We start from the raw sequence: 72,089 nt of genomic DNA on the forward strand, positions 1-72,089 counted from the left end.
ACAGCACGAAGGACCGGAATATGTTACAGCCATCTCTCTACAGCACAAGTTTGGCAAGTTGATGCATCAATCTGAGCCGTTTATCTGGTGGCAACTACCATTGATAGCGTAAATTTAAGAAATCATTTATATTTGGCCACTATCCTTCATGTTACGACACGATATTTACTGTTAATTACTTTGGTTTACTACCGTCAGTTTAAAGCACATTGTTCTGATGGTTAGCGTTGTCTGTCCGATGTATATCAGAACTATTTTCTCATCCACATGATGGAAAGCTTGATGGACGATTTTGATTGAAACGTCAATATGCCATGTGTCTATATCATCTCTAAAGATTAGAGGTGTACACAAGTTGAGTTGAGTCAGCTCAGCCACTAGCTGACCCAGCTCCAACTCGACTCCGCATGGTCCTGATTGCTAGATCGGGCCAGTTCAAGCCAAGTTCGCCTATACAACATTTTCACAAACATATAAATTACACATTCAAATTCTCACTCTATGTAAAACAATAGCAACAATTTTACAAATATTTTATCAAACACCTCATAAGTAAGGTTAAAATCAAGAATATATATATATATATACATACATACCTTTCTTGCACCAACCGACACTCAGTTAAGCCATTTCATCTAACACTTGGTGAGCAACGTCAATGTTAAAGTAATTGAGTTACTGAACTGATTCGATCTGAGTTCGATTCAAGTTGGGTTTCAATATGAGTCGAGTCAAGCTCGGCTAAGCTCAAACTTGGTTGGAAATGTTTTTGTACTAAAAAAATCAGCTCAACTCGGTTAGAACTCAGTTTCAAACCGAGACGAAAAGATTTTGTTCGAGTTGATTCGAGCGAGCTAACCGAGCTAACTCGGTTCGTGTACAGCCTACTGAAGATAGCGGGCTTTCCCAGTGGCCACGGGATGTGTCCGTGCCTCAAAAATCACAAACGTGGAATGATCCTATCCGTCCAATAAGTGACAGGAAACTAGATCATAAAACTATTAGAATCCCCTAGTCCGGACTTTTGGGTTGTGGACCGTCCAAAGTACGGCCCACGAAGCTGATCTTGTCAGGTAGAATTCAGTGTCACGTGTGGCTACAAGCCTAAGTGGCCTTTGCTGTACTCGGATTGGGTACTGACCCCTCCACCCAAGTCGGTGGTAGGAAAGCTCTATGGGCCCACCATGATGGATCTTTCCCATCCATCCATTATTTCAACTCATTTTAGAGCATGAACCGAAAAATGAGACAGACTGAAAGGTCAAGTGGACCACACCACAGGAAAAAGTGGAGATTGAACACTAACCATTGAAAACTTACAAGAGGCCTGCTGCAGTGTTTATTTGCAATCTAATCTGTTCGTAAAGTAACATAAACCTTGATGAAGGAAAAACAACAAATATAGCTTGATCCCAAACTTCTGTGGCCCCCACGAAGTAAGCGTTCAATCCCCACTATCTACTATGGTGTGGTCCACTTGAGCTTTGGATCTGGAAAAATGGATGGACGGCGTGGGTAAAACACATACATCATGGTGGGTCCACGGAGCTTTTCTACCACTGACTTGGGTAGTGGAGGGGTCACTACCCAATCCGAGTCCGCCTCCATACGTGCGGGAGCATTGCCCATCCGTGCCCTGCTACGTGTGCCAATATAGAACTGTGTGCATGATCTGAGATTTCCATCAGGTGGAAGACATTTTAGATCTTCTCGTCTAAAAAATTAGGCCATTTCAAACCTCAGGTGGGCCACAGCATACTTAACAAATGACGGCCAGAAGATTTTGTTTACAATTTAACATTCTGTATCTTGTGGCCCACCCGAGAAGCCTGTTTCTTTGACGAAGCAAATGCCACCATCATTTTCAAACTCATGGAAGGCTCAGATCTCGCACATGTGTTCCATATTGGCACGTGTGGCTACCTGGAGATGGCAGAGCTCCACACGTGTGGAACCAGCAGAACTCGTAATGATTAAAAAAGCAAGAAAAAAGAAATATTGAGGACAGGTGACCTATTTGGCACGTACATGCCCCACACGTGCAGATAACACACGTATACAAGTTTACATCCATCCCTCATCAGGTGATCCTGTATGATTTCCAGTGTCTCAAAAATCAATCTGATGATCCAATAATCAGGCATGACCCACTTGTACACATCAGATTAACGGTTAGATTAAATTGTACGGTCATCCTGACTCCATCAATTTACTAGTGTGGCTGGTTGGCCTGATGATTCGATCATCCTTTTTTGGAGACTTGGAATTTGAACCGTACACGTGTGTTTTGGTTCAATGTCGTAGGCGTGTGTATCCTAACAAATTGCACTCGAGCTACACAGGTTTCACGTGAGTTGAACCTTAGCTGCTGGTCGGCCCCCCACTGCCTCAGTGCGCATGAGAATTCTAAATAAAAAGTTGAAAAGAGATGAGACACGTGCCATGAGGGGAGGCGTGTCCTGACAAGACATTCGTGAAGGTCTACTCACCAGGTGGGCCACGAGGATTAGTTGAATATGAACGAGTGGTCACTGTTATTCATACTGTGCATTTTCTCATACATATGAGTACCACCAAGATGTGGACCTTCCTGATTTCTTCCAGTGTTTCTTCATACTTCCCCACTCACCAGATTAATGGTCCGGATCTATCCCATTCGTAACATTTTTTATACATGAAGCGACTTTCTTATTAAAATATTAGTCGCGCGACTCAACTTGGAACTGCACCAGTTCCAAACGAATGATAACTGCTCACCTAGAGTGCGAGGCACAGAAGCGGATTGCCTGTGCCCCTGTTGTCGGAATCCGTTTAGGGCCCAGAGAGATTTCCGTGACAAATCCAATACGTCCATAAGTTTTGAAAGACTACAATAAGAAAATAATATAAAAATAAAGAATATTCAAGATTTAGGTGGACCACACCAAATGAGAGAGCTTCTATTGAACTCTCACAATTGGAAACTTTGTGGGGCCCACATAAATTTTTTATGAGGATAATATTATTTTTTTCTATAGTTTATATGAGTGTTAATGACACTATGAACGGTTTGGATGCCATATAAACATCATGGTCGGCTCCAGGAAGGTTTCAACAGTAGACTTTTCCGTTAATACTATCTTGTTCTGTATGGCCCACATGAGATTTTGATCTTCCTTATTTTTATAATCATATCCTATAATGTCCTTGAAAAACTGATGGACGGATTGGATTTGTCACGAGAATCTCTATATGCCCCTACACAGCTTCCGACAACAGGAGCACAGGAATATCTCTGTGCCCGAGGGCACAGGCAATCCGCCACCACAGATTGTGGTGCCGTACCATCTTGCCCTATCATGCCACGCGTGTGGGACATCCGAACCGTGGGAGCCGTAGATCACAATCAGGATGGTCCAATCATCGGACGCTCCACACACGTGCCCATTGAATGTGACAGCCCTTAGGTTTTTTTAAACCGTCCATGCTGATGAGTGGAGCTCTGTGAAACCATCCAATTTTTACACACGTATGGCACGCCTGATAAGTGGAATGGCCGATTTGTGTATGATCATCTTCGTGATGGGACCCACCTTATACACTGCTTGGATGTACGTCTCTCATGTGTGAGAGACGGCCCATGCACCCAAATCTCGCACATGGAAAAATCCAACCGTTCAATTGGATGCCATGAAATAGGTAGTTAAAGAGGAAAATGCAACAACTCCCACACGTTCAACAAAGAAGGCCAAACATCCAACGGCCTGGATCTACCAATCTAGGTGATTTTCTGTAGGTGGGACATCTATTATTATTAGGCCCATGGTATCAACGGCTTGGATCATTGAACCGTTGCCGAACACTTGGAGCTTAATGTTCAAACTCCCGACCGGAGTATTGTATCTAGATCGGGACCATCCTTCTAGTGGGCCCCATCATCGATGGAAAATGCTTTAAAAAGACATGAATCAGATTATCCTAGCCGTCTGATCAATGTTGGAACTTGCAGATCCCACTCATGTTGTTTTTGTGAATTCCTAACCGTGCATTTGGTGCACTTTCTCATGTTACTGCACATCCCACCAATCATCCTGATCCAAAACCCAAGTGGGACCCACCTCATCCTATATGTTTCCTTTTTTGGTCCACCTAAATTTTTGAATTCTTGAATTTTGGTTGGTCCCTCCATCCTGGTGGGTCGCACCTGATGACTCGATTGGATAAAATATATACCCAACAAAGTGAACCCCACATTCCATCTAGAATTTCCTATGGTGGGTGTCCGCCTCCCCAATGCCTCCATTGTTTTCTTTATGGGGCCCAACTAAGCTGTGAATTAGGCTGGATTTTGATTCTAGGGCCACCTAATATCTAATGAATGGATTGGATGAGTCCTTTCTCTTGCTCCCGTGGTAGACTCTTAGGAGTTTCAAGACCTGGTCAAGGGTTCGAATACCCGTGGGTGGTGAAATCCCTCCCACTACAGCCTAAGTGTGTGGCTGTGTGTGAGTCAAGAAAACCTTAAATTGCATTAAATTTGAATGGCTATAATTTTGTCATTATTAATTTTTTAGTAAAAATATAAGTTGGCTATCTTTTATCGAGGGTTGTACACGAGTCGAGTTAGCTTAGTTAGCTCGCTTGACTCGACTCGAAAAAGCTCGATTCACCATAGTTTGAAACTGAGTTCCAGCTTGCACAAGTTCAACTCAACTTAGATTGAACCTAACTCGAATCAAACTCGGATCGAACCAGTTTGGAGACTCGATTACTTTGATATCGATGTTTCTCACTAAGTGTTTGATGAAATGACTCAACGAAGTGTCAACTGGTGGCAAGGAATGTATGTTTCATCAAATAAATATCCTTTTTTTTCTTAATTTCGATGTTGCTTACAAGGTGCTTGATGAAATACTTATAAAACCGATGTTGGTGTTTTACATGCAGTGAGAATTTGAAGATGCAATCCATGTGTTTGTGAAAATGCTACACAGGCAAACTCGGCTCGAACTAGCCCGAGCTGCTGACCGAACCAAGCCGAGTTGGCCAACCAAGCTCGAGGACTAAGCCAAGCCAAGTTTGAGCTGAGGTCAGCTAGTGACCGCGTTGAGTCGAGCTGTGCCAAGCTCGACTCGAATCGACTCATGTACTCCCCTACTTTTATCTAAATTTTATGAATGCACTCTCATGTCATAGTCTTTATTTAAGTTAATAGAAGAGGTTTACAAGTTCAAGCAATTCTAACATTTCTAATAATTTATTTTTATTTTTATTTTATTTTATTTTATTTTTCACACGCACACACACCCAACCCACTCAGGCTAGTAGAATTTCACCACCTATAGATACTCGAACCCTTGACCGGGTGTTGAAACTCCTGAGAGTCTACCACCCGAGCAAGAGTAACATTTCTAATAATTTTTATTACTTAAGGAAAGTTTTTATTTTTAGTTAAATTACGAGTTTAGTACATTTGATTATAAATGCACATAATGTTGTAAGACTTTTAATTAGGTAGGTTCCACATGATCAATGGTTTGGATGATCTAATCGTTAGATAATTTAGATTGAGTATATCAATGGACTCTAAGACAATTGTGATCGATTTATATACATGGTAGAGTGGTCTGCTTCAATTGTGTTATATATTACAGTACTTCAGTTGAATTATTTAGATTTTACATCTAAACAATTGGTGGCCGTTTAAATACGTATCTAAGATTTAATTATTTAATTTTATACTCTCCATAATTGATGCATAAATGATCTTTTATTACACATTTAATTTTATAAAAGCGCATTGTAAACAATATTTCATTTAATAATATTAATTTTTTATTCTTCTTTTTTAACATTTAAGGATTATTTTAGAGGAAGGAGACTTTTATCTTTTTCTTCATCTTCTTTTCACCGTCCTCTCCTTTTCACCACACACTTGTTTGAAAGGTATGGTCCCGTACATGAAAATCATACCCACTCAAAACACAAATTGATCCGACGGTCCTAAAGAAAAGTAATCAGATGCTGCATTCCATTAAAAAAAGAAAATTTCCTTTACAAAAGGTAGGAGTGACAAGCTTGTGAATGAACCAGATGGATATTCCATTTTATCTCTTCCACAAAGAAATGGCTGGAGAAGAGCCATGTTCTGTGTTCCTAGAAGATGGACAGGCTCAAATTTCATATGCTCTAAAATGGTGGTGACTCATCCTACTCACACGTGGCACTCATGTAAAGCATCCAAACCATTGATTTGTGGGGCACACTGTCAAAGGAGTACATATCTCAAAAATCATACCGACCAAGAAATAGCTAGTGGTCCAAATTCGAAGGTCAAAATAAAATGGTTCCATCCATAGTTGGGTCAAGGATTTGGACGGTTAAGATTTCGATACAGCCATGTTATGTGTATATGGTTGAAGGTCATTGCCATTTTTTAAATGGTGGTGAACTATTACAGGAGTCTAGTCCCTACTTCAAATATACATATATGATCCGGTCCACCCCACTGTGTGGACCATTCATTTTTCTTGAACTGTAGTGGCTGACATTTTTGAGAGAGAATATTCGTAATACTTTTGATCTTGATTCTCATGCTTGGGAAATCGATCTGGACCGTTGAAATGGCCATAGGGACCACATGATATGGGGAGTTCCAGATGCTTCGAAAGTGCCTCAAGCCAGCCATAGGCATCTTTCGTTCAGGCCAACATTCTGTAAAGGTGGGCCCAGGTTCTCAGTGATGGAGAATGATCATGTGGTGGGTCCTACCACAGACGGTGTGTGGACCAACAATCTTCTCTAGGGAGGAGTCATTGGCAATCTGATTGGGTATTTCACCATTGGGTGATGTCTTTATCTGTCTTAGCCATCTCCATTTCAGGCGAAGAATCGATAGCTACCAATGCCCAAACGGAGTATCTAGAGGCAGTGTAACAGATGAATTATATGAATGATTGATAGGTGGGAACCACCCGTGCAGGGCCAGGCCAAGGATCTTGTATTTCTTTGACAATAACTATTGGGGTGTCAACGGCAGGATTAGGGCCGGGCCAAGCTATATTCAAATCCAGCCCCCGTTGTTCAGCATAGGCTTTGTGACAAGCTAAAATACTGAGCTGCTCTCTCTCTCTCTCTCTCTCTCTCTCTCTCTCTCTCTCTCTCTCTCAGCTGTGTGCCCCACATGATGTGTATTAGACATCCACCCCATCACTCAGATGCACCCTTTCGTGGTAGACCACAGGTGTAGCACTCGTGAAAAATTCAAATTTACTAAAATAATAATATTTTTTTTTAATCTTATTTTATATATATCTTATCCTATCTTATATTTACCTCTGTGTTATCCTATCATATTTTTATCTTATCATTATCTTACATCTATTTCTAATCCTTCTCCCTTATATATACCATTTCCGTATCTCTGCAAGTCTCAATCTCTTAGATAAGTTTTACTTTTACGGAATGTGTCATAAGGCATCCTGCGACAATTGAAAAAGGGAGAGTGAGGATTTTGGATAGCTTAGATCTAGTATGCTTATCATTATTCTTTTAGTATTTTTATACATTTAATATAATTTGACTCGATTTATGCAATGAACGGTGTGGATCAGCCACATGTTCATTACATTGATCTGTGGGTATATCCGATGTAAAGATAATAGAGGTCAAAAATTCAATGCGAAGTTTCTTGTCGCAGAGATTGATTAGTGTGCATCTGGTCAATTAGATTATATTTGTATTATACGATCTCTAAGGCCAAAATATACAAGGACCCAAACTTGTAAATCACTTTGACTATTAGATGGGCCACACTGATCATATCTAAAAACTATTTAATAATGAAAGCTCATATTTCTACATAAGTATTGGTATCACTTGGCGTAGAAGATCTTAAAAATCATTTGACATTCAATTTCAAAATTTTAAAAAGAAAATCTAAATTTTGATAATTAAATTTAATAAACATATTATATATGGAATTTTAATTATTTAATCATTTAAGATTTGGCCACCCAAGATGTTAATCAATGGTGGGCCCCACCGTGTAATAAAATTGGATAAATAACAATATCATTGATATAATCGATATGATCTTTCAATTCAAACCAACCTAATTACCTTGTGGATTCTACACTACCGAACTCAAGTGAGTAATCTAACATGTTTCATGATTCATTGGAATTAAAATAAATTATTTATAATAGTTTGATTGATTGATGTATTGATTTGAGTGTTTTGTTGCAATATTGTATGATGTGGTAAATTAAATGTTAATCTATAGCAGATTACATGAATTATAATAATTGTACGTTGAATTTACATATCAAGACAAGTATATATGACAATTATAAAAATGATACATTTATACATTATCCATCATTTGCATAATGCATGGTCGATCCTAAGAGTTCTCCATAAAAGAAATGTCGATCCTGGTAGAGTGTTACTAGATGCGAGTTATGCCCAAGGCTACCGAAAGGTGGCAGCTTACCCAACGGGTAGATGCGGGTTGACGATCTCCAACCCAAGTAGATGAACGATCATCTCATCTGATGCATTAATACATCATTGCATCCATATCATTGTACATACTCTGTTTCTATTATATTTTAATTTCAATAAGTATGAACCATGCTGAATTTTCTCATTAAGCCTGGGCAGCTTACATTTTCATTGATGAAAAAACTGTACAAATGAGCAATTAGCTGATGAGTCGGCACAGGAATAAGAAGTTGTAACTGAACTGGTGCATGACACACGTGAGATGTGGCCGTATCTGTCAGGAGAGGAATTGACCGCACTTGAACCGTTCCAAATTGATTAATTAGAATTTCCTTTATCATGATGATCTGATTTATATATAATGAATTATGATATTAGTTGTAGGATTTTTAAATATTTGATTGGTTTTATTTAATTAAATTATTCTAAGTTTGTAGCAAGTATTTATTGGTAGGTTGTATCAACTGATGAATGATGCATAATTTATGTTGATTGAATGTTTATGGATGTTGAAAATGGACAAATGTTGATGCTTAAATCATTTTGTGTGAATGATTGTGAATGGACCTCTTTGAAATGTAAAAAGGAATATTACTTTTGCCTCTAAATAATCATATAATGAAATGAAGTTAGTACACTTTATGTACAAGTTACGACTCGAAACTCGAGTCTGAGGATGTACATTTTGTACACAAATTTCAAAGCATGACAACATGCCTAAAAATTAGGCCAATGCATAACTTAAACATGCCACATTACAAACAACAGTTGAGAGTGTGGATACCCACTCATTGAAACCTTCATAATCGTTTATGGGGCCCATTGAGATGTGTTTCTGTAACATCCTGGATTTTCACTGTTTTGGATTTCCAAAAATCCATCAATTATTATTATTATTTTTTAAAATTTTACTTAATCAACCTAAATATTACTTAATGACCATTAGCACTCAATGTTAGTTTATACATATATATATATATATATATATATATATATATATATATATATATATATGAGTCATGCTCACCTGTGCACCTATGCATGTACGTGCACACCTTTGCATACATGTCATGGATGTCTAATCCAGACGGTCCATGTGATGCAGAATCCCATGAAACTCCAAGGGATAAATTTTCACCCTAATCTAAAATTATGGTGGGCCATAGCAAAGAGAAATGCAAATCAAGGGAGGAAACTATTTTCATTTTTCATGGCCCACCAAAGTTTTGGATCAAAGTAAAATTTACGATCGGGGTGTTTCATGAGATGCTACTTCACGTGGACCGTTCAAATTTTAAAGTCACATCACATATAACGAGTTGTAAAAAAAGTTCGCACGAATTCCATGCGAACTGGTGTGCAGTTGAGCATCCGGTGGGTGGGTGGGTGGGTGTGTGTGTGTGTGTGTGTGTGTGTGTAAGGTTCTATCGGTCGAGCTCATGTGAACTCCTCATGAGGTCGAGCTGTGTGGGCCCCACCATGATGTATGTCGAACATCAACACTGTGCATTTGATGGGTCCCCTTTAAATTATGAGATATCCCAAAAATCAGCCATATACAGAACTCTGGTGGGCCATACCATCTAAAATCATGTGAAGATATGCCTAAAACATATAAAATTACTTGGTGGGGCCCACCTGAAATTTGGATGCGTCTGAAACTTGGTCTGACCCCTCATCCAAGTGGGACACACATAATGGATGGGCTAGATTTGTGAACCACATCTCGATGGGCCCAAAAAATTATTATGAATGTTTTAATGGAGGGTAGCCCCTCTCAACTTTTGTATGTGGTGTGGCTCATACAAGTCACAGATTGACTTGATTTTTAAGCCCTAAGCCCACTATGGAATGGTGCAACTGACTGATGGTGTAGATGTTTGACATACATCATGGTGGGGCCCACACTGCTCAACCTCATGGGGAGCTCCCATGAGATCGACCGTATAGAACCTTTTCCCTATATATATATATATATATATATATATATATATATATATATATATATATATATATATATATATGGAAAAGGTACTATACGCTCAACCGTATGTTACCTTCCATACGGTCGAGAGCTGGCACTATGTTAGCAGTCGAATGGCGAAAGTTTCAAAGGAACGGTGAGATTTTATAGGGAGAAAGGTGAGATTTTATAAGTGAGTGGAGAAACATAACCTGTGAAACCGGCTCTCTCTCTCACGTATATTTCCTACGAAAAGCCTCCGCATGAAGGTCCTGCCCTAGAAACCTAGATAGGGCTTACCGTGGGGTTTTTTGAGAAATCCACCCCGTCCATCCGTTTTTCTCATATCATTTTAAGTTATGATCCAAAAAATGAGTCAGGTCCAGGGATCAAGTGGACCACAAGTTGGGGATTGAACATCCACCATTAAAAACTTCTTAGGAGATGAAGAATTTTCAGATCAATCTGATATTTGTGTTTTCACTTCATCCACGTCTACATGACCTTTTGAATAGGTTGGAATGTAAAAAAAACATCACGGTGGCCCTTAAAAAGGTTTCAACGGTGGGTGTCATTATCACTGCAGCTTCATTTGGTGTGGTCCATTGGAGCTGTGGACCTGCTTCATTTTTAGGATCATAACTTAAAATAATATGAGAAAAGCAATGAACGACGTGGATAAAACAATTACATCACGTTGGGCCCCACAGAGCCCTGCCGAACAGATTACCGGGTAGGATGCAATCCCTGTCCTCTTTCTTTTGCGTCAGTGTGGAACGGGCAGAAACGAATTGGCTATTCCCCTGCCACTAGCCGGGTGGTGATGGTCGGTAATCTATGGGCCCCACTATGATGTATGTGTTTCATCCATGTCGTTTATTCATTTTTACATATCATGTTATGGCTTTATCCCAAAAATGAAAGGGATATAAACCTCAGGTGGACCACACCATAGGAAAACAATAGTGATTGTATGTCCACCATTAAAATCCTCCTAAGGCCCACTGTACTGTTTGTTTGACATCCAATCTATTGATTAGGTCATACAGACATAGATGAAGTGAAAAAACAAATATCATCTTGATCCAAAACTATTTTGGATCCTAAAAAGTTTTTAATGGTCGACGTTCAATCAACACTATTTCCTATAATGTGGTCCACTTGAGATTGGGATATACCTTATTTTTGGTCTCATACCCGAAAATGATCTAGAAAAATAGATGGACGGCATGAATGAAACACATACATCATTGTGGGGCCCACAGAGCACTGACCACCCGCCATTGGCGGATGGCAGGGAAATCGGATAGTATACTGAGTTACTTGGGCCCACCTTGAATGTATGTGATCTATCCACACCGTCCATTCGTTTTTCCATCTAATTTAAGGGGTTGAGACCAAAATTGAAGCATATCCAAAGATCAAGTGGACCACATCACAAGAAGTAGCGGAGATAATAATTTCCACCGTTGAAACCTTGCTAGGCCCCACAGTGATGTTTAATTTTCATCCAACCTGTTCATAAGATTATACAGACATAGATGAATGGGAAAAACAAATATAAGCTTGATCCAAAACTTTTGTGCCCCCTAAGAAATTTCAACTGTAGACGTTCAATTCAACTATTACCTGTTGTCTGGTCCATTTAAACATTTTATATATTTCATTTTTAGGCTATACCCCTGAAATTATTTGGTAAAATGAATGGACAGAGTAGATTAAATACATGAATCACGTTGTGCACCACAGAGTTTACTGAGTACGCTTAGCCTATTGAGTTACTCAGTACGGAATCCGCTCCCGCTCGGACCGGACGCGGATTGCATATTGGTGGACGCGGATTAGATACTGAAAGGGTGAGTTGTGAGTCCGCTACTGAAGTGACATCATCAAGTTTTGTAGCCCCAACAATGTATGTGTTGTATCCACACGCTCCATCCATTTTGAGATATCATTTTAGAGCATGAGAATGAGGTAAATAAAAATCTGTAGTGGACCCCACCACAGAAAACAGTGGGAAGAGTGATTCTCACAATTGAAACTATCCTAAGGCCCACCATAATGTTTATTTGAAATCCAACCTATTCAAGAGTTAAAAAAGACATGAAAGAAGGGAAAACACAAATATCAGCTTGATCTAAAACTTTTGTGGCATTTAGAAGTTTTTAATGGTGGGCGTCACTGTCCCACTGTTTTCTGTGCTGGGGTCCACTGGAGCTTTGGATTTAACTCGTTCGTTGGATATTGCCCTAAAATGATCTCTCCAAGTGGATGGAAGGAGTGGATACAAAACACACATTATAATGGGGGCCACGGAACTTGGTGATGTAACTTCAGTAATGAGTCTTACTACTCGGCGTGTCATTATCTAATCCGTGCCCCTGTTCTACGAAAGCAGATTGCGGAGTAACTCACTACCCTTAGCGTACTAAGTAGACACTGTGAGGTCCACCATGATTTATGTATCTACTCCACTCTATCCATCCATTTTACCATATGATTTAAGGGCTTGAGTATAAAAATTAATCATATAAAATGTTCAAATGGACCACACTACATGAAACAGTAGAATTGAACATCTACTATTAAAAAAAATTCTTGGGGCCTACGGAAGTTTTGGATCAAGCTTATATTTGTTTTTTCTCTTCATCCATGTCTGTATGATCTTATGAATAGATTGGATGACAAATAATCATCCATGTGGGGCCTAACATGATTTCAATGGTTGAAATCATTATTCCCACTGTTTCCTGTGATATGATCAACTTAAGACTTGGATTTGTTTCAATTTTAGGCTCAACCCCTTAAATGATACGAAAAAACTAATGAACGGGATGGATTTCTCAAAAAATCCCACGGTATGCCCCACCCAAGATTTTAGTGCACTACTTCATGCTAAAGGCTTTTGCAAGAAATACTCCGAGTCATATTTTAATAACCGGTTTCATCGGTTTTGTTTCTCCACTTATTCTCTAAAATCTTACTGCTGGGTTAGAATTTTCAACATCCGACCGCTTGTATGTTGCCAGCTCTCTACCGTATGGAAGGTAACATACAATCAAGCGTATAGTACCTTTTCATATATATAGGTCAAGAAGGGTCGTGACCCTATCAGAAAATTTCGAAATTTCAAGTTATTTCCTGGACTGGTTGAGACAAACCCTGGACTGGTCAAGCCAAAGCCTGGACTAGTCAAACATAGGCTAAGACTAGTCAAACAAAAGCCTATAATAAGTATATTAACCCATATAGAATATACAATATTAATGACCTAATTATAAGGTCGTTCTAAAGTCATATATACCTGAAAGTTGAAAACATCAAACCATTTAACTTCAGTTGCTTCTAATTGATCTTGTTCTTGAAGTTTTATGGCTAATCTCAGTCAAAACCAAAAATAGAGATTTTCTAGCTAATCTCACAAACCAAATACAGAACGTATAAAATACTTATCTGAAAATTCTTCTTCGATGTAGCCCCGTAGAACCGCTTCGTTGAAGACGAAGATGCTCAATGTTCAATCCACCTTCGATTAGTGCTTAGTAAGTGCTTCATTTTTTATTTCCTTTCATATTTGGATTCTCATTTGCATATCTTGCTAGTTTTTGGTGTAGACTTGAGATTTTCTCTTGATTTGCAAAGGGGTTTTGCTCAAAATCTGATTTGCTCCAAACCCCATCTTCCATTGTTGTTTTTCTTGCTTTGTATCTTGCAATGAAAGGTTGCACGAAGAAGAAAGCTTCTTCTCCGTCTAAACATCTTAAGGTGAGAACCCTTCAACCGTATAGAACCTTTTACATATATATATATATATATATATATATATATATATATATATATATATGAACCAGGTCAAGCTGTATTCAAGCCCAACTCGCATTGTTGAACTGCCCAGGTCCATGACTGGATAAAATAGTTTAGCCCAAGCTCATTGTGAAATGTGTGTGTGTATGGAAATGGTATCTATATGGAATGGGGATGAGCTTATGGTAAACTATTTTATACGTAAATACACACACACACACACAAATACAATAAAAATAATAATAAAAGGCTTCCCATGAGGTTGAGCCCTGTAAGCTCCACCGTGATATATGTCAAACATCGATGCCATCAATTAGATGCACTCCCACCTATAGGCCCAAAAATCAGGCCAATCCTTGACTTTGTGAGCAACACCAAACACCATAGACATCAATTGAGAATGGATGCCCACCCATTCAAAATTTCTATTTACTGAAATGTGTTTAGAGATCCAACCCATTCAGTACATGTCCCACTTGGATGAGGGTCACACAAAACTTTAGACCATTCCAAAACTTAGATAAGCCCCTGCAAGTGCTTTTAGATATTTTAGTCATAATTTCACTTGGCCCACCTGAGTTCTGTAAAAGGCTGATTTTTGGGACATCAAGATCCACTAAATGCATGGTGTGGATGTCCACACATCGTGGATGAAGGTCACGCCAAATTTCAGGCCATTCCAAAACTAGCGCAGCGTGCAATAAAGCTCGTGCATACGCCACACGTGCCAGCATGGCACATAGGTGCAAGATCCAACCCATCCATCAGGTTGGTCCGTCCGTGTACATGTTTTTCCAAAAGTAACTGGTCAAATCGGCACACGGCCCCCAGTATTGATTTTGCAAACAATGGCCCATGTGACCTGTGGATCAACCTGATTCTCGGGTTACGGCATCAACATAGGGTTGCCGTTCTGATGGATGGATTGGATCTAGCACACTTCACACGCCTGTGTTTAGAAAAGATCTCTAACACAAATCTCCAGCTGATACAGATGAATTGCATTCTTCTACAGTTGGTTTTTAGTCAGGAAATTTTAAATTTATACCCTCTTTTCAGACCATTCCATTGAATGTCTCTCAAAAGGTCAAAATGTTGGGGATTTGGGCTGCGGAATCACACAGATCTAGATCTATGATATCAATTCAATAGTAACAAGTAATCACAGAAGAACACAAAGTTTTAACATGGAAAACCCTTGCAGGAAAAAACCACGGCACAAAGCGACGGAAATCTACTATGAAAAGAAATTACAAGAGAGAACTTACCCGATTCGAATAACCTCAAATCTCACCCTTGCTACACCCTTGGATAACCATAGAACCCTTTAAGAACCTTTGGAGAAAGCTTTAGAATACTTTAGAATAGCCCTAGGGACCCCTATTTATAGTTTAGGAAACTTCACTTTCGCACCCTTACGAAACCGCCTCTAATTTCTGCAGTCCGCACAAGATCCGAACTCGAATCTGCGTAACCTCGACTGGTCGAAGGATGGCCACGACTGGTCGAGCATCCCAGACACCAAAAAACTGAGCTCGCTGGACTTTGAGTCGAGCAGATGACCGGTCGTGCAGCTCCCTTGACCGGTCGAGCCTGACCCACGACCGGTCAAGGAACCCCAAAAAATGAGATTTAAGGCATCTGTCTGACAACAATCTCCACCATACCTTCAATCTTCAACTGTGTAGCTCATTGACCTCTTTTCTTATCTCTTCATCGCATCATAACTTCAATCAACGCTTCTCGTGCATACTCCGTCCTTCTTTTACGTCATCGCCAAGCCCAGAGAAGTTGCACAGGACTTGAACTTCTCTGTAGGAACGACATTGGTGAGCATGTCTGCTAAATTTACGTTGGTATGAATTTTCTCTAGTGTTACGCCTCCTTCCTCAAGCACCTGTCGGATAAAGTGGTGACGAACATCAATGTGTTTAGTACGTAAGTGATAAACAGAATTTTTAACCAAATTGATAACGCTTTCGCTATCACAGTTAACCGGCACGACCTCCTGCTGAAGTCCCAACTGATTTATCATGCCTCTGAGTCCTTTAAATGTTTTCTTCACTGCCATATATTCTGCTTCCGTCGTGGAAAGAGTCACCACGGACTGAAGCTTCGATATCCAACTGATTACTCCACCCGCTAGTACAAACGAGTATCTTGAAGTAGACTTCTTGGAATCTATACTGCCTGCGTAGTCAGAATCCACGTACCCTACCAACTTTGTCCCTATTTTCTCAAAAGTTAGGACGTAGTCTTTCGTACCTCCAATGTATCGAAGTAGTCATTTCACCGCTTTCCAATGTTGCTTACCGGGGTTTAACATGTATCTGCTCACAACACCAATTGTCTATGAAATATCCGGTCTCGTACAGACCATGGCATACATTAAACTGCCAACCGCATTCAAATAAGGCACATGAGACATAACCTGTTTTTCCTCATTTGATTTAGGACATTGTTCTGAGGAAAGCTTGAAGTGAGCTGCGTGGGGAACGCTCACCGGTTTTGCCTGATCCATCCCATACTTGATCAATACCTTTTCAAGGTATTCTGCCTGTGATAACCAAAGTTTGTTCTTCCTATCTCTATAAATATCTATGCCGAGAACCCTCTTTGCAGCCCCCAGATCTTTCATCTCGAATGTCCCTGATAATTGAGTCTTCAGTACGTTGATTTCAGACATATGACAGGCGATCAACATATCATCAACATACAGTACTAGGATGATGAACTTTCCATCACTCAGTGTCTTGTAATAGACACAATGATCGTATTCACTCCGAGTAAATTTCTGACTCACCATGAAAGAATCAAATTTTTTATACCACTGCCTAGGCGACTGTTTCAGGCCGTACAACGACCTCATTAACCTGCAAATATTTTTCTCTGCCCCTTTAACTTCATAGCCCTCTGGTTGCTTCATGTAGATCTGTTCTTGCAATTCTTCGTGTAGGAATGCAGTCTTTACATCTATCTATTCCAGCTCGAGATCGTATTAGGCAACCAGCGCCAACACGAATCTGATAGATACATGCTTAACCACCGACGCAAATATCTCTGTGAAGTCAATTCCTTCCCTCTAAGCATAACCCTTCGCTACCAACATTGTTTTGTATCTATGCTGTTTCCTTTTGATTAATTACTTGCATCCGATCGCTTTTCGACCCACGGGAAGCTCCACCAGCTCCCATATGTGATTTTTGTACAACGAGTCCATCTCATCATCCATAGTCGCATTCCACTTTTCTGCATCAGGCTCATCTAGAGCCTCCTGAATAGTAGACGGGTCCCCCTCATCTGTAATGAGGGCATATACAATATTAGAATCGTCTCTGTATCTTGCCGGTAACCTGCGATCATGCGGTGGGTTCCTTCTCACAGGTGGCTGCTCCACCTAATCCTGTACCTCTGTCTTCACATATGTCTCTGCCTGAGTATCATCTGTGTCAATCTGGACATCTACGATCACCATTTCTAATTCCTCTTACTCATTTTGATCATTCTCGCGAAATATGGAGCTTTCATCGATTCTGATGTCACATCTAGTGATGACCTTACGTGTGACCTTAACGAATAACCTGTAACCTTTCATACCAATGCTATAGCCAACAAAGATGTACCTTTTGTCCCTATGATTTAGCTTATATCTCTCAACTGACAGTACATGAGAGTAAGCCTCACAACCAAATATGCGTAGATCTGAGTAGTCGATTTTCTGACCACTCTATACTTCCTTTGGAATTTTACATTCAATTACCGTTGAAAGAAACCAGTTCACCAAATAACAAGCCGTGTTAACGGCCTCAGTCCATAAGTACTTGTCCAACGTAGCATTACTTAACATGCATCTGGCCCTCTCCAAGAGAGTCCGATTCATTCGCTCAGCCGCACCGTTTTACTCAGGGGCGTGGCGCACTGTGTTGTGCCTGATGATCCCTTCACCCTTGCAATAATCATTAAACTCAGTGGAAGTAAATTCTCCACCATTGTCAATCCTTAAAACCTTTATTTTTCGCCCTTACTATTTTTCCACTATTGCCTTCCATTGCTTGAATATAGTGAAAACTTCGGATTTACGTTTCATGAAGTAAACCCAAACCTTCCCGGAGTAATCGTCAATGAATGAAACAAACCATGACGACCCCCCAATAGAAACTTCTGGCGGTGGCGCCTATACGTCATAGTACACATAATCAAGCACTCCCTTACAAACATGTTTTTCAGATTTAAAGGACAATCTAGATTGTTTACCATATATGCAATGCTTACATATATCTAAATCAGAATTTTTAAAAGCTAGAATCAAATATCGATCAGAAAGTACCTTCATGCCTTGCTCGCTCATGTGGCGCAGACGAGCATACCACATATGTAGAGACATGGAATCTGCAATAACTGTTGCCGCTCCACTTGCCGAAGTGGTCCCAATCAACCTGTAAAGGTTTCCGTGCCTCTACACTCTCATAACCACGAGTGCCCCTTTTGAAACTTTAAGGACACCATCAATAACGATGAACTTGCACCCTATAACCTCGAGCGCACCGAGAGAAATCAGTCTTTTCTTCATATCAGGAACGTGCCTGACGTCAGTCAAGGTACACTCCATCCCATCAAACATTTTGATGCTCACCGTGCCAATAGCCACAACATGACAGGCATTGTCATTACCCATAAAAACCTATCCACCATCGCATTCCTTGTAATTAGCGAACCAACTCCAATGAGGAGTCATGTGATATGATACTCCTGTGTCTGGGATCCACTCATCTGCATGATTGTCGTGAAAATGTCCGATCATGGACACAGACAGAACTTCACTATCACTTGTCTCTTCATCAAATGTAACAACATTGGCTTCCTTGGAAGAATCCGCTGAATTTTCTTTCTTCGCTTTAGAATTTCTACAATCCTTCTTCATGTGTCCAGACAACCCACAATTCCAACACTTTAATTTTCATTTGCCCTTGCCCTTGGATCTAAGCCTTGAGGATCCTGTACCTCGCTTAGAATCTCTGCCCTTCGTAATCGGTGCAACGGAAGATGCCTCCATGTCGTCGTTTAACTTTCTCATAGCCTTCCCTTAAAAGGCTGAGACAACGATGTCAACACTTAGGGTTTTATTTACAGTGCACATCGTGTCCCTGAAAGACTCATATGATGCAGGAAGAGAACTCAACAATACATGCATATTCCTCATATTTGACAACTTCATATCCAGTAATTTGCACATCAATTTATTAAAGTTGTTGATATGGGCTTCTAGATCTTCACCCGCTATCATCTTGAAGGTATAACACTGTAGCTTCAAGTGTAGGCGACTTTTAGAGGATTTCTTTGCATAGATGTTTTCTAACTTCGCCCACAAACTAGCAGCAGTTTTCTCCCTCAAAACATTATAGAGAACCTCATCCGTGAGACATAAACGGATAGAGGCTAAAGCATTACTATCAAGGTTTTCCCATTCATCATCTTTCATGGTAGATTTTCGCTCCTCAAGAGCATTAAACTCGCCTTGCTTGGTTAACAGGCTAATCATCTTAACCTTCCATAACTCAAAATTATTTTTGCCCGACTACTTCTCAATATCAAACTTGTCGTTTCCCATTATTACTAATCCTGCAGATTCAGATTTATACCGCAACAATTACTTTGACACCACTTGTTAGGGATTTGGGCTGCGGAATCACACAGATCTAGATCTAAGATAGCAATTCAATAGTAACAAGCAATCACAAGAGAACATAAAGTTTTAACGTGGAAAACCCTTGCAGGAAAAAACCACGGCACAAAGCGACGAAAATCCACTATGAAAAGAAATTACAAAAGAGAGGACTTACTTGATTCGAACAACCTCGAATCTCACCCTTGTTACACCCTTGGATAACCCTAAAACCCTTTAGGAACACTTGGAAAACTTTTAAAAAGCTTTAGAATACTTTAGAATAGCCCTAGGGACCCCTATTTATAGTTTAGGAAACTTCACTTTCGCACCCTTGTGAAACTACCTCAGATTTCCGCAGTCCATACAAGATCCGGACTCGAATCTGCGTAACCTTGACTGGTCGAAGGATGGCCATGACTGGTCAAGCAACCCGCTCGACCGGCCGTGCAATCCCCTCGACTAGTCGAGCATCCCGGACACAAAAAAACTGAGCTCGTTGGACTTTGAGTTGAGCAGGCCACGACCGGTCGTGCAGCTCCCTCGACCAGTCGAGCCTGACCAACAACCGGTCGAGGAACCCCAAAAAATGAGATTTAAGGCATCTGTTTGACAACACAAAAATGGAATCCTCCTACCATGTCTTGTGATGGAAGTGTGGTAAAACCTCTCCTGAAAGAGAAAATAACAAAATGGCTTAAAAACTCGACCTGTTGATGTGCAACCAGTTTGACTCAACTCAAAGACTCGGACCCAATTCTTTATTGATTCGACCCATATTTAATAATTAAATTAAAAAATACAGCAATAATACATACATACATGTGTGTGTGTGTGTGTGTGTGTGTGTGTGTAGCCTAGTTAAGATGAATAAGATAGCCAAAATAAACAAGCACGCAGCACATGGTGCATTGGCTGTCTAAGACCTGTGTTTGAAACTCATCCTTGAATTTAACTTTTATTTTGGAAAAAAATAATAATAATAATAATAATCTAAGTGACTCAGCTTGAGTCACTGCAAGTCAAATCGAGTCGACCAAGTCAGTAAGCTAACTTCTCTTTTTCTTTTTTACACACCCACCCACACACATCCCAATTGGGCACTCGAACCTTACGACTCGGGTGTTGAAACGTAGAGCGTCCACTAATGAGCCATCAATCAAGACCCCGTCTACCACTTCATGTTAATAAACTAAATGAACAAGTCTTTTGATCCAGAAATCTCGTCGAGCCAATTTGAATCTTCAGAGTTCACAGTTAAATCACCAAGTCTTATTTTAACGAAACGAACTCATGAGAAGGATTGCTGGGGTTCGAGCCCAGCTTACCAGGGTGGGAGGAAGAGAGAGAGCTGGATACTCCCTGAGAAAGAGCATTTGATGGAGAGATGGGGGACCGCCGCCTGTGAAAAAAGACGGTGGACCACCTGGACCACCCATCGACCAAGTGGTGAGATGAAACCTAACAAATCCACATAAAAGAAAACATAAAATTAAAAAGCATGGAGGCATATCACCTACTGACCAACCTCTCCACTTCTGAAAACTTGTGGTGCTGGACCCGTCTACCCGGCTTTTAGAAAGAGCCTACTGCTGTCATTTTTTGTATGTCAGTCTGACATTTACATGGCATTAAAGTTTCTGTTTATCTGGATACTTGTCTTCTAAAGTTAATATGCTTTTATGATCTAATTCTAATATTTATACAAATAGCATATTTCTATTAGACTAACAATTACCTAAAACTGGTTGTAGGCTTGCTTAACCTACAACCAATCTCACGTGTACAGGACCTCCAATTCTCCAACCACTCTCCGGCACAATGAAGATCACCTTGCACAAAAAGCAGGCTGGTCCACTCATCATCAGGACCACCCATAGTAGTCGGCAGCTTAAATCAGACCTCTCGAGATTCTGATTCCACACACTTGTGGGGCCCACCTGATAATTGGGGTGGCCTAATTTTTTTCATCAGGTGATCTTGATGGTGGGGAACACCTTCCACATGCCTAGGATGTTCTACACATGAGGCCCTCCAGCACGTGGGACGAATAGTATGTTAAGCAAACTAATAATTGGTTGTAGTTGATGATTACTCTTCTATCATACATACCTACACAGCCCTGTGTTTGACACCTTGTGCTTGCACCCAACAATGACGGAAGCATACGGGTCCAAGTTACATAGCATGACACTCAGAAAATACTTTGGAAAACCGACTGACTTTCCATTCTTAACAAAATCAGTATAAAGGAAGTCCCTCCTGCTCTTATAGTCATGATGAGATTTACTAACCTTCAGATACCATATGCACTGAGAAAAAGGGCGCACTCCACTTGGTAGGGGGGAGATGTGGGTCCCAGTGATGTTTTCAAGGAATCCAACCTGTCCATAAGATGCGTCACCTCAGAAAGCCCCCGTTGCCCAAAAGTCAGCCCAATCCAAAACTCAGATGGACTACAGCACATGGAACACATCGAGGTGGTATGCATACCATTGATTATCATGGGTGCACCACATTGTGGACATATAATCAACGCCGTTCAGATGAAGGGTCAAGATAACATTCAGATTGTTTTGCAATTCAGGCGGGCCCCCTATGAAATTCAATGGCGGGCATTCCGTCCAAACTCGTTCTCTTTTCTGTGACCCACATTATTTTTAGATTGGGCTGAGTTTCGGATCTTAGGGATTTTCTACGGCGATGCAACTTATAGACGGCTTGGATTCTGTGAACACATCACTAGGCCCCACATCTCCTGGGTACCACGAGATCATACCCCTAAGAAATACTTATATTTTTACTCCTAAGTGAACCATAAACCCTCAACGTTGATGCTAAATAACCACATTATTAGACTAATAACTGCAATTCAGCTTGGGTTCTAACTGATGGCTCAGTGGTAGACAGAGTGTGTTTCAATACTCAATAGTCATAGATTTGAGTGCCCATGTGAGGTGCATGTGTTTAAAAAAAAACTGCAACTAGCTCGAGAGTGCATCCAAACACACCCTTCTAAATACAGGGACTTGTTTGTTGTTATCAATGCTTTGTTGTCCAAGGAGTGTAGGTTTTTAAGGGCCTTAGTTGAGTTAGGAAATAAGGTTACGCTGTGTATGTGTGCACAAGTAAAACGCTTCCATTTATTGGCGGTCTATATATTACACGCTTCTATTTATTGGCGGTCTATATATTACATGTACATCTGTTTGCAACCAAATATATCTACTTCAATGGCAGACAGAGATCCTCAAAAGTTGAAAGATACATACAAATGCACAAGAGTAAATGAGTGAGAAAGTAGAGAACCTCTAAAAACTTAGGAAACTGTTGCCGCTGGTGCTGGAAGAACATAAGTTGCTCTCAGATAGTCTACAATTTCTGCACTTTCAAACATTTTCACTCCAGTGTTAGGGTCTTCCAAATAAGGTACCTGCCAATCAATTACAGTAAAGATGATGAGCTATGATACATTCATACGTACATATATACAAGGATTGCTACTTGTAGCTGTGCATCTTACAAGCCACAAAAGAAGTGACCCACATGTTGCCAAAGTTGCACACGTGTGAGATTTAGAGCGTTCATCAAGCGAGTCTCATGATGATGTTTCTAGACAAAAAATCAGGCCAGTTCACTCTACCCTTGGGCAACAAATATATGAAAAATGGACAAGTAGAAAGGGACGGCAAGGGTCCCATTCAATGTAGATGTGTAGCCAGCATGATCGGAGGACCGCGGCTATTGGGTTTTGTCACATTCACCGTAAGCCCCATCTGAAGAACAGCCAAAATTTTGTGTGTGTACCACTTTGGCATGTGAAGGGCACTTGCAGATGCATAGCTTGCAAGTAGCATTCCTCCGTGATGAAATTAAGAACATGGAGACTCAAATAAAGATACAATCAGGTTCTGAACAAGGAAAATATCATCACCACAGAAACTCAAAACAGCAAGAGACATGAATTTGGACCTGAAAATGCCCTGCCTTCTCATATAAGGTTTGCCGCTTTGGGCTGCCACGAGCAGTGCTGCAAAGCAACTTGCTATTAGAATAGAAGTGGGATAAGCAGTGAGAATAGAACTTAATGCTATCAGAAAAGCTGTCCAAAAGGAATTGCTGAGAATCCTTTATCTTGAAAAAGGAAGATAAAGATGAGATAAAGAAGTTAATGCATTTTCAGCATGCCACAAGCACAAGCTCACATTGTATGGTGTTGATAAAGATCATGTTGGATCTTATGATCCAGTCCCGATTGATTGTGGTGTATGTGCAGTCCAGCTGGTGGATAGCCGTATGATCATATAACCCATTTCTTTTTATCTTTTGTTCATGGTCCATTAGCCTTATTGTGTAAACCTTATGTGTACCTATGACATTGTAATAAGGGAATTTTTGGCATTTTTGGTTTTTTACTAAAGTGAATATAAAAGAAGGGAGGTGGCAACGTCCACAACCCTAATCCCATCTTTTTTTCTCTTCTCTTCTCCTCTCTTCTTTCTTTCTTCTTGCTTCTTTCTCTAAGTAATTCCACATATGGAAAAAAGCCAACTATAACTTTCCTAAATTGATCAGCATAAACTATGATAACTGGAAAATTAATACACACTGAATCCAATGGATGCTAATGTGCCATTACAGAGAGTATAAGAAAATCTATATTTGCCTGTGCTAAAAAAATACCAATATGGTTGTAGCACAAGTGGGAAACACTGATCTAACGGCACATCATGGTTGAGTCTATGGATCAGCATGATTGCTGATTAAAAATATGGGGGTGGTACTGTTAGCCATAAGCTTATGGTGGTAGCAAGAAGTAGGGCCCACGTGGTGTATGTATCACATCCAACCGATCCATCACATGCATCCCCTCAGGTTACTCCCAGGAGCTGAAAATCAGCTTAATCCAAAACTCTGGCAGGACACGAACAAGGAATAAGGTGGGCGCCGCCCATCCTCAATTTTCACTAGAGCCCACCCGAGTTTGATCAGCCTGATTTTTTGTCCTGACCCTTCATCCATTGGAGAACAAGAGTGTAGATAAACTGGGTTCTGCATATATAACATGGTGGGGCCCCCAATGTCAACCAAAATTCGGAAAACTTTTCGATTAGCTATGGTAAGTGTGACCACCAATGTGTCGTCATGAGGGTGGTGAACGCCTCAGGCGTCTTCATCGGCGAAAGTCACGTTGTACCCCTCCAACTTTCTTTCTTTCGAGGGTCGGGCGAGGATCATCATTTCTGCTTCCGGGCGTCTAATGCTTGCGTGAACCTTTCGAGCGTTGTTTGAGTCACCCCGCCCTTGTGGCCCCCAAAGATCATTCGGATTTCTCCAATTGGCTAGTTGTCGATCGGTTGTTCCTCGATCGTTGGGGCTTGATTTCCCCTTTGATCTATATGCTGACTAAGGTGGCCTTCCCGGATGAGCCTCTCAATGTCCTATTTGAGGTGGTAACAATCGCTCGTATTGTGCCCGTGATCCTGATAAAAATGGCAATACTTGTTCTCACTAATTTGGTCGGGATTACCTCGCAGCTTGTTCGACCACTGGACAAAACGCTCATCCTTTATCTCCATCAGAACCTGCTCTTGAGGTTTGTTCAGCGAAGTGTAAGTGGTGAACTTACTGTCAGGACGTTTGTTTGACCTACGATCGTTGCGAGACTAATCCTCTTTCCGTTTTTTGCTCGTATTGGCCAAGTCTGGCTCTTTCTTCGTATGCTCCTTAGTCGCGGATCCTTTGTTTTGGACCTCGTCCTGCAAGATCCGAGACTCTTCGGCATTAGCGTACTTCTGTGATCGGTTCAGGAACTTGGCCAGTGTGGCAGGGGGGTTTTTGTCCAATGAAAAGAGGAACAGTTTGTCCCTCAGCCCGGTCATGATGGCATTCAGTGCGGTCTCGTCTAAGTGTTTCCTCACTTGGAGTGCCTCCAAGTTAAAACGCTTGATATAGTCCTTCAAGAGCCCGCCTTCTCTCTGGACTATGTTCATCAGGTGGGTGGGCGCCTTGAGTCTTTTCTTTCCTCTGATAAAGTTGGTGATGAAGGCCTCACTGAGCTCGGCGAACGATCTGATGGATCTCGGTTTCAGCTGTTTAAACCAAAGCCACGTTGTGTCGGCCAGGGTTAGCGAAAAGGCGCGGCACATAACCGCATCAGTGGCATCACGGAGCTCCATGTACATCCAGAACGACTCCATATGTTCCGTTGGGTCAGTGCTCCCTGTATAGGGGGTTATTTGAGGCAGTCGAAACCTGCCCACATAATATCGACCGTGAAGGGAGATTATGTTTCCTCGAGAGTGGTCAGATTGCCTCAGTAGTTCTGTTTTATGTCGGCGATTTGTCGCTGCAGGCTTTGCAACTCGTTTCTCCAAGGCTCTTCACTGTCGGCGGTGGCTTCGAACGGGGCTCTGCTGCGCCACCGCCGATCTATCTCATGCCGCAGGTCGGAGGCAGGTAGCGGTGTTGTTCCCGATATGTGAGATGAAGCGAGCTCGGCAGGAGCAGACCGCGGGTTCGATTGTGACGGGATATGCACAACGGAAGGTTGAGGGGGATCAACACGCGGTCGAGCATGGCTTGACTGGCCCTCTCCCTGATGATTTGGCTAACGCGTATACAGGTGTTGCATATTCTCCATCATTTGCTTCAGATAGCCTAGAGCGGCTCTAATATCTCCTACTTCTCTTTCGAGAGCGTCTCGTCGACCGCCTCTACCGTGCCTTTGTTGGCCACGACGGCTTTCCTATCACTCGGGAAATTCGACAGGATTCGGGGCTTGCACGACGGAAGTGGGTACGGTCGCGATTGGGATGGCCAAGGGTGGAGACTGGGCTTGCTTCTTTCCTTTAGCCATTTCTGAGTCTTGAACGTTCACTGGTAGAACTGGAACGGCTTACCTGTTGTCGTTCCCACAGACGGCGCCAAACTGTTGATGCAATTTTCCAGCAAACCTTTTATGCGTCATTCCCTTGAACCTGCACAAGCAGAGGTGAGAGACAAAGGAAGCCCTGGTTCATTTAGGGGACCTCTCCAATGCCTAAGTCAGGCTCATGGTCTAAGAAGGATCTCCAGAAAAGAGATCAACGTGGTGATTAGGGTTTTTTTAGTGAACATACCTTTCCTGGTGAAATATACCTCCATATTTATAGGGAAGAGAGAGTTCCACCGTGAGGGGGCTTCTCCCGATTGTTATGGAAATTCGATATGATGTGGGATCTTTCTGAGATTACAGGATCCCAAGATCATTGGGATTTGACCTTATCTCTCAAGATCTTAAGAGAGATCTTCGGAATTCATAAAGGTCCTTCGGATGTTGGCTCGACTTTGGGTCGGATCTAGGGCAGGAGTTGTTTCGAACGGCTCTGCACTCCTTGTTACTTAGTTTTCAAGATGCTCTGATCCTGCCGAGGGAATTATCCTGAACCATGATAGATCTGTGACCAGGCTATGGCCGGTCTATGACCGTCTTATGTCTGATCTTCGACCGATCTATGGTCGATCTATAACCGAGCTATGGCCGGTCTGTGATCGTCCTGTGACCAATCTATAGCTGACCTATGATCAGTCTATAACCGAGCTATGGTCGGTCTGTGACTGATCTATGGCCGAGCTATGGTCGATCCATAATCGACCCTTCGTTGACCCACGAATTAGGTCGGTCTCTCAGTCCCTTTTGGGCTTTTAGGGTACTCGCGTTGGCGTTACCCTTTTTGGAGGTCAGTCTACTCTTGCATTTGGGGGTCGTATCAGGCTTGGACCATAATGGGTCCAGGCCGATTTAGAAGAGTTGGTACATTCCATAAGCCGAATTTCGAACTTATATATTTTTCCCCAACAAACCCTAATTCTAATAAAAATAGGAAATGACTTACCTAGCTTGAAAATATCATCTACACAATTTAATTTTACTAAATCAACCTTAATAAAGTTTAAAGTAATTAAAACCCCAAACAACAATCATATTGAAAGTAAATAAAACTCATAAAGAACTTGCATAAATGGGAGAAAATAGAGGAGTTGTCTCACACAAATTGCATTGTTGTTAAAAACTAGGGGTATGGGACGTGCGACGCATGTGGAGATAGGACGGACGAGAGAACGGGAGTGTCATTTGGGAAAAAAAAAAAAAGGGAGAACCATGTGATAATGTTGTGGCTACTTGCAGATCGAGTGAAAAAGAGGGAAAAGGTGAAGGTTACTCGCAGGTGTCACATACTCACATAGGAGTAGGTAAGATATCAACCATCCATTGCTTTATTGCAGGTAAAATCCTAATTGTTGGGTTGTTGCGATGCAAGGACATGTGATGGCCTAACCCTAGATGCATGTATAATCAAGATGAAGATATTCAAATAAATAAATTAATCAACTACATGTTTTCAATCAAGAGGATTAAGCAAATCTCAATACAGAGATGAAATCATTCCGTCGGTATCATGCCCCTTAGCAAAAAATCATATAAACAGTAAAAAGGGAGGACCTAGGACTATAAGGATATCCCAAATCTAGCATAAGTCAGTCCACAGTCAAGTTTAGATCTGATTCTCCTGACTAATCATCATTTTCCATTCAAACAAAAAGGGAATATCCAGAGAGGAACGAAATGGATGAAGAAGAGATAGGTTCGAGATGAAGAAGGTATGGATTCTGGGGCATTAAAGAAAAGAAAACGGTTGATTCTTACCTTTTCTTACACCGAATATATAAAGAATGAAACCTGAAACCAAGGTGGAATCCCCAACACCCAAGGCCCAATCCTGAAACCCTAATCTCTTTGATATAAGAGGAAAAAAAAACATATGAATTCTTATTCATTCTATATCTAAAATAGAGTTTCTCACAGTGTATATATAAGCCATGGAAAAAGTAAAAGTTTACTATAGCCCCTGAAAACAATAAAATTAATAAAAAGATGAAGAATATTTTTATTTTTTTTTAAGCTGCACTAAAGCCCCTGAAACAAGGAAAAGAACAAAAAAACACCTAAACCTAAAACACTCGTGCGACAGGGTGTGAAATTTGTCGCATGGGCCGGCGATCAGGTGCAGTAATGTTGCTCCTGCACTCGTAGTGCGTCAAAAAATGGGTCTGATGCGTCCATCCACATCAACTCCTCCACTCCGATACTCTGTCGGTAACGCCTCCTCTGGTACGCTCTAAAGGGTGCACCACTGATGTCCGCATCATGTTGACTAGCCACACTCTTAATATTACAATACTACTCCTATCCCTGATCCAAATGGCACACTATATCATTAACATGAAAGAGGTAGAAATGTCCAAAACTGTTCAACAAGTGTCCCATCCGATTGTTGCCGTTGCCATGGGCCACTTAGAGTTCTAGATCTGCCCCATTTTTGGACTACTATCCCAACATCAGCAGCTGCATCTGATGGACAGAGCAGATGTCACAAACACATCACAGTGGGACCCACATAGCCTTTCACTAAACAGTCCATCTCACTGCCTTTCCCAGATCCCATTATATATAGTAGAAGACGATTCTGATCGTCGAATTGTTGTGAGCTTCCACCATTTCCATCCAAAAGAAAATGTCTTCCATATTTTGTTATGTTAATGCATTCCTCCACTCCTGAATTTGTCAGTAATCACAAAAATTCTAACAAGGCTCTAGCTGCAGGCGATGGAGAATCTTGCAACTGCTTAACCATCCTTCAGTTTGACACCAACTTTCCTAGTCATCTCTCTGCATTTCGAGAACATAAACTTATTCCTTAAGGAACATTAGTTGTAGGAAGGGAGCTGTCTTAGGGTTTTACAGACTGGGTAATTAACATTATCCTCAAATAAAACAATGAGAGATAAAGAAGCCAATTCATATTATAGAGTGTTGAGAAGAAATTCACCATATGCATTTGTACTTTTAAGATTTATTTATGGACATTTTTATATGTTTGTTTTATGGATAACTGTGAATTACAGATACCATGCAAGAATAACTTACAATTAAAAAGGCCGTGTTAGAGAGTTCCAAGTCAAAGCCAGGGAAGAAATTGTTTTCTTTTCATTAAAAATCATATTAACAATTTTCGCATATTATAGTCCTGAATTCCACAATTTAGAATCACTGAAAGATCTCTTAAAGCTAAGGTTGAAAAAGAAGCCATGGACTGTGATTCTTAACAGATCCCAATGGAAGCCTCTCTACAATTTTGATGTATTCTTAAGAAGTGCAGAGATGTCCTTGTTATCTTCAGTTTCATACAAACCTTAATAGATCTTTTTGTGAATTTTACTTTCTCATCAGAATGGGTAAGAAAACTATATCCACATGACTAGTCTGCTTTTTAACTTCTAAAAGTCAAAAGGGCTAAAGATGTAATCATCGCAATGTTAGTTGATGGCGTAGGTAAAAAAATCTTCATACATAACACATTAAATAATATACGAGCTTTGCTAAGCACACGCATGCAATAAAGCTCACATACACACCACACGTGTGCCAGCATGGCACATGCATGCGAGATCTAATCCATCCATCAGGTTGGTCCAACCTTCTACATGTTTTCCCAAAAATAATTCTGGTCCCATCAGCACGTGGGCCTCAATACTGGAAACATGTGGATGGGTTAGAAAAATGTTTTTCAGAGACATACATTTGTTTTGCAAACTGTGGCCCACCTTACCAGTGGATCAACCTGATTCTTGGGCTAGGGCGTCAATATAGTGTTGTCATTCTGATGGACAGATTGGATCTCCGACCTATCATGTCATGCTGACACATATGTGGTGTGTAAATGAGTTTTATTACACATGCACGTGGACTTAGCAAAGCTCATAAGATATAAGGGGTCATTTGGCACCATGGATTTTGGGGGATTTGAGCAGATTTCAAATCCCCTGGGTTGTTTGGCACCATAAAGTAATTGGGGGTTTCAAATCCCTTCAACAAGAGGGTTTGAAATCCAAGGGGAGACCTTGGATTACATCTAAAATCATTCCCATAGTTGCATGTGTAACATGTGTATCACTAGACTATGCCCACTAATGATATCCTACAATAATTAGATTATCAATTGCATCACTATAATTACTTTAATATGATGATCAGCACCGTCCAAACATTGTCCATGTAAATCAACAGTAAAAAATTGCTGGTTAGTCACTCGGATGTGATCTTGTGCTTGTGGCCCATCCGAGACTTGGAATTTCATCATTTTTTGGCAAAGTATATATTTCAGCAGGCTTATTACAACCATTGTGTCAAAAATTACATAAGTTCACTAATTCGAGATATTAAAGTTTATTTAGTAATTAAATTCAAACCCCTGCAAATATACTATGAATAGCTACTTTTGGATTAAAGGTGATTCTCAATCTAGACGGCCAAACACAACAAGAGGATTTCAAATCCAGGGGGTTTCAAATCCAAGATCCCAAACAGGCCCTAACAGTGATTAAAAAAACAAATCACATAATCCAGGCAATTAATCCATTAAAATGACATCATAAAGTAGCAAATAAGAAGGCATATCACTTTATTAGCTGCGGTCACAGTGAACATACCTGTGAAGTAAGTGTGGTAGTTCTAACTCGACTAGAACTTCGCGCACAACTTTGCAGAAGGGGGATGGCTGAGAAAGCAGACCATATACTGCGTCGTAACTTAAGAGAAAAACTTTGATACTCTCACAGTGTGATGGATGAAACATCGGCATTTAGAAATTGCACACGTGGCATACAACTAGTCAAATTCAACCTTCCAAATTATGGCACCCAGTATAGAGGTATCGTGAACCAGACATTAAGCTGATTTCATTATCTGAATATTCGATTGGTGGATATGTGTTGGACAGTCAAGAATGAAAAATATCCAATGCTCCTATTTCCACAAACAAGTGTCCATGAATCAGAGGTTAGGATTGTTCAACCAATCTGACCTTGGGATTGTGATTTAGCAATAGCAGGCTTCATAATCTAGTCAGTTTTATTTGAGTTACATGCACAATTTCTGAGTGCCTGCATATCAAGCATCATACGCAGCCTAAGTATCATATAAATCCTCCATAAATTAGCCAAATATGTCATAATTAAAACGATATGTTATCTTAACATAAACACTGAGGTATGGATGTGTTTATTTTCAAATTCAATAATCTGAAATAGCATCTCAATTGACAAAATAAAGTGCACACATGAGGCCATAGTTATTCCCTAAGATCTAACCTCATATGCCCATAATTCGAGGGGTTGCGGTGGGAGTTTTGAAGGAGTATAGAAAGAGCCCTGCAGAAAAAGAATAAATATCATGTCTTTAGATGGTTGTGGAAGCATTTCAAAACCCAAAAACTTTATAACCAGAACCATTCTAATCATAAAATGAAGTTCAATGCAAAAAGTATGTTCCAAAGAGATTTACTTAAGACTCGGTGCATACACCAGTGGTACTGGTACCACCGTAAGCACATTATGTATTCACACCATCCAACCCACCTTTCCAGTGCATCAGCTCTGAAAACCCCTAGGACCCAAAACTCTGCCAGATTCAAAACAAAGGTGGGCCACAGGAAAGGGAACTAGTTGGTAGGGAACACCTACCCTTGAATTTCACTAGGGCCTGCCTGAGTTGCAAAACAGCCTGAATTTTGGCCCAACCCTTCATATGGACTGGATGAAGGGTCTTACCAGCCTTGCTTATAAATACACAACACGGTGGAGTCCCACACTAATCAATGATGGACATTCCCTCTCAATATGTTTGGTGTTGTGGCCTTCTGAGTTTTGGATTGGCTTATTTTGGGGATCGGGGGGTTTTCTCAAGTGATGCATCTTGTAGACAATTTGGATTCCTTGAACACATCACTGGGCCCCACATCTGCCCGGTACCACTGTAAGCTTGTGATGGTGTATCAGTACCATTGGAGTGCACCCCTTAAGCCTCACCTTTGTCAATTACAGTACCATAAAAAATTTGTTTGATGTTTAATTCTTTGGGAAATGATAATTTCCTAGGATATTTTGTTGGACTTGTTGAAAGAAGATTGAAAAGATCAAAAGCAATTGAAAGAAAAGTAAGATGGAAAAAAAAAAAAATTATATCTTGCCTTCCCCATTCGACCAATCATGGCAAATCCTGCAGTTAGAGTCTGAAATATGACAAGCCAGTAAGCAATTAAAATAAGGATGCAACAAGACACCTTTCCATAAAATGGTGATCACGAAATTAAAGGGAGAAACACAAATCGACAGATGGATAGATTAATTGAGGCAAAAGCTTACAGTTAGCAGCCCAAGTGACAACATCAAAGGAGTGCTTCCATCACCTACGAAACAAGATTGTTAGAGTAAAACAAAAATAGACCAGACTTGCGACAATATACTATATAAAATCTAATGGTAGTGAACAATGAAGTCCACAAAGCCAATCAAGGACATAAAAAGAAAAAAGAAGAAAAGATTCGATCAAAAGAAGATACAGAAAAAAAAGTTTCTCGAGTTTGAGTTGTGCTAAGTGCACGTGTGTGCAATAAAGCTCGTGACATGCCACAAGATGTTCTAGAATGGGACACAAGTGCAAGATCTGATCCATCCATCAGGTTGGTCCAACCTAGTTCTTTTTTTTTCCAAAACTAAAATCTGGTCCAATCAGCCTGTGGGCCCCAAATATTGGAAACAGGTTCACGGGTTAGACAACTTCAACCAAGTTTTTCAGAGCTGTGCGTTTGTTTTGCAAACTGTGGCCCACCTGACCAGTGGATCAACCTGATTCTTGGGCTAGGGCATCAATGATTCAATACGGTGTCATTTAGATGGATGGGTTGGATCTCGGACCTATCATGTCATGTTGGCACATGTGTAGCGTGTACATGAGCTTTATTGCACGTGCATGGCCTAGAAAAGCTCCTCAATTTCTCTAGAAGGATGCCTAGTTGCGATCTTATTCTTCATACATCATTCTCCTAAGAGAAGTAACATAGAAAAATCATAGCAACACAACTTCATACAGGAATAACATCTGACCTTCGTGAAACACATCATTTGAAAACAAAAAGTTTTGAAAACGCACCATATTTCCCAACCAAATATTTGATTATGTCATCTGATTCATACATTGCAATGCCTGTGTTTGGGTCCACCTGAAAAAGAAAACCAAAAATGTCTCCCTTTGAAGTATCTCCATGCTAACATAAGCTGAACTTTAATGAAGGATAAATGAAGCGCCAACACTTGTAGGCCCATCAACAAATAGACAAGACAATGTGGATCAATCATGCAATTCATGGATGAATTAGGAAGCATGTGACTATTAGTGGTGATTAGAAACATCCATTTTATCACACAAATAAACCAAAGTGATAGATTCTTGGGGCCTGTTTGGTCCGTGGGATTAAATGGTATGGAATTGTATTAGATGGGATTAACACCATTATTGCACAATGATTGCATGTCTGGAAATACCATGGTATTTTGGTCATCTAATCCCCATGTTTGGGATAAAATTCTTGCTATCGGAAAAACATTGGATTAAGCAAAACTACATTTAGTGGACCATGGAATTGTAATCAACGAACCAGATTCGCAACGGATGACGGTCAATTGTACACGTATATAACTAGAATGTCACGTGTAAAGGGTGGATATGGATGGATGGCATGGATAAAACACATGCATCAATGTGGAGCCCACGTGTAGTGGATTTCAAAATCCATTAGAAATCCCGCATGGGACCAAATGCAATTCCATCCCAACCCTTCCCATCCTCCGCAAATGCTAGATGGAATTTGCTAAGGACCAAATGCAATTCCATCCCACCAAATCCCATCTAAGCGCACGTACCAAACAGGCCCTTATTGGATGACATTTTTTATTGGTTCTTAAATCAGCATGTTACAGTATCGAATTCCTTTACAACCATAGATGTGGCAAATCAATTGAGACAAAAGGTAGACAAATAAAAGGCAAAGACCTTTGTTAAGCCAACATGCGTGTACAACTCAGCTAATGAACACACCACCGCACATGCCTGTGTGGCAGACAGGTCAAACATAGTGTTGTACACGAGTCAAACCGAGTCGAGCTTGGCACAACTCGGCTCGGCTCAGCCAACAACCAACCCCAACTCGAACTCAACTCGACTCGGTTCTCGAGCCTGCTCAGCTCGGTTCGGTCAGTGGCTTGGGCCAACTCGAGTCGAGTTCGAGCTTGTGTGACATTTTCTCAAAGACATAAATTGCATCTTCAATTTCCCACACCTCGAATGCAAATCAGTAAGAGCTCCTTGCAGGCATTTCATCAAACACTCAGCAAGCAGCATCAAGATCAAGATATGAGGGCAGTCCTATAATGTAAAGTTTTTTTTTATGGGGATTTGTTTCTTCAGTCTTCCCTCGAATACCCATTTTGAGAACAACCTGATATGAGAGTAGTCCAAGAAACAACACTTCGTCAAGGCATTTCATCAAACACTCAGTGAGTAGCATCAAGATCAAAATAACCGAGTCACCGAGCCAATTTGATCCGAGTCACTTCGAGTTAGGGTTCGAGCCGATTCAAGTTGAGCTCGAGCAAGCTCGAACTCGGCTCGAAATTTTTTCAAGCTCCAAAAACCAGCTCGACTTGGTCCGAATCCAATTTCAAGCCGAGGCGAGTTTAGCGAGCTGACCGAGCTAACTCAACTTGTGTACAGCTCTAGTCAAACATTCAAGCCATCCATCAGAAAGGTACCACTACGTAGATTTCCTATGAAAGAATCAGGAGGATGCATTAGTCAAGTGGGCCACAATTTACTGCAAAAATTTTTTGTTATGAAAAAATTGGCAAAGTCTTCCAACTCGTCCATTTATTTCTAATATCATGGCACACCTAATGAATGGCAATCTTTATCTGTCGGTGGAAGGATCTACATGATGATGTCCACATTATGGATGGCTTGGATATTATAAATTGTGTAGAGCTAAAAAATAACCTCAATGGAAAATGGATGTTACCGTCGAGATAAGGCAAAGCAAAAGCTTCTTGAGGACATGCCTTTATGAATATTCTCTTTTTAGTCCTTGTGAAAATTGATGAATCGAAATTTTTGTATCAATTCCAAAAGAGTCATGCATCCCATACAATTTCCATCATACGTCCTATTAAAAATAACAATAATAAATCTAAAGTGCAACAAGTTGAGGAAATGAGTTGAATGAGGAGACAAGAGACCATGTGCACGGAATGGTGAAAAACTCATTATGTGAATGCATATTTTATAGATCATTGCACTAAGAAAAAACAGTCAATTAACCTCTCCCTAATATTCCCAACATGTTTCTTATACAATGTGTCAGAGCATGAGGGACGTTATCACACCATGTAAGGGAATTGCTGTTTTCCACCCATCTGAGAAACCTTGGCACGGAAGTTTGGACCATTTCTTGGGCAGGGATAAAACAACACATCAAGATCCAGGTAGCTTACGATTTCCCTAACCTGCAAAGAAGTAAAGATGTAAATACACGCTGAAAAGCATGCATAGTCGAAAGACAAAAGGCAGCAAAATATAAATGAGGGGCCTTCATCAAACATGGCCCAAAATGGTAAGCATGACCGCTGACAGGTTATACATTTAAGGGCGTGTTGGCTTTCAAGGATTCCCTAAGAAAAGAAAGAAAAGGTAATGATGATATCCACCGTCAGAGGAAAATAGTGGATTTCAAAACCAAGGCTATGGTTGATTCATAAGGAAAACTCATGTGAAATCACATATTCAGTAGACAATTATTGCCTCGTTTCTTGTGTTCAAGAAAAGAAAATGTGGAAAAACCTAATGATGACTTTGTGGAATCCACTTTTGTTTGCAAGTCGAATAGCTGAAAAATGTCAAACCAAGGGAAGCTATTTTCTTTCCCCATGGAATCCTCAAAATCAAACATGCCCTAAGATACATTATCTCAACCTGTGGAAATAACCATCCATATTTGAACTACCATATGCCAAATAAAGAGATGTCATGAAAAAGAAAACAGAAGTGCCAACATTTCAATATATAAATGGAAATTCTTTGGGAGATGATGCTACCTTTCTACAGAATGGACAGCTGAATTTTCCGCAAGATCCGTGACAAGCCACATTTGAGCCAAGAGAAATATGTGTTCAGCCTTAATTCCTCACAAACATTAATATGTTAAATAGTAAGTAAACCAAATTATAATATGTACCTTTCGAACTCATATATTTCAATAGGCTTCTCCGGACGTGGGCCCAATTTTGAGGTCTCTTTCATTGTCAGACCTGTTAAAGTCCAGTGATCATAAAGAGACATCAAGACCTTGCACCCCCAAAAACTTGCAACACTTGTTTGATGAGATGGTGACATCCTATCTAATGTCATTCCAGCTTCCATGTTCATAGAGAAGCAAATGATCGACCTGATAAACTAGCCACTTGCATATCGTTGTGTAGTTTGTCGAGGTCACACATACTGGATAGCATGCCAAATGTATAAGATACAAGCATCTGTTGGAGGGCATGCCATCCTCAGCCAATTGAGTCATATCTATTTGAATTTCATTATCTTACTTGAAATAATAATAACAAAATTATAACGGAGCATATCTAAAAGCCACCCACAAAATAATATCAGGATAAGATACCCCTCAAGTATTTTTCATTCCATAAAACCAATGTTTTAAATAGCGGTAGCATGTTGCATAGCATTCAGCCCTCTGTAGGATGTCACGTAGATAGCGTAGCGTAAGCTACCGATGCTTCTATTTTTTAATTTAGAAATAGGGAAAAAATAATAAATGGTAAGATATATGCCTAAAAGATTATTCATTTTTTAAATATAAGCATGTTCAAACAAGTTATTAATTATCATTTATAAAGTTATGCCTAAAAGATTATTCATTTTTTAAATATAAGCATGTTCAAACAAGTTATTAATTATCATTTATAAAGTTATAAACCAAATCAAATAATTTTCACATCAACAACTTTCTAAGCAAACTACTTTCATTAGTAATGTCTAATTGAAACCACAAGTCACAACTCACAATTATGAAAAAGAAATAAAATTCTCACAAGTTAAAGAGTATTAAGTATAATACATATGTCATCAATGCAAAGAGGGGCTTTCAAAAACCCTCTTTCGAACCTTTTTATCTTAAGTTTAGTTTTAAAGGATTTTTAGCGTGTGAGTTTCACACCAACTTTAGCAAAGGATCACCACCATTTTAACCGAAAGTAAAACAAAGAAATGTTTGATTTTAACTTCACCTTTTAAGTTACACAAGTTTTAACAAACAAAACTTTAAAAAAAAACAAAAAAAACACTATAGTGTACACTACAAACGCTACATGCTACGTAGTTATAGCGTACACTACGACCCCTATAGCATACACTACAAGGGATTTACACTATTTAGCTACGCTGCGAGCGCTATTTGAAACATTGCATAAAACCACCTTGAATTAATATTTGTCAAGAAACGATCCCCCAATGTAAGAAGGCATATCAGACCATTAAGTTAATCATACCCTCCCTCCCTGAAAAACTCCAACCCAAGAGTTTTTTCAGGATTTATGCCCATTTAGCATAGACCATTCGTGGGACCATCTCCCCACCTCTCTTTGATAACCATTAAGTGTTTTTGAGGATTTATGCCCATTTAATCTAGAGAATCGGTTTGACCATTTCCAACTATACATTTCTAACCACCAAGAATCCTCTAATTAGTGGCTAAGATCATATGGCCAATGTGATCTTTGACATACCACCCATCCATTGTAGGCCCAGCATATACACAGTGTGGATCGCCCAATGAGCAGCCCTAATCTCAGACATAATCTTCATTTCCACATGTGAGGTGGGTCCACCATCTTGGACCCAGTTAAAAATTGGATCAATTAAGTGTTTGCCAGGTCTAATTGGTAGTATAATTGTTATTTTTAATGGTAATAACTTTTTGAAGGTTATATTAATGGTTATTTCACCATTATCATCTAAGCCTTATACCAATTAATTGAGGTCAGCTGCATGAATCATGTTCTGTCATTCCACTCTGTCAAGGGCTAGCCCTTCAGTTAGACCATAGGTCATCAAGTCTTTTCTTACTAACTCCATCCAAGTCCTTTTAGACATTTCCCTTGCCCTTTTAGAGCCTTCACCACATTATTAATTACTAACAACATCAATAGTTATTTATTTTTATTTTTAAAAAAAAAAGATATGACATATGTTAATCATTCTACCAATTGGATGAGGTTCGTTGGGTCCACAAGCTTGTAAAGGAGTCCATTCACACACCATGTGTGTCAATGTGTCAATATGGCACATGTGAGAGATCCAATCCATTCATCAAGTGGGTCCAATTGTGTAGATGCTCTTATCCAACCCGACCTAAGCCAGCCAAGGACCTAAGACCTAATTGGTACCTGAAGAGTAACTAGACCCAATTGGATCCAGGTCTAGGACCTCAAATATGGTATCCATAGGACCATAGCAAACACAACAGGCTGACATGACCCAAGCACAACCCTCTTGGCAGGTATGGTTACAGGTACACAGTAACCAGATTTGAATCTAGCCCCTCTTGACAACCCTAGTTTAGGAGCTAGACTATGATAAAAGTTCAACAATAACTGTCTAAAATGGTGGTGAATCATCCACTGTACACGGGCACATATTTACCATAATCTGGACTGTTTCATCATGGGTCCCACTATAGACAGTAAAAACGCATCAACTGGACCACTTAACCATTACTTGAATTTGGGCAGCTGGCCATTTAATGTCCACTTCGTAGCACCAACTAAATGGCTAGAGTCATTCGATTAGTATGATTTTCGGGTTCTGCTCTATCCACATTTGGGATCACTGCATGAGTTTAACAGTTATAAGTACCACACATACTGACTACTTGGGTGGCGGACTAGTCACCACCATCTAAAACATGGCCGTGAACTACCAGTCATGGTAGTCTTGTCCATAGCCTCAAAAGCAGAGTTTTACTAATTTGCTGCTTCTTTTTTTCAATGCTTTGAAGAAGGGGAGGAGATACAGACATATGGTACAGCTCATAAAAATGAATATGATAGAGCCATCTCTTTGCAATACATCTTACAGGGTGATGTATCAATTGGGACCATCCGTTTGAAGAGCCCTATCATGGATGGCACATGTTTAAAAGATATTTCAGATCGTATACATCCCTGTTCTTCACTTCCCCACATTGAGCATTGACTGTTAACTAGTCTTATGTTCAACAGTTGCTTTGATGAACTCTAATCGAATGGCTAGAATAATCCTACTTATGTGTAATTTGAACTAATTACTAACCACGGTAGGAGCAACTAGATGGATAGTCCAAAATGATAAGTCACCATGTGATGAGGACATCAAACCCTTCAAAGTTTATCAAAGACGAACGCGGCCAACAAATACATCTTTATGGAAAAAAAAATAATACATCTTTATGGCTCGATAATGGTTCGTGGCACAACCAAAGAGGATTTTGAAGACCTTACACGTGTCCCTGGATTAATTGAAGGCCCCACATTAGGAGGACACACGTGTATTTCTTCTTCTTCTTTTTGTTATAAGGGTAGTTTAGTCATTTTTTATCTGAATTTTATAAATAGGGTGTTTTCTACCCTAAACCAAAAAGGAAAGATGTTTTTTTTTTAATGAAAGTTTGGTGCCTCCTTCTCCTTTCTCCCTATGGTAATTTCTTCTCTTCCCCTAATCTCTTCTCTTCTTCTAAATTTTGTTTCTAACTCTCTAACATTCTTCTTCTCTTTCTATACCTAGTATTCTTTGATTGCTACTATTTACAATTAAATTCTTTGAAGTCCCCTTATCCTGAAAATCTGAGAATTGATACCAACCCTCTCTCAGATTTTCCAGTCGTCCCTATTCCAGAAATCATTTAATTTCCTAGACTAGAGAAGTTGCATTGACTATTGGATTGAAACCATACAAGATCGGGAGGTCCCATCCCTCGCCGGATTAAATCCACGCATGATTTTAATACAGTACTGCAGGATTGTGATGATGGCCTTCAACCATTGCATGTTTCCTTTGTTATTATCTTTACTATGATGTGGAATGTTGAATATTTCAATTGATTTACTTAGTTTATTTCGCTAGATAATTTATGTGCTCACACATACATTCTAGTTTAGACCGTCTTGCATCACCATGCTACTTGTACCAAGGAGAGACACCTCAACCATATTCAAGCTCTGCCAACTCTGCAGTATCATCTCCCATCAAGAGGAACACAAGTGTTAGATTGTTCGCATGCTGCAGCACTTCATGGAACACATGCCAACATGGCACACTTGTGTGAGCTATGGACCATTCATTAGGTAGGGCACACTACAAGGATACCTAATGCAACTGGAAACCCAGTTAGCTTGAAATCTGGACTTCTTTAATCCAACCCTTCAATCTCGAACTCCAAGACTACTGTGGAATCGCAAAATAGAAAATTTGATGAGTCATCCTTGATCTTCCACAAAGAGTATACAGAGAGATGATGATATGGTATGAAACAGACCGACCAACACACCGGAGAATCATAGGCATATGAAAAACTAAACAAATCCACCCCTAGCCAAATTTTAGGATTTCAAGAGCCCATGGGTGACTAGAGAAACATTTGTATTAATATTTCAAGGTTGAAAGACTTAAAACTTGAAATGTGACTCCACAAATGATCTCTTCCCCAAAATCCATACAAGGGTCTCTATGACGAAGAAGGGTTGAGGAACCTTCTTCACCCATGCAATGTGTGGCCTTTACTCTACAGGAGTTGCTTGAACTAGGATTTTCAATCATGTAAATTAAAGAAAATAAAAGAACAATCAAATAAGAATTAGAAGCTGCAAAGAAGGAACGAAATATGGCAACTCTTGCATCAGAAACTTCGCCTTCAATGTAGTTCTTGCTTGATTTGACAAAGGGTCTTGACTTGCGGGTGCTCTCCTTGCAGAGGTGAGGTTTGGAGGTTTGCAAAGGAAGATAAAATGAATCCTCCCTAGCAACAATTACCAAAGCTGTTTCTCGAAACTAGAAAAGGTTGAGGTGTTCTCCTTGCCGATTTGCTTGTAGGAGAATTCAAGAGCTCTTGAATCCTTTTACAATTCTCCTTTTCTCTCTCTCTCTCTTTCTTGTTAATTTCTCTCATTTTTAACAAGCTTTGAAGGGATTTTAGAGAGCTTTTGGTGTAAGGGGTAGAAGCGGTGGGGAGAGAGAAGGGGAACTCTAGCCAAAGACCCTTCTCAAGAGATCGAGAACCTATTTACAGATTTGTAAGGTCGTATTTTGGTGGGTAACGTATGAGGACTTTGGGGCTTTTGAGACATGGGACACATGGCACTTCCAAATAGGCTTAAAAAGAATTAGAGCAATGAGTGAGTTAGGAAGATGGGGGAGGTTTAAAAAGGGAATAAATCCTGAAAAATAGGGTTATTGAAAACATGAACATAATATTTTCATGGATCAAAAAATCACAGGTTTATGCGGGCACTGGGGTTCATAAGCCACAGAAACCCCCTAAAAAAATAGTTCCCTGGGGTGTGGAAACGTGATTTCAATGCCTTGAAAATAAGGGTGTGACCAGTCTTTGATAAGGTCCACACCTCCCTAAGTAAGCCTCTAAGGGATTATAGGGACCTTGGTTTCAAAAAATGGGTATTAGGCAAGATGTTTTAGGCTAGAATTCAGGTATTGGGTAAAGTTTATTCCTATTAGATTTAATCCCTGCAAAATCTGAGCTACAATTCAAAACCATCCTTGTTTAATTAAATTTGATTAGATGATATGAACAACCAGTTTAAGTTGGGTGTCTACATATGGGCTACACATGCTAGTAATAGAGGGCAACACATTCCACAAACACACACACAACAAATGCTTGGTAGAAGATGCTCCTCTCAAAAATAATTCCACGACCATTATCTAATGAATTACATGTCCACTAAGAGTATATAGGGGTGCAAACATAAAGAAGCCCTAGTACTAGGTAAAAAGACCAATATGCCCTTAAAGCACTACTCTCCAATAGTCTTTAAGGTTATTTTAGGCTTTACACTTTATTTTAAAACATAAAAGAAATGGAAAGATAAAGAAAAACTACTTTCCCCACTCCTGTGACAAAGTCGAGCCCACACATGATCAAGTGGGATCCAGGTGGAGTTGCAGCTTTGCCTGCATCAATGCTCTCCATCGAAAATTGGGGCAGTCCACTCATCAAATAGGCAACACCTGTACACTGAATTTCGACCCTACTTATTTTTTCCAACTGCCCCCTTTTCTCATACAAAGCGTGGCCCGCTTGATGAGGACTAACCTAATCTTTCTTAGAGGGCACTGCCACAATACTCCATATATGTTAGATGGCAGGATCTCACGTGCATTGGCAAGTCTATGGGGAAGCCCGAAGCCCTATCCATCTCTATAAAGCATCCACTTGGTGTTAAGCTTCTTTTGATCAAATTACAAAAGGTTAGATATCATAATGCAACAATTGAACTTAATGGAAAGTAGTGGCCCTGAAGAAGAATGAGAAGAATGATCTAAGTAACAAGTACAATGAGGCGAAGAAGAAGAAGGCTGGTGATCTAAGTAAGATAACTAACATAAGAACAATGAGAAAATGCTTCACATATCACCTGCAATCTTCAAAGCATACTTTCCAGGTGGGATCTCATCCTCAGATACAAAAGATGCTGAATATCTGCCATGATAAATGCAAATATAAGAAACTTCAGGAATATGCATGCATCACAGTACCGTAAATGAAATCTAGATTACTAATATTGCTGATTGTTTCTAAAATCTCTTGTATATTAGCAAATTGCGTTAGTTTGACAATGTATTAGTACCATGTAGAAATGCCATCCCTAATTCACTCAAACTCCAAGAATTTCACCTTGAATTGAAATTTGTTTGTTCCATATTCACAACATGAGCTAGTTTTTGCCGCATGAAGGATCACAATCCTTGACATGGTCATAACATTACTAGAAAACTCTAGATCTAAGACCTTGAATTGAGACAAGTAGGTACATTTTCAGGCTCTTCGTGTATGGAAGTCAGACCTCAAGGAAAGAAAGAAGAATCAAGTGTTCAAGAAAAGTTAAGGGGACATGAGAGAACTCTCTGAAAAAAAATGCAGTATCATGTGCCCATACATCCTGACATGTGTTTAGCACATACCCATCTTTAAATGCTAGGATACACAAAAACATCCTTGATAATTTCATTGGAACTCCAATAAAAACAGAAATAAAGTATAGAAGAAAATAAATTTTTTTATTAAAAAAAAAAAAAAAGAATAGAATAGAAAAGTGATTTACCATAACTTCCCTAACAAGTATTTTCAAAAAGGGACTCCTACCCTAGTTTCAAGTCCCATGGCACTGTCTAGGCCCTACTAGATGATATCATCCGCTCAGTTAACGTCAGGTCCAACTCTTTCTCTCTCACTTAATCTTAGTCATGATCCACATCAATTCTCCGAAACTGAGAAAATTTTGGCTACTGCAAGATGAGAATAACATAATTACTTTAAGAACCTTGTTCAGCCTTTGCAACTCTCATCACTGGGATCCCAATGTTGTCTGTACTTACGAGCTCCTCCATTTGGTCAGAAATTTTCTCATGATTACATTATCAAGCGAAGACAATCTTAATATCAACAGTGTCTTCAACTTCCTCATCTGGCTTCTTTTGAAGTCGCTCAACCCATGTACCGCCACCAATGCGATTGCTTTCTCCTTTACCCTGAATATCCATATAAATCCACAATGTTGAAAATTGGACTGATATAGATATCTTCTGCCAACTCAAGATAATTGGCATTAGGCCCCCAGCTTCAATTTTTTGCACAGGATTATGATACATATATTGAGAAACCGGTCTTTTCAGAAGGAAACCAACACTTCATCTCCTACTTTGAACAGCAAAAACTAGCAGGATGCTACGTGTCTGTGCCAACTGCCAAGTTACATGGGATTCATTTTGCTTGGACTCATGAAAGTCCAACTGCTCCACTTGTCTTTGTATAAGAATAAGAAATTAGGAGGAACTCATGCACCAAGATGTGATAGTTTCCTTACTCTGAATCCTGATGCACCCAGTTCATGCAGATGGGGCCCCACGGCTTGATAACCCAGTAACAGACCCGATGGACCCCCCTATGGATGGAGGGAGAACTCATCACCAACATGTTGTAAGCTAACTCAACCCATGACCTGATTTAAAAAGCACATGCCCTTGAAAATACTAAACACCTTCAATGGCAAAAGAAAGGTTTAAAGTATTGTCCAAAACCGGTACTTATCACCTGATACGTACCAGTATCGCCCATGAACGAGCGATACGAGCCTGTGCTAGTGGTGAATGATATGATACCCAATACACAGATTTCAACTGGAAACAAAATTCAGAAGGCATTAAAAAATGAGTCCATCTTTGATTTCAATATAGCATACAAATCTAGCTCTAGCAAACGGATACTTTAAAAAGAGATATGAACATTTAATCTTTTAAAAGTGGATCATATAGAAGCCAAATAGATATCATTCTACTTGGGAAAATACAACGATCGATATGTAAGGATTGCAAGGTTATATTAGGAGAGGGTCTAACTACGAAATATGGGTTAATGGTTATGGATGTTTACGTTAAGAGATGGAAGAAGGGGAGTGAAATTAATAGGTATCTCAAAACTAGGTGGTGGAATTTAAAAAGAAAGAAAACAATGTTATTTAGATTGCTGACCAAGAAGGTTCCCAACTGACCACTTTCGATACCTTGGGTCAAGAATTCATGACAATGGAGAGATTGAAAAGGATGTTGCCCATAGAATTCCAGCTGGGTGGAAGAAATGGAGATGTGCCTTCGGAGTTTTATGTGATCGTCGTGTACTACCCAAACTGAAAAGGAAATTTTATAGGATAGCTATAAGACCAGCCATGCTTTATGGGACAACATGTTGGGCAATTAAAGAACATGTTCATAGGATGAGTGTAGCTGAAGAAGGATGTTGAGATGGATAAGTGGCAAGATGAAGAACGATAGAATTAGAAATAAATCCATTTAAGGGAACTTAGTAGTAATACCAATAGGCAATAAGATGGGGGAAAGTAAACTTAGATGGTTTGGTCATGTATTGAGAGATGACAAGCCCAAAGAGGCAAAGTTGGCTTGCACAGTATTGAATATAGCCTGATTCATGGAGGAAAGTCAAGAACAGGGAATCAAGCATAATCCAATAGGATGTGAATCCAATTGGTGAAGCTTTTGCCCAACCAACTGATATTCAGGACATTCTGTCCCAATTTCAATATTTGGTCCCTAACAAACTATCCAGTGAGCTTCCACCCATACGCGACATTCAACATGTGATTGATTTGGTACTTGAAACATCATTACTAAATCTCCCAATATACTGAATGAACCTTATAGAGTATATAGAGCTATGTCTATAGGCAGAGGAATTGTTGGCCGAGGGTTTCATTCATGATAGCCTTACGTGTTTCATACCTTCTTGTACCATCGAAGAAGGATGGCAGTTGGTAAATGTGTTGATAGTCACACTATCAACAAGAAAACAATGAAGTATCATTTCTCAATTCCACACCTCAATGACATGTTGGACATGATGGCGAATGCTACAATCTTTTCGAAGATTAATTTATGAAGGGAGTATTACCAGATAAGAATTCATTCTGTAGATAAATGGAAGATTGCTTTTAAAATGAAGAATGGATTGTATGAGTGGTTAGTCATGTCTTTTATCTTAACAAATGCATCTAGTACATTCATGCGGGTGTTGCGCAAATCTATGACCATTTATAGGCAAGCTCATCGCAGTGTACTTCAATGACATTCTCATCTTTAGCCGTTCACGAGAAATCATTTTGATACATCTTTGTCCGATGATAAGAGTATTACACCATAAGAAACCCTACATCAATTTGAACAAGTGTATCTTCATGAGTTCCAATGTGATCATTTTGGGGTTTGTTGTTTCAACAAAAGGTGAAAGGGTTGACAGTAAAAAGGTAAGGCCCATTGTCGAATGTCAACTAGCCTACTCCCACGAATATTCACAAGGATGGAAGTTTTTACAAGCTAGAGGCATTTCACCGAAGGTTTGTCTAAAACTTTAGTTCCGTCATGGACCTCATGGTAGCCATTACCGGATATATGAAGGCCAATCCATTTAAGAGGACAAAGTTGCAACAAAGGCATTTCAAAAAAACAAGCAAAAAATGACGGAAGCTCCAATTCTTAGGCTTCCTGAGTTTAAAAAAGTATTTGAGGTTGCCTGTGATGCATCCCATGTAGGCATAAGAGGTGTCCTTAGTCAAGAAGGATATCTAATGACCTTCTTTAGAGAAAAACTCAATGGGGCACGAAAGAAGTATTCTACATACAATGTGAAGTTTTACACTAGTGTACATAACTTTAAAAAATTGGCGTCATTACCTCATTCATCGGGAGTCTTGTGTTGTATTCTAATCATGAGGCGTTACACATTTGAATTTCAAGAAGAAATTGAGCACAGCAGAGTACTCATTCAAGATTTCACATTCAACCTAAACCATCAAGCCGACGTAGAAGATAAGATAGCAAATGCCTTCAACCAAAAATCACACATTATCAACCTTATCAGTCTCTGCATTTCTTTCGAGGAACTTAAAAGAGATTATACAATAGATGATGATTTCAGAAATGTGTGTTCAACACTCTCTACAACTTAGGCACCAAGTACCCATAATACAACCTGCACGATGGATACTTATTATATGATATGAGGTTTTCTTCCTAAAATCTCATTGCGAGAGCTTGTGATGCGATAGCCTCATTCAAGTGGCCTCAGTGGTCATTTTGGAATCAACAAATTGAGAGTCGTAGTCGAGGACCATTTCTATTGGCTGGGAAGAAAGATATCAGAATCATCGTTTAACAGCGTTGAGTGTGTTAGCTAAGCAAAGGTAGCAAGCAAAAAATTGATCTATACACTCAACCGCTTGTGCCAGATGCTTCCTGGGAAGACATTATCATGGATTTTTTCCTGGGATTACCTAAGACTCAGTGTGTCTATTTACATTGCGGTCAACAAGTTTTTCTAAGATGACCAATTTCATCCCATATAAGAAGACATCAGATACTCTACCCATCGTCAATGTTTTCTTCAAAGATGGTTCATCTGCATGGTATTCTCAAAACAATTGTATTTGATTGTAATGTTAAGGTTATGAGCTGCTTCTGGCGAATTTTGTGGTCTAAGATGGGAACTAAATTAAGATTCTCAAGTGCTTATCACCCGCAAATAGATGCACAGACCGAGGTCCTCAATTGCAGTCTTGGAAATCTTTTTCAATGTTTGGTTGGTGATCGCATCAATTCATGGGACATCATATTATCACAAGCTGAGTTTACCCATAACAATTCTACAAACAGTGCTACTGGACTCTCTCCTTTTGAAATTGTGATTGGCATGCAACCACAACAGCCTATCGATTTAGTCACATTTCCTATTGTGACTCGATTGAGCCTAAGATATCAAAAAACAATTATGTAACAGCAACGATGGCCACCATTGTGCGCGGCCACCGTTACACGTTACAAGAAGTAATGGCCATTATGGGGAAAATGGCATGTAACGCCTATTACGAGACCTATACAAATATTTTTTATTTTTTATTTTTTTAAAGGTTGTAATGGGCATTATGGCCTATATCGTAACAATAACAACAATGGCCGTTACAGCCACCATTGCCATTGTTGAATACCTTAATCGAGCTATGATGACGAGACTTTTGCATGACGTATTAAGGAGAGACGAGAAAAGTCAGACAAAAGATCACCCTTAGTAATGAAAATTACAAGTGGGATCCAAATATTCAATGGCATTTTGCACAATTTCAAGAATGGAATAAGGTCATGGTATGGCTCAAAGCTGAGAGGTTTCCAGTAGGTCTCACACCAACCTCCACTCCATATAGATAGGTCCTAATTGTATTTTGAATTAGTTTCTTCCTTGATGTAGTTGCATTAGGAAACCTATGTGGCGCACTTCAATTTGATTTCTCTTTTTTTTTTACAATTTTTAATTTGTATTACAGCGTGTTTGATTGCACAAGATTTCATGAAATATCATGAAATCTAGCATCAAATTAGACTCATTAATCATGATTGGTGCAACCAAATGCACCCTTAGGGCCTGTTTGGATGCCTGTAACATTTCTAAAATGTAACAAAGTTACAGGTAAGATTGTTACAGTTGGTGTTTAGGGAAGGAAAGTCACAGGTAACTTTCTCTCAACCTGTGACTTTCTTACAGAAGAAAGAGGCGAAAATGATACAAGCACTTTTGAGTCGTTTTTCAAGTTGCATGTATCTTTGATACATATAACAATTGGAAATTTAGAAATCAAAATTTCTGGAAAGAATCACAGCTTGCATTGAAGAGGCTTACCCACATTCAGACGAAGTGAAGGCTGAACGGCCATTGAAGGCTACAAGTGGCCATTGAAGGCGAGGCTACAAGCGGTCATTGAAGGCTATAAGGTTACATCCAGACGCAATGAAGGCTACAAGGCTACCATTAGGGACAAATGCAGTTGTGTATTGAAGAAAGTTGGTAGCCATTTTGCTATATAAACAGATATCCCTCTACAATGTCTCCATCTACCTCTCTCAACCTCCGTTTCCCTCTCTCGGTCTCCTTCTCCCTCTCCCATCGACCTTCAACAAGGTTGGAAACCCCTTTCTTTCTTTCTATTGTTTGTTTTCCTTTCTTTCTTTTTTATTTTTGTGTCGGGGTTGACAGACACAGTTTGGCTAGGAGGCGTGGATAATAGTCAATGGTCTACGGGGCCCACCATCTTGTATTTGTTTTACCATGCCGTCCATCCATTCTTTTGGATCGTTTTGGGGCTTGATCCCAAAAATGAGGGATATCTAAATCTCAGGTGGACCACACCACCGAAAACAGTAATGATTGAAAGTCCACCATTAAAAAACTCCTAGGGCCCACTGTAATGTTTGTTTCACATCCAACCTATTGATTAGGTCATAAAGACCTGGATGAAAGGAACAAAACAAATATTAGTTTGATCGAAAACATTGGTGGCCCACCAAAAGTTTTTAATTGTGGGTGTTCAATCAACATTGTTTCCAGTGATGTGGTCCACTCGAAATTTTGATGCACCTTATTTTTGGGCTGATGACTTAAAATGATCTGGAATAATGGATAGATGGTGTGGATGAAACAAATACATCATAGTGGGCCCACATAACACGTCAACAGCCCATGGAGTAGTCTGCTAAAAGTGACTACTACCGATGGTGCTATGCGGGCCCCACCATGATTTATGTGTTATATCCATGTCGTCCATCCATTTTTATTTTTTATTTTAGGGAACATCCAACTCTCATGTGGACCACACCACATGAAACAGTGGTGACATAATGCACAGAATTTATATTCATGGTGACATAATGTAGAAAATTAAAATTTTTGCTTGGATATATTACCTCAAGTTTTTTGCCTACATTAGAAGCATTTCAAAAATGTGGACCCACTTTTATGGCCCACTTGTTCATTACTTTAACCTAAGAATCGGCCAAACTATTCATTTACATGGGCTTAATAAAATGGAATAATTTTATCCAATCTTTTTTATGTGTCAATCTGATTTTTCAAAGATTTCTTATTTCAAGCTCTAGTTAGTGTGAATATAAAGTTACAGGTTATCCAAACACAAAAACAAAGTTTAACTCTAAGTAAGTTACAACTTACATCCAAACAGGATTACATGTAACTTTCTTTTGAAAGAAAGTTACATGTAACTTTCGTAGAACTTAAAAAAGTTACAGGCATCCAAACAGGCCCTTAATAAATTATTATTTTTAATGCCAAAACAAAATTGCCATTCCAAAAATCTTTTTAGCATTCCTTTCCTGTTACAACGGAGTCAAAACAGTAACAGAATACATATTAAACAGTTATAACGGACATTAGACATCCTGAAAACATGATTCTGAATCTAGGGTTCTGCGAATTCACTGAATTTCCAACTAATAACTCGCCGGACTGCTGAAATTATCAAATTCGAATTCGAATGAAATAAAATAAGCAATAACAGAGGCCGTAATCTGCCGTCTGGATTTTAGGGAGAGAGGGATTCAGTACCCCTGAACAAAAACTCCAGTGCCGAGGCGGAAAATCAACGCCAGAGAAGCCGTCAGGATGTCTATGATCTTGTCGGGACGAATTGCGAACCGCTTCGGCTGCGGAGGCTTGAAATCCGCAGGAGGAGAGAGGATCGGAGATGGAGTACTGACGGAAGTGGAAGAAGAAGAAGGGAGAGGAGCTTCTTGCAATTCTGCAGAAACCCTGAGAGAGATCCGACGGTTGAGATTTATCGATGGAATCGATGGTCGGCAAACGAGCGGCGATCGGAAGTTAATAACGCCGGCCATGATTTTCTACTCCCACCAGAGAAGCGCTGCTGTGTTTTGATGCGAGAAATGAGAGGTTTTAGTTTTAAGTGGCGCGAAAGAGATGAGGGGTAAAATTGGTAATAATTTTTCTGGTCAAGGGAATGAAACGCGCGCATGCAGGAAAAAATGTTCAAACGCTTGAAGTTAGGGTCTGGGAGGGGGATCTACACCGTTCATCGGGGGCGCCCGTGAGGAATGTAGCCTGGATCATAAACCAGTCTGGTGCACTTTTCATCAGAGGGCCTCAATGATATATGCCTTGTATCTAAACAGCCATCCATTTGGAAGATAGTTTTAGGGGATAAGAAATGAGACATATCCAAAGCCCAAGTGGACCACACCGCAACAAAAAAAAAAAAAAAAACACCTGGGATTGAACCTCAACCATTGAAAACTTCTTATGGTTAAAGAAGTTTTGGATCAATCTTTCTTTCCCTGTATCCAGGCTTATATAACATTATGAACAAGTGATGGTAAATAAACATTAGGGTGGGCCATAGCAAGGTTTCAGTGGTAGGAATTATTATCCCCACTTCATTCTGTGGTAGGATTTACTTGTGACTTTGGATCTGTATTGTTTGTGGGTATAAAATGATCTCGCCAAATGTATGGACGGTGTGGATAGAATACATACATCACCGTGGGGCCCACAGAACTTGGTGAACGCACGGCCGAGCTTACACCATGGTAATTTTCTCAAGTAAGATTCAACAAGTAAAGGCTGTTAGATTCGCGTGACGTTCTCCCCGGGTGTGCCGGCCAAACTCTGTGGGCCCACAATGATGTATGCGTTTTATCCGACGGTTCATTTATTTTCGGATAATTTCAGGACATGAGCCAAAAAAAAAATAGGATAGATCCTAAGCTCAAGTGGACCACACTATAAGAAGTAGTGGAATAATGACAACCACCGTTGAACTTACTATTTCATGTGGTACATATATCATGGTTGGGCCCTCAGAAATCTCAATTTTAGTAGGTTAAGTTTTGCTGGAATTCCAAATGAAATTCCCATAGGGCCTGTTTGGCCGGTCGGATTATTTATGGTCGCGGATTAGCTAGTGACATGATGACTTGCTAGACTCTAACGAAGTTATGTCACCCAGTTCTGTAAGGCCCACCATAATGTATGTGTTGTATCCACACCACTCATCCATTTGAAGATATCATTTTTTGGCATGAGCCAAAAAATTAGTCAGAGTCGAGGCTCAAGTGGATCCTGTCACAGGAAATAGGGAGAAGAGTAGCGGCCTAAGGTCCACTATGATATTTATTTGAAATCCGACCTCTTTATAAGTCAACAAAGACATGAAAGAAGGAGAAACATTAGTATCAGCTTGATCTAAAACTTCAGTTGAGCCTTAGAAGTTTTTAATGGCAGGCATTCAATCCCTCCAATTTTCTTTAGCTCGAGCTTTGAATATGACCCATTTTTTAGCTCATGTCGTAAAATTATTTATCCAAATGGATGAATGGTGCGATGCAATACATACGTTATGGTAGGCTTACGTAACTTGGCTACGTCACTTATAGCCACTGTATCTCTAACCAGTGAGTAGCTAATCCCAAGTCGTTATTTACACCAAACCAAGTAGGTGCTTTAACGGCTCCTAACTTCCCACGTGTCATAAGAAGTATTGATTAATTAATCAAATGTTTGGCCATTCTATGCTTATATTAATTGGACGCAAATTAGCTACTGATGGATTTAGTAGCTATCCGGCTACTCAAGTGATGTCACTAAGTTTTATGGGCCTTACCATGATGTATGTGTTGTATCCATACCATCCGTCCATTTAGAGAGATTATTTTAAGGCACAAGCAAAATAATGAGGTAGATGTAAAGCTCAAGTGGACCCCACCACACAAATTAGTGGGGCAGTGATATCCATTGTTGAAACCATTCTAAGACCCAACATGATGTTTATTTGAGGTAAAACCCATTCATAAGGTCACACAACATAGACAGAGGAAAAACACAAATATCAACTTGATCTAAAACTTATATAGCCATAAAGAAGTTTTTAATGGCAAGCGTTCAATCCTTATTGTTTTATGTGGTGGGTCCACTTGAGTTTGGGTTTACCTCATTCTTTAGCTCATGCTCTAAAATAATCTCTCTTAATGAATGAACACCGTGGATATAACACATACATCATGATGGGCCCACCATAACTCTCGGTGACATAACTTCATCTGCCAAATAGCTACTGACGCCTTCATTAGCTGATCATGGTCCATGTTAATTAATCACTTTTATCCCGCCCATTTTAGGATGGCCTAAATCAAATAAAAAGCCAGAGCAAGATGAGTCAAGCCAGGTTGATTTTAAAGGATCTTGAACCTTGCCCATTTAATAATTTGGGTTGAACTTTGGACCGTACCTTCCCAAGGGTCTAAAATTTTGGACTCCACCCACTTATTATTAGCTCCGGTCCAATGACCGGTCAAATTCTAACCCATTTGTGCAAATACAGATTGGGTGCTACCCACACGTCCCAAGCTCCCCAAAGCCAAGGGCCCAGGATTATGTACGTGTTTTATCCATGGAGTCCATCTATTTTCCCATATCATTGCAAGGTATACGCTGAAAAAATAGGCAGATCAAAGGCTTAAGTGAACCACGTGATAGGAATTGAACACCCACCATTAAAAACTTTTTGGGTGTGGCATAAGTAGAGATGTACATCGAGTCGAACCGAGTTGAACTGGCCTCAGCTCGACTCAGCTCAGCCACTAGTTGACCTCAGCTCGAACTCGGCTCGGCTCAGTTTGGTTAGCAGCTTGGGCCAAGTTTGCCATTGAGGCATTTTCACGAACACCTGGACTACACCTTCGAAATCCCTCTATACGTAAAACAGAAGCAATGGTTTTACAGATATTTTATCAAACACCTTCTAGGCAACATACAAACCAAGAAAAAAAAGAATATTTGTTTCATGTACATACCTTCTTTGCCACCAGCCACACCTAGTTGAGTCATTTTATCAAACACTTGGTGAGTAACATCAATGGCAAAGTAACCGAGTCAACGAGCCGGTTTGATCCAAGTTCGATTTGAGCTGGATTTGATCCGAGTTGAGTGGAGCTGGGCCTGCTCGGACTCATTTTCGAGCTCAAAAAATCAGCTTGACTTGGCTCGAACTCAGCTTTGAACCGAGTCGAATCGAGCTTTTTCGAGTCAACTCGAGCAAGCTAACTGAGCTAGCTTGGTTCATGTACACTCTTAGGCATAAGTCTCGGATCAAGCCGTTATTTGTGTTTTCCCTTCATTTGGGGTTTACGTTACCTTGTGAATAGGTTAGATGGCTAACAAACATCAAGGTGGAGCCTAGGAAGGTTCCAATGGCGAGCATCCTGATCACTGTTGTTTCTGTGGTGTGGTCTACTTGAGCCCGGAATAGAACTTGGCCCAGCCATAAACATTTCGGGCTGGACTATTTTAACTCGTCACAAGTGCATGAGCCGGGCTTGACTTGGATAGAGCTTGGCTCAGCCCTAAACTAGCCTATTGACATTCCTACTCTGCTATGATCTTTAATACGGAAGATTTTCAAGACACGGTCCATCTATGGTCGGATGAATACCAATGATCTGAATTCCAAACCACAGGTCCCGTTGGTCAAAAAATTAAAAGGGTCACCCAAGCTATATGATGGTTGATATATGTAATGCACCTCCTGTGGGCCCACTTTTTATGATAGGTTGAACCTTTTGGACGGGTGATATATGCAATGCACAAATCAAAGGGGCCCACTTTTCTTGATCGGTCAATCGTTGTGCAACGAGTTGGATGGGATAAACAGCTACTGCATGCTACACGTAAGAATTAACCTGTTATTTACATGCATTTGTAAATTAAAAAGTACTTATTATTTTAATTTATAATTAATAATAGAAATTAATTTTAATACTAATAATATTAAAATACAGTTTGCTTTGGGCGATGTTAACGGGAAGCGGATTGCGTCCGACACCATATAGGGCTCCTGTGGGGCCCACCGTAATGTATCTGTTTATCAACGCTGTATTTTCATTTTCTCGGATCATTTTAAGATATAAACCCAAAAAATAGGCAGATCTGACACTCAAGCGGACCACACCAAATAATGAGATTGGGTTGCATTAAATGCGCAAAGCATCTTTGGTGTGGTCCACTTGAGAGTTTGTTCTGCCTCATTTTTTTTTGGCTCATAAACTTTTCCGATGGTATTTTTGTGGTTATAATCAATCCTCTGTGACATGCAACGGATGAATGGCTTCGATGAAGAAACCATGAGCCCCACTCTCAGGAGTTGGATATGCGTGTACGAGTCATAGATCTGATGCGGTCGCATATAGACTGAGTAGCTTACGTACGGAAAATAGAAGACGTAGCACGGGAACGGATTGGCTACGCCCCCTGCCACCGGCCAATGGCTGATGGTCGGTGCTCTGTGGGGCATATCATGATGTATTTGTTTCATCCATGCCGTCCATCCATTTTTCCAGATCATTTTATAGTAAAATATTAAAAATTATTTATATATATATATATATATATATATATATATATATATATATATATATATATATATATATATATCAATCTCAATTGGGCCACATTATAGGAAACAGTGTCAAATGAGCGTCGACCATTAAAAACCTTTCAGGGTCCATAAAAGTTCTGGATCAAGCTGGTATTTGTTTTTTTTCCTTCTTCCGTGCTTGTATGACCTAATTAACAGATTGGATGTCAAATAAACAGTACATTGGGTCTTAGGAGGATTTTAATAGCGGATATCCAATCACTATTGTTTTCCTGTGGTGTGGTCCACCTGAGATTTATATCCCTATGTTTTCTAATGCTAATAAAAAAAATGATCTGTAAAAATGGATGAACGGAATGGATGAACTACGTACATCATGATGGGGCCCACAGAGCACTGATCACCAGCCACCAGGCCGGTGGCAGGGGGAGTAGCCAATCCGTTTCCACGTAGCACCCCCTCCCACTGGAAAGTGGAAATTTCATGCGATGAGGTCCACACACGTGTGAGAGCTGTACACATTCACACGTGAGCGCATGTATTATAACGTGACACATCTGATCTTTCCATCAGGTGAGCAAAACTGCCTAAATCTTCTGGCATAAAAACCAGCACCTTTCACACCTCAGATGGGGCACAATGCATCAAAACAAATCAACGGCTAGAAAAAAATCGACCGTTGGTTTACTTTATAAGTTGTGGCCCACCTGAAAAGTGGAACTGTCTCCGTAAAAAGGTCGAGCTCACACAAATGTTTATAGTTGCATGTGTTCTCAGGTGTGGATGTGTATTGCTCTACACGTGGTGTCCCGTGCACCCATATACTATGAATTGGCCCCATGATCCGGCAATCTAGGCCGTTGATGTTATAGTGTTCGCTCAGTCGTCATCATCTAAGCTTTATACCAAATAATTATAGTCGGCTACATGAATCCTGTACGTCCATTCCACTCTATCAAAGGCTTTACGTATGGTGCTATTCAATAAAATGTGTAAATCCTGGCCATCCATCTTAGTGGACATTATCCAAAATACCATGAGATCCAAAGATATATAACACATCTCAGACAAGACGTTTGCCAGAATATTTTTTTCTTTTTTTCTTTTTAAAGATAGAGAATGATAATCTCTGGAGGAAGAACCGTAATATAGCCAAGCTGTCCGTGCAAAGAAGACGTGGCATCGTGATGTGCAAATCAGAGCCGCCCATGTGAAGGCTGTGAGCATAGATGACTTGCATTTTTTAAAAAATATAATCCTTTTTAAAAGAAAAAAATCAAAAAGCAACGTCATTAGTGAGCATAATTATCATTTAAAAACTTTACAAAAGACCACCATAATTAATATGATGTTTACATTTGGATACCTTTTTCAAAAGGGCTTCAATATATAATTGTCATTCACTACCCCATCTTCCATATATTCTTTCATGGTCAGTTGAGTGGGCGTGCTAGTAAGTGGGTTGGCTGCTTTGATGGGCCCACCCTAACGCTTATGTAAACACTACCTCTAACCTGTTTATAGTGGTATGTCCAACCTGAATCACAAATGGGACTAATTTTTATATTATCGGCTAAATTCTCTTATGCCATCTAATGGATAATCATCATAGCGGGCCTTGTAGATATTAAGGGCAGGCATTTTTATCTCGACCATTTTCTTTGGTGTGACCCCGTCTGAGTCACAAGTTAACCTAATGGTTTGGCTACAGGCCTAAAATTGGAGCTACACGACTAATTCTCTCTCTCTCTCTCTCTCTCTCTCTCTCTCTCTCTCTTGTGTAAGATCTACTCCAACCATTAGATAGTTATTACCATATTAGGCTTAGAGATAAAAAAATCAAGTGGCCCAAGATTCCTGCGGATCAGGCCAAAGGAAACAAGTGGGTGAGAGACGTCCAACCTTGATTTTTATAGGGCCGACTATGATCACTACATTAAATTCACTTCGAAAAATATAAGCCTATGTCCAAAACCATACTCATCCATGATTCATGTGGGCCACACTTATTGAAACAGTTTGGAGGGCGTGCATTGTCTCATACATTGTTTCCAATCATGTGGTCCACTTGAATAACAGATGGAGTTGATTTTTATATCCTTGTCCTAACATGTGGTGATGCACCTTGTGCTTGGGTGGATTTTACATAAACATCATAGGGGGCCCACCCCAGCCACAAACCTATTTGGTTGTAACACCGGCGGCTAGTGGAAAGATTATTATATCCATAAATGAGGTAGCCTTTTAAAAACCTTTTTTAAAAGGGTAGTAGAATGTAAATTCTATATTGATTAGGTGGTTTTTTTTAATTCCCGTATCATTTCAACCATGGGTTGGGTTGGCCTGTGAGTGTGGACGCTGCATCCCGAACGAAATTAACTCGTGGCTTCCGCGGGTTGCCTCTTTCGAGGGCTTTTGTGCTAGTAGGTTTGAAATGGTGTTCTGTTTGACTAGAGTTATCACTAGCCACTTACTTCGTTATATAGTCGGCAAGACCCTATAAAAACATTAGAAAAGAGAATATAAAAATGCTTTATCTGATGATGATTCTTTGATTCACGTTTAGAGAATTAAGGTAAGGACTGCGGTTATAGTGATGGAAGGTATTAGGCACCTTACTCTACCCGTACAAATGTATGGTCTCTACTTCACATAATTCAACTTTCTATGATGATTAGCTATGGGTCTTTTACTTTGATAATGTAATGATGAGTATTGTAATGCTAAATGCAAGTCTCAACACAAGTTTCTGATGAGAAGGATCTAATTGTATTGAAAAGTCACAGAGCATGCGCTTTGTACTAACTAGATGCAAAGACATTTATGTATGTGATGTGATGTGTATGATGTAGTAACTATTTGACCAGGGTTTTTTATGGGCATGATCTGATTGAATCGGTAAGCTACAAAGCATACGCCTAGGTCAATTAGGTATAGAATGTAATGTAATGCAGAGTTGATGACTTGGTCAAGCAAGAGGGTTGGGAAGAGAGCGGATATTGCATAATGTTAATATTGGAATTGGACGAAATTACTTATAATTTAGACATGTGGATGGACGATTTTGTTATAATGATTAGATCAAACAGCTTGGATTGAAACTTGGCTGGCTTGAGAAGCTAGGATTAGGGCTGGACTAAGGTTAGACTCTTTTCCTTACTCCCACTCTCCTTGCCGGAGGGATGAGATTGCTAAGATGGGTAAGAGGCTAAGGGGTGTGAGAGGCTTATGGGTTTTGATGGATAATTCTTAGATGCTTCAAGTCAGAAGTGAATGGAGCTATTTATATCTTACAAGCTTCTTCTTTTTCTTTTTTTTTTACTACAGTTCTTTAGAAGTCTAGGGTTGAAATAAGGTTGAAGGGCTAATATTATAAATTGCCACATGAGACAACCTGGACGGCTAGATTGCTTGGTAAAAGTGTGATTTCAGACTTAAACAAGGTACATGGATATAACTCCGCACTTTTACACATGTAAACATTGTAAGAGGAGGCCTATCACCCGTGGGGATCTCCCTACCGAAGGAGGGGGTTTGCCACGTGTCAGGCGGCGAACAAACTGCAACCCAAGGCACAGCTTTCCCCTTGTTTTCGCAGGGGGTCCCCCACATGTGCAAGGGATCTCTAGCTGTAATGATGTTTTCTTGTTGTTTGAGTTGTGAATCTATTTTGGGCCTATGGGTTTGGACTTTTAAGCTTGGTCTTGGGCTTAGTTAAGGCTTTGGGTTGACTAAGTGAGTTAGTTGGGTTCGAGTAATCGAGTCGACTCTAAATGACTCAGTGTGTTGGCTTAGTAGGTTGACTCAGTTGATCCTGGTTTGGGAAGTCCTCGGGTTTGGATCAAGGTCTAGAGTTTGGATTTATCCGTCCATCGGGACCGTCTAATTTCATCCACTTGCTACCCTGGGGTGGGGTGTTTACAGAGAGCAAATAGGCCACCTACATGAGTAGGTCCCATCATGATATTTACATAAAATCCACCCTAAACCGCCATGTATGTCACCTCATCTTAGGCTAAGGGCCCAATCATGCTCATCCTATTACAGGCAGACCACATGAGTGGAAAAAGTGTAAAGGAGGGCAAACTATTTCCCTTGGTATGGCCCGCCTGAAGCATGGATGGGCTTGACTTTTTTATTGTGGCATTTAATAGTTAGAGTGGATTTCATATAATTATCAGGTAGGCCCAATAAAAATGAAGGTTGGACATTTCTCTCCCAAAATTTTGTCTCTGGTGTAGCTCACTTGAATAACAAATCAGCCTGATTTTTTTTTTCTTTTGCTCTTGATCTGAACCGGGATTGTGCATCTAATGGTCAGAGTAGGTGTTGCATACACATCACAGTGGCCTTTGCTAAAAATTAAGTCTGGGCCATCCTCTAACTGCACAAACATTATTTATCAGAAAAAGGGAATTGGATGGGAGGTATGGGCCCCCTATGATGCTTATGTAAGATCCACTCTACCATTAGATATATAGTGTTATATTAGTCTAAGAGACAAAAAATTAGGTTGACTGGTCATTTTGGTGGGCCACACTAAAGGAAACAATTGGGAGAGAGACACCCTTGATTTTTACAGGCCCACCGTCATAATCACATGAAATCCACCTCAACCATTAGATTTCATATAAAACTTTAGGCCCGTGGCCCAACTACACCAATGGAAACAATTTAGAGGGCAAGCATTATCCTATATACTGTTTCCAATAATGTCCACTTTAATCACAATTCACAAGTGGAGTTGATTTTCAGGCCATTGGCTTGACATGAGGTGGTGCTCCTGGTCGTTGCGGTGGATTTTACATAAGATAGGGCTCACCTAAGCAACTGACTAATTAGCTTGCATGCAAGGAGGTGTCTTTTTCAAAAAGGTATTAGAATGTAAATTTCACATTGATTAGGTAGTTTTTTTGTGAAATTATTTTTCTCCGGCTACATATTTGATAATTATATATTTTTTCTCATTTTAATTTTTATGGTCGTGTATATAATGGACAATATTATGTACTAGAAACTGTTAGAATATATAATGTTTATGAACAACTCTACATGGATAGTCTAACATACTATAGATAGATGTTGATGAATTTGTGTATATCTGCAAAAATATTAAATTAATATTAGTTGTCCACGACTCGCCTCGAATATGGGTGCACTTGATTTACATGTCACCCTATGGCTCCCACCCACATGAGAATCCCAGAAGAACTGCAATATGGCAGACCCATCTCTCACGGAATTGTGCCAGGGTGATACACAAATTTAGTATGTATGCATGGCTTACGGTTGAAAAATAAAACCCATCACAGTCATGTGAAGAGGTCCAACTAGAGCAGGTCAGATCGGGTCGACGGTCAACCCAAGCCGGACCCACCTCAAGAGGACTCAACCCACTAGCTAATCTGACCCGAATTCCAATTCAAGGCATCCAATCTAAGCCTAACCTTGAATTATATTTTATGCTTATCTACTCAATTTAACCCGAATACATGTGTGATTGTTCTCAATGCCTAAATTTGCTTGACCCACTGAACCCAACCTGATCTAATGGGTTTTGAGCCCATTCCTTAGGTGTAGACCGAGTGCATTTCATCATTGAGGTCCTAGGTTCAAGCCCATACCCAATAAATGATAAAAGATAATATTATGGTAGGGGACCATGTGATGGGCGCAGATGCACATGTGTGGTTTTATCTTGGCTAGCCCAATTGTACCACTCCCATCCTTTGTGAGGTCCACTGTAATTTGGGTAATGAAATCCACTCCATTGATCATGTTCATGGCAAAGAAAAAAAGGGATAAATTCCATTCCAAACTCATGTGGATCGCAACATAGGAGCAACGGAAAATAAGGCTAAAACCTTTAGTCTATGTGTGGCTTGCTTGAGCCTTGGGTCTATTTTTTTACTATCCCAACGCCCTTGTATAAACCTATAATTTATATGGTTTCCCACGTACACTGTGATAGCTTCACACAATTCATGAACGGTGATGAGCGTGTCAACCAGAACCATGAGTGGGAGAAGAAAGATAAGGCCTTGATCTCAATGAGGTGAACTTGATGAATGGTATGGATGGAAGCTATGCACCATGGTGGGCCTACATGCAAACTTGTGTCACTTTCAATCAAAGAAAATAAATGGAAAAAAAGGGACGAGAGAAATATGGTTTAATAGGTTGTATGCTAGTTGCTTGAAGTTGAGCAAATTCAAACATGACAGGTTAGCGGGAATCTGATTTCCACCGGCCACCACCCACTAGTTAAAGCTTGACAGGCGGCACTCTGTGTTTTTGTGTAACGAATGCACCTTCGAAATACAAACTTTGCATGGTGGCAAGAATGCAATTCTTTCTGACATATAAAGTTAACCACACCAAGAACACAACAGGAGAAGGAAGCGTCAAGATTCAAGATTAACAACATTGGCAACTGGCATGAATTCGTTTTTCACTCTCTCTATACAAATAGGCTATCCTCATTATGTTGGGGAACTGCGGATGCACACAAAGACGAATCAAGCAAGGTACTCGCAATCGCACAATTAAGTCCAAACAAGAACAATCTGAATTTTACGTGGCAAAACTCTTGCAGAAAAAAACCACGACACAAAGCAATGAGTAATGCATTATGAAAGCATAAATTATAAGATATAGAGCCTTATTGATTCGAACAAGCTCCAAATCTACTTCACAAGCTCTAACTACACCCTTAAAACCTTTAGGAATGAATTTAAAAAAAAACAAAAACAAAAACAAAAACTCTAGAACACTTCATCTATACCTCAATTCCGATTATACTTGATATATATACTATCATAATTGAAATATGAAACAAATTTCACACTTATGTAATTCTAAGCACATCTTTGATGGACCTTTGATGGCATCGATAGTCCATTAAGGATTTGTCGATGGCATCGAACTTACTTTGATGACATCAACTAGCAACACTAAAATGTTCCAACAATCAACATGAATTTTCTAGATTTTTCCGATGGCATCGAGTACTTGTTGATGGCATCGACATCTGTTCGATGGCATCGAGTGGTTTGTCGATGGCATTGACAAACTATACTATTGATAGATTTACGACATCAACAACAATATCCACAATGTCTTAAATATTCATTCTTCATAGCTCCTTATCTATCATCATATCTAATTCCGCCTTCCACCATAACTCCAACATCGCTTCTCGTACACACTCCGTCTTCTATTTACACCTTCGCCAAGCCCAAAGAAGTTGCACATAACTTGAATTTATCCATGAGAACCGCCTTCATAAGCATGCCATCCGGATTTACGCTTGTGTGAATCTTCTCTAGAGTCATGTATCATTCCTCAAGCACTTGTCGAATAAAATGATGACGCACATATATTTAGTACGTGAGTGATAAATAAAATTTTTAGCCAAATTGATCACTCTTTCGTTGTCACAATTGATTGACACGACCTCCTACTGAAGCCCCAATTGATTTATAATTTCCCTCGACCAAACACCTTCATTGAATGCTTCCATCACCGCCGTATGTGCTCAACTTCAGTTATGGAATGAGCTATCACAAACTGAAGATTCGACATCCAACTGATCGCTCCATCCACTAGCACAAATGAGTAATCTCAAGCTTGTTCTGTTATTATGGCTTTGTGGTGAACTGGATTGCTTTGGTGGAAAAATGTTGGAGCAACTCCTGATTCTTGGCTTCTTCAGTTCAACCAGAGGTCTACGGCAAGGAGACTATCTCACTAGGGCTCTTCACACTATGCCAAAATAACGAAAAAAGGACAGTTGAAAACCATCTCAAATGACAATAAAGGATGGTTTTGAACCGTCGCATCGGCTGTCCTATTTTGGGGCGTCGTATTACTTAAAAGGATGGTCATGAACCGTCATTGCTATGGACATTTTAAGGACGGTTCCTTCTGTAAAGAAGGACGGTCATGGACCGTCAATAAATATAGACGTTAAAATGACGGTTATGGACCATCTAGTTAAAACGACGGTCATGGGCCGTCCTTAAAAAAGACTGTTATGAGCAGTGTCCGATGAACCTTAAAAGGACGATCATGGACCGTCCTTAAAAATGACTGTTATGAGCAGTCCCTGAAGAACCCTAAAAGGATGGTTATGGACCGTCTCAGATTTGAATGTTTAGAAAAATATGGACGGCCTAAAGCCGTCAGAAAATTTCTTGCATTAAAAATATAAAAAGAAAAAAAATCAGTAACAATTTTCTTTTTGTGTCTTTCATCAAATAAAAAAATATTCAACTAACAAAACATTATAATTCAGAATCATGAAAAATTGCAAAAACTTCATTCGCTTTTTTTTTTTTCCAAAAAAGTAGGCACACTTTTTAAAAATAAAACTGATTATTAAAATAAAACTAATGCAATCAAATAATGTAAAAAAGTGTTTCAATTCAAGTTAATAAAAACAACAACAAAAATTAAAACTTTGTAAAATCCACCTTGTTTATTAATATTATCATATTCATGTGTCATACCTAACTTCCTATAAAGAGAAGTTATATGGGTCTTGAAATAATGTTGGTGACAAATCCACCTTGTCTATTAATATTATCATATTGTGTTAGGACATGACTCTAAAAATGAGATAAATCCAAATCTCAAATAATCTATGCTATAAGAGATAGTGGAGATGGAAATAGATACATTGTGATGCTTGAGTTCGAGTATGCTTGCCAACAAAGCAAGATTTTCTTATTTGTTGCCATGTGATCAAGGTTTAGGTTTAGGAAATCGGGTTCGGGTTCGGGATCGGGTTTAGGTTTGGGTTTTCAAGTTTAGGTTTAGGTTTAGGTTAGGGAGTTGAGATTAGGATTAGGTGTAGGTCTAGGTTTAGGGATTTGAGAATACATTTAGGTTTTAGGTTTAGGTTTAGGTTATAGGTTATAGGTTTAGGTTTAGGTTTTAGGTTTAGGTTAAGGTTAGGTTATAGGTTATAAGTTTAGGTTATAGGTTATAGGTTAAGGTTTAGGTTATAGGTTTTGGTTTAGGTTAAGGTTATAGGTTTAGGTTTAGGTTATAGGTTATAGCTTTAGGGAATTGAGAATAGGTTAAGGTTTAGGTTTAGGAAATCGGGTTCGGGTTCGGGATCGGGTTTAGGTTTGGGTTTTCAAGTTTAGGTTTAAGTTTAGGTTAGGGAGTTGAGATTAGGATTAGGTGTAGGTTTAGGTTTAGGGATTTGAAAATACATTTAGGTTTTAGGTTTAGGTTTAGGTTTTAGGCTTAGGTTTAGGTTATAGGTTTAGGTTTAGGTTATAAGTGTAGGTTATAGGTTTAGGTTTAGGTTAGGTTATAGGTTAAGGTTTAGGGAATTGAGAATAGGTTAAGGTTTAGGCTTAGGAAATCGGGTTCGGGTTCAGGTTCAGGTTTAGGTTTGGGTTTTCAAGTTTAGGTTTAGGTTAAGAAGTTGAGATTAGGATTAGGTGTAGGTTAAAGTTTAGGGATTTGAGAATACATTTAGGTTTTAGGTTTAGGTTTTAGGTTTAGGTTAAGGTTATAGGTTGTAGCTTTAGGGAATTGAGAATATGTTAATGTTTAGGTTTAGGAAATTGAGTTGGGGTTCGGGATCGGGTTTAGGTTATAGGTTATAGGTTATAGGTTTAGGTTATAGGTTAAGGTTTAGGTTTAGGTTTAGGTTTGGATTTAGGTTATAGGTTATAGGTTTAGGTTATAGGTTAAAGGTTTAGGTTTACGTTATAGGTTTAGGGATTTGAGAATAGGTTTAGGTTATAGGTTTAGATTTAGGTTATAGGTTTAGGGATTTGAGAATAGGTTTAGGTTTAGGTTTAAGTTTAGGTTTAGGTTATAGGTTTAGGAATTTGAGAATAAGTTTAGGTTATAGGTTTAAGTTTAGGTTTAGGTTAGGTTATAGCCTATAGGTTATAGGCAGGGGTGAGCATCGAGCCGAGTCGAGTCAAGGTGGGCCAAGCTCAGCTTAGCTTGTCCATACTGTACTTGAGTTCGAGTTCGAGCTCGGCCTCGAGCTCAACATTGAAGCTTAGCTTGTTTGTCAAAGTTGTCGAGTCGAGTTTGAGTCGAGCTAGTGGTTCGAGCCGAGTCGAGTTTACCTTGAGTCAAGCTCGAGTTTATTGGGTGAGAAAGTAATGGATTCTGTTCTTGATCCTCCTCCATTGATTTAGAAGATAAGCTAAATAAAAAAAATTTAAAGCGGCATTTTACATGACGCTCCACTAAGTGAAATTCATTTTTGGTTTGGCTCAGCAATCGAAATAGGGTGTAGTCCATCTTTCAACAGTCCAGAAAATCCATTTGTGTGGGCCCTATGATAGAAGAACCATGGGGCCAAAAGCATCCTCAATTGTATGTTTTGAATTACCCATCATCAAGGCCATACTTTCCAATGGATAGGATTTTGAACAGACCTGGGACCACAGAAAAGTGGGACCCACCTGTATTGTTGCTGCTAAGACAAAAGCGCAGTTTCCATTACCTTACAGATGATTTGAGGACTTGTAGCTCACAACATATTTAGGAATGATATGTCTATTCATGTGAGTGCTCCATATAATATACCATTTTGGATTCAAGAGATCATCAACACCAACATCAAACTCTTCGTTGTTGGGGTGAAAGCAAAGAGATCCCACTTTAACTTTCTCCACATTCTCCACAACTTTAATATATTTATTAATCAAGCCGAGTCGAGCTCGAGTTCGAGCTTTGAGTTGAGTCGAGTCGGGTTGAAATGCCCCCTGGTCGAATTTGGATTGAACTCAACTTGAGCTTCAAATAATTATCTTGAATCGGCCCGAAGTCAACCTTCCAAGCCGAGTCAATCCGAGTTGAGTCGAGTGAGTCGAGCAAGTTTTCGAGCTCGCTCGACTCGTGAACAGCCCTAGTTTAAGTTTAGGTTTAGGTTAGGTTATAGCCTATAGGTTATAGGTTTAGGTTAAAGTTATAGGTTAAAAGTTAAGGTTATAGGTTTAGGTTTAGGTTTAGGAATTCGGGTTCAGGTTCGGGTTTGGGTTATATGTTTGGGTTAAGGTGTAGGTATAGGTTATAGGTTTAGGTTAAGGTTTAGGTTTAGGTTATAGGTTATATAGGTTATAGCTTTAGGGAATTGAGAATAGGTTAAGGTTTAGGTTTAGGAAATCGGGTTCGGGTTCGGGATTAGGTTTAGGTTTGGGTTTTCAAGTTTAGGTTAAGGTTATAGGTTAAAGGTTATATGTTTAGGTTTAGGTTTAGGTTTAGGAATTCGGGTTCGGGTTATATGTTTGGGTTTAGATGTAGGTTTAAGTTAAGTGAATTAAGTTTATGTTATAGGTTTAGGTTTAGGTTTAGGTTATAGGTTTAGGTTTTGGTTTTAGGTTATAGATCCTAACTCGCTAATCCTCACTACCACAATTTATGAATTATTCATAGTCTACAAATGCATGGAATTGAAATTTATTTACATTTAGAATTAAAACATAAGGAAATTTCCTTAAATACCATGAGTAAAAATTATATAGCTATATAATTTCGACAAAAAAATGTCACAGTTCCTGATCTTTATATTTACTATTTGCTTCCCCAGAATAGGGGTATTTCCCTCTAAAGCATTCTATAACCCTACGAAAAAAGGCCAAACAACACCTTATAGCATCTCTCTCTATATATGATGTAAAGATGCATGATCCATCCCTTCCTTGCTTTCTTCTTATAAGTACTACCATCTATTTCTCATACTACCCAATCCCCATCCAATTAATCAGTTCTCCTAGCAACACCAATTTACTTTTGTTACTGTTCTAGTCCATCAGTGTCATTTTCTGGATTCTAAGATAATTATGAAAAACTATGATGAATATTTTGAGAATCTTTGAAAAGAATAGTACTCAAATTTCAACTTTTAAGAAGCCAAAGCACAATGCATTAAAAGATCAATGCCATCAGTGTAATATGAGCTATAAAAATTTTAATCTACAAGCTATTAAGCCAACTGTCTAAGAATTGACAATAAACTTGGAATCGAAGAGAAGTTCATCAACCTAAGTTTCTTAATTTGTCAAGCAAGGTTAACCATTCACCTGTCAATCTAAAATATCCACCAAAATTAAATAAGTAAATAAAAAAAAAAAGGAGAAATTGGGTGCAAGTAAAACACAATACACAAAAACTCCTTGTTGAGCCATTTCATCAAACAGTTTGCGTGCATGAAATATAGGATGTATTACACAATAGGTTTTTAGTTTTTACTAGTGGAGCCATTGTTCGGTGACCTAAAATGATGGTCCATGCACTAAAAATCTGAAAAGGGTGTTTGTAAATTTTTATTTAAAAAAAACAAACTATTTTCCAAATCCATAAATTCCATACTGATAACAACAACTCGCAAGATCAAAACACTAATTCCCAAATCCATTGATCTCGCAATAAAACCATCAATAAAAGAAATAAATCAAAACAAAATTCTTGTAATTCAATCTGACCTAATTCGTCTTCTTTACAAAGATCTCATCTGGCACAACCTCAAGGAGCTTCATCTGCTTTGACTTGGTGATCTTCTTCAACCTTGCCTCTTTCCATCTCCACCACAATCAGCCCCTGTCGCCAATACCCTTCTGACCTAGTCTTCTTCTCTGATCTGATGGAGACGGGCACTGCCCTGTCTTATGATGATGGTGGTTCCGCTGCCGAAGATGAGAAGAATAAGATGGAGAGAGAAAGAGGGAGAGAGAGAGAGAGAGAGAAAGGGATGGACATGAGAGGGAATAGGGTTGAGTGGAGGAAATGAATGTTTCGTGAGGGGGGGAAAAGAATAAAAGGGGCGCACATGCCGCTACCCAACAAAATCGCACAAGAATAGTAAGTCCAAAAGAATAGAACTGAGCCCCTGCTCAGTGATCCAATCCTGCCTCTCAAGCTGGCGGAGAACCCTCCATCAACTGGAAGTAGGACAACTCGTCCTCCTCCTTGAAACTCGCCTCACCAGGCACCTCTGTCCCTGAGTCACCTGCATCTATGAACGGGTCTGATTGGTGTTTTAAAACACTATCCCAGAGTGAGAGTGAGTGATCAACTCAATGGGTGCTATTAATCTTAAGTTATCACAGGCGTCAATTATAATATGATCTTAATGAAAAGCAGTCAATCATGTACATCTAACTAATCTTATTAATGCGCATGCATGTAGGATGATATGATGCATGCCCTCTCCACAACGCTCCCTCAAGCGACTCCATCTAACGATCGCGTATGACCACACTCTCTTAGAGCGACCCCGACTTCTGAGTCGCTACCCTAACTAATGCGATGCAATGCAATCGTGTTAGCCGAGTTATTAGTTATGTCCATTCATCCAGCAGGTTGAAAAATCTGATACACCCCACGTATCAATGCTCTAAACTGGTTGCGGGGCCAATACCCCCCAACGCGTGAGGCCGAGACCCCGCGGTCCGTGATCCCGTCGGGTTCCTCATCCCCGACTTCAAGCACATGAGGAGTGTCGAGAGAAAGGGATCGCTCGCGGTCACTACGGGGAGGCGCGGCACCCCAGCGTAGGCCGACAACTCAGACACAGTGTCCCATTCCACCATGCTCGGCTCACGAGGCTGTGGACCAGTTGTGATCGATTATTGAGGGGCCGCTTACGGTTGTAGGGTGTTCCAGGTTCCATACATGTGTGAGCAAACAGGGTTAACAAACAAGGTTGGTCAGACAATAGGCTAGACCACGCGAGTCAGGCGAACGTGGGACGAGTGACATCGGGCACAAGGGACCCATGTAGTCGAACTACAGCCACCCGAACACACCCGCCCAAACCCACGGGTCTTGCCATAGTATAGTCCTACCGATGGGACTACCGTCTCTCATCCTGTTCCTGACCAACCCAATAGTGTGTTGGTGATCCATGACATACCGACAATCCAAGTTATCAACTAGCATATCACATCATGTTTTCATGCATCTCAATCATACAAATCACATATTCTCAACGAGCAAGCTATCGCTATCATGAACAAGTGCATGTGAGTTGTGTGGGCCTATGAGGAAGTTAAGCACTTCCCCCATATTACGAAATCATGTGCACAAGCGAAATGACATCATATATACTATGAGGCACAATACATGAAGAAATCAAACAAGGCATAATCATGTAATCATACATACACAAAAATCATGTGAGAGGCAAGAACGACATCAAGAGAGCCAAATATGCAAATTCATACAATTTCATAAACATATACTTCATAGGGTTTCTTTAGTATTTTAAATATTACAGCCAAACAATCAAAATCATTAAGCTTATACTAAAATTGGTGCTAGGCCACTTAAGAATAATAGTCTGCACTTTCGGATTTGTTGAAGGCTTGGGAACGACCTAGGGGCGTGAATCTTTGGAGTTAAATGGCCGGAATCCCTAAAGCATACGTTTGTATGTTAGAACCCCATGTAAATCTCTTCTTCACTCAAGGGTTTCAAGAAAGAGGGATGAATAATCTTACTTAGACGATCATGGAACGAATGGTGTGATTGTGGTGGAGAGTTTCTTCTTAAAGAAGAGGTAGGGAGTTGTGGGGTTTGATTCCCTTGGGCCCCACCTCGATCTAGGGTCCACCTTGTTCTCTTCCACCCTCCCTTTCTCCTCCTTACTCTCCCTTAACTCCCTTGGCAATGGTAGTTGTGGTGGGAGTTATGAGATAAGGGTTAGGGATTTATTTCCTAAACTTGGGCCCTTTGGCCTTAAGTTTCCTCAAATTTTTAAAATAACCTACTAGGACTCACTATTGGTGTTAGAGTGGCCCTAACACTCCTTTGACCACAACATTTTGTGGGTAGGTACCCTATGGTCCAATGAGGGGCCATATAAAATTTGAAAACAAACGGATGAATGGTTATGGGGTTTGAGTCAACGATTTCGATCTTTAAATGGCCCTGGGGGGTCCATTCTGGTGATTGGAGCGGTTCTGGTGCCCTCTGGCCATAAAACTTATAGGATAGATACTCAATGGCCCGATGAAGGGCCATGTAAAATTTGGAAACGATCGGATATGGGGTTTGGTTGTACAGGCCCGATTTGCGATCAACGGTCACCGCCCCCAGATCGGGTCCCAGAGTTTGTGGACGGGTGTAGGAAAATCCTTTAGACCTTTACCGTAAATGTAGAAGAGATCCGACGACTGGATAGCCTGGTATCTCGGTTTCATTTGTAAGTGCCAGATTCTGGTCCTGGCATTGGTGGGGTGCATTTAGCCAGTGTCAGATCTCACTTCTGGGTGTCCACTGGGTCCGTGGTTCGCGATGATCCACAAGCCTAGTGAGCTTTATGGTTGCCTAAATTTTTAGAATTTTCTAACCTTCCGGCGTCGCGGTCCAGCCCGTACGCACTTGGTCTAATCATAACTAGACTGGTCTACTCTAATGGGCTAATCTTAAGTTAATTTATTTGTGGTACCCCACCATAGGTAGTTTAAATAAATGATCCTATAACCAATCCTACGTGGAAGCCTCAGGACACTGTTTTTGTTGCATAGGATGTTACAATCTACCCCCCTTATAAATAAATTTCATCCTCAAAATTTGTACTTATTCGTATTGTTGAAGTAGGCTTTGGTAATGCTTGCGAGCTTCTACTTTCGTGTCCCAAGTGGCCTCTTCTTCATCCCAAGTGGCCTCTTCTTCATCGTGATGGGTCCATAGTACCTTGACTAATGGGATGACCTTGTTGCGCGGGACTTACTACTCCTTTCTATCTAGTATTCGAGTGGGTCAGAGAATATATGTGGCATTTTTCTTAAGCTCTACATGTTCCCACTTGATGATATGCGAAGGATCGAGGATGTATTTCTTCAACATTGATACATGGAAGATGTTATGCATTCTGGCGAGGGACGTAGGTAAGGCCAAGCGATAGGCAACCGCACCAACTCAGTCCAAAATCTGGAATGACCCGATGAACTATGGTGCGAGTTTTCCCTTCTTGCTGAAGCGTAAAATGCCCTTCATTGGGGAGATCTTGAGAAATACGTGGTCCCCAGCTTCAAATTCTAAGTCTCTCTACCTTGTGTCGGCATAGCTTTTCTGCCTGCTTTGAGCCGTCAAGAGGCGGCGCCGCATAATTCCAATCTTCTCGGTCGTGATCCGCACCAAATTCGGTCATAGCAAACTCTTTTTGCCAATTTCCTCCCAACAATG

General features: G+C 39.9%; 1 protein-coding gene and 1 long non-coding RNA gene across 2 annotated transcripts; both read right to left on the reverse strand.

Annotated features, from left to right (window-relative positions):
- Positions 1-23,032: 23,032 nt before the first annotated feature.
- On the reverse strand, positions 23,033-51,419 carry LOC131234400 (uncharacterized). The gene is made up of 12 exons (XM_058231247.1): positions 51,080-51,419; positions 43,539-43,603; positions 37,079-37,151; positions 36,939-36,957; positions 36,231-36,350; positions 33,946-34,015; positions 33,159-33,202; positions 32,984-33,025; positions 32,106-32,165; positions 31,446-31,513; positions 23,886-23,943; positions 23,033-23,346 (listed from the first exon to the last, which is right to left on the reverse strand). Exons 1-12 carry the CDS (start codon positions 51,367-51,369, stop codon positions 23,233-23,235), a joined length of 1,023 nt encoding a protein of 340 aa, XP_058087230.1. The 5' UTR covers positions 51,370-51,419; the 3' UTR covers positions 23,033-23,232.
- LOC131234401 (uncharacterized) lies at positions 44,015-45,225 on the reverse strand. The gene is made up of 2 exons (XR_009165702.1): positions 44,500-45,225; positions 44,015-44,409 (listed from the first exon to the last, which is right to left on the reverse strand). It is a non-coding gene; the product is annotated as an uncharacterized LOC131234401 (long non-coding RNA).
- Positions 51,420-72,089: the final 20,670 nt, after the last annotated feature.

Source organism: Magnolia sinica, chromosome 19, assembly GCF_029962835.1.
Source record: "Magnolia sinica isolate HGM2019 chromosome 19, MsV1, whole genome shotgun sequence".
Taxonomy (NCBI): domain Eukaryota; kingdom Viridiplantae; phylum Streptophyta; class Magnoliopsida; order Magnoliales; family Magnoliaceae; genus Magnolia; species Magnolia sinica.

Coding starts and splice junctions, on each gene's coding strand:
- LOC131234400 (XM_058231247.1), bottom strand. CDS start 51,369: ATGGCCGGCGTTATTAACTTCCGATCGCCGCTCGTTTGCCGACCATCG. Junction 33,203..33,945: donor ATATTTGGTTGGGAAATATG/GTGCGTTTTCAA, acceptor CTTGTTTCGTAG/GTGATGGAAGCACTCCTTTG. Junction 23,347..23,885: donor AGAAGGCAGGGCATTTTCAG/GTCCAAATTCAT, acceptor ATTGATTGGCAG/GTACCTTATTTGGAAGACCC.